The sequence below is a fragment of the Spea bombifrons genome, chromosome 1 (genome assembly GCF_027358695.1).
Source record: "Spea bombifrons isolate aSpeBom1 chromosome 1, aSpeBom1.2.pri, whole genome shotgun sequence".
NCBI classification, from domain to species: Eukaryota; Metazoa; Chordata; class Amphibia; order Anura; family Pelobatidae; genus Spea; species Spea bombifrons.
In genome coordinates this window covers 103,977,106-104,049,194 of record NC_071087.1, presented here as the reverse complement: position 1 = coordinate 104,049,194, position 72,089 = coordinate 103,977,106, and the positions used below count along the sequence as shown (strand labels likewise).

Sequence of the window (72,089 nt, the reverse complement as noted above, 5' to 3'; positions counted from 1 at the left end):
CCATGCCTTACCATTATTACCCAATATTGTACAGCAATCATCCCCTTCCATCTTCATGCTCCCTAACATAATTTTTCACCTCTATGCCCACCCATTATTTCCCCCCCCCATTTTAATACCCTTCTCTAAGCATCCCCATTCATATTTATACAATATTCAGCTGTTATTTTCATTAACTCATACAATTCAGCATATTTCTCCCCTTCACCGTCCTCAGCCTATGAGTCTGGCAGGCTGACTGGCAGACAGGCAGTGGGAGCACTTATATGTGTGGCCACATCTGCCAATTCATTGGCACGGAAAATCTTTTCTTCCTGCAGCTGCATTGGCGGCCATGGCCAAACTTACAATTAGATGGCATGCCTCAAGAGCAGGGGAGGCGGCCTACCAAGAAATCTCCCGGTATCCTGGTAGGCCAGTCAGGCTCCGTTGCCAGCACACTCTGCCCTGCACTCCTGGACAGATTGGGAATGTAGCATCTTTTTATTTCATATTTTGTCAACACTAATATGCTGGGCTGCATTTTTTTTATTCGGGTAGACTCACCTTTTAGGGTAAATGTAGATTAGGACTTCAATACCTACTGTGTAGAACCACTGTTTTTAAAAGGACCACTTGGGTGGACTTGCACCATGAGCTTAATGCTGGCCAGCCATCTCCTGGATTCTGACAAATCCCTGTAACCATTTGCATGCAAAAAAAGTTAATTTAAAGCCCACACTCGGCTAGCATATGCATTGAAGCGATTGATGATGACTGGAACGTCCCTTTAATAGAAACAGACAGTGAGGACATTTGGTAACCCAACTGTAATTAGGGTGGTATTTATTCCAGGACATATACATTTCACATTTTGCTGGCTAGCACATATAAAATATTACCTTGCAGGATGTGGGATGCATAAGTGAGTAATAGATTCCATTCTGTGAATTTATACATCCCACATACAGCAGAAGAGCACTTTATATATTGTGGACCATGTACGGAAGGGGGCAGAGGTGGGTGATGTGCCCAAGTGCCCACCTTACATGAATAGCCACCGAATAGCATATACCTCTATTGATTTAACAGCACTCCAGTCTGGCCGAGAGATCAGAAGATCCCCCAAGCCGCCCATGTTCCCCACTGCCCCTAAACAAAGCTAATTAAAAGGTTGCTGTGCAAACAGCAATTTATAAAGCATTCCATGACTCTGTGGCGCCCTGAAATAACAGCATACCCCTACTCAGCTAAAACTTTGCACATCTGCACTTACAGAAATGAAGTTAGGTAAGTAAACAATGGCTGATTGTTTTATCCGAGTCGGCTCGGTGTTTAAGCATGTATAGGCCTAAGCAGCCTCAGGTGGCAATTCTGGCAAAGATAATAAGCTCTGTTGATTCTGCAAAATGGGGAAATACAAAATTAATGATTTATTCATGAAGTGATCATACACAAAACAGCAGGAGCAGTTTGTCTAAAGTGCTGCTAATCATTCTGAGACCAATGTTTCACACCTAGCAACTATATTTAACAATTGAGCCAATTATGACACTTAGTCATAAATAAGCGTGTGTCCGAGAGAAGGCATAGAGGGCCTAGCAACATGTATGTCTCCTCACACCCAGCTGGTAAACTGCACTGCTCCTTGTAAACAATTAATGCTAATATAATTCATACTTCCCGATACTGATCAGGATCTCTAGACAATACACAGTTCTGGATTATGTTGTTATGCATATTGCATTAAGTAATCATATACAATAAAGGCATTGCGACATCAGCGAACTATCGGTGACTAAATTCAGATCTCTCGGTGGAAATACACATGATTATTAATATACCTTCCTGAGCTGAAAGAAATATCATATTATTTAGAGTTACCAGTATAGGAAATTTTCTGTTGCATTTAAGGCCTTTTTATTTTATACCACATTGACTTATATCACAAATGCATGATAGAGACTACGACTAAAATCAGCATCAGGTAGGGCTTGAAAAGCCGTAAAAAGCCCAATATTAGACTCCATCCTAAGACCTGGTAGACTTTACTAACTGGCAATAAAAGTCTGACGTGTTAAGATGATTGAGGGCTAATTTCTCTATTTTGTGTGAGTATTCGATTACTGTAGTTATCTGTAATAGGCGGTAATTGCCCTGTCTAGCGATTAGCTCCTACTCATGTAACACATATAGCAGTACTCCACGATTTTTATGGATCAGAGGATACAACAGCAATCTGTCAGGAGCAACTCTACACCATCCACAAAACAAAACAGTTTGTCCTGTCACAAGTGTTCAGGACTGTCCAGGCCCTTTTTCCCCAACCTCCATCCCCTTTTTGCTGGCGATGGAGTGGGCTTACGCGACAAGTGATCTCTAAATACCTGCCCAAAATGCAAAAAAAAACAAAATAACAAAAATCAAGGACCCAATACTGTAGTAGAGGCACCATAAAGGTGAACAGTGGAAATGATTGCCTTTCCCATAGCACACAATTCTTTCAGCCAGTAAAAATTCTATCCGTTACTCTTTAATGCACATCCAGCTACGATAAATGATAATCCTCATCTAAAGCCCATAAAAGGGGACTTTAAAAAAAATGGCCAAGTAAACTTAAATACATAACCTCACAAAACAACAAAAAATCCAGTTCTGTGCAGGATGGATTACACCATATCCATTGGTGACCCATGAGCTCTTATGTATCATTCGATTAACAGCCAGTGAATGATTGTTGTAACTGCAGTGTATATATAGTCATGTGCATTTTGACATCACAGTCATTTCATTCTGACCTCACATGGTGTTACTCTGGCAAGAAATATATAATTATGCTCAAGTCTGTTTTAAAATGGAGATAACATTTTGAGGATTATGTCTCTCGCTGAGTCTCAAATACTAAGAGATTTTAGACCAATGAGGGCCCTAAGCGATTGCCTTACCTTTTGATATGTTAGCACCACCTCCAAGCAACCCAGTCGTGAGCATGGATAATTATGTTCATTTTAAGAGCTTTTTTGTTTATGGAAGGTGCAAGTTATAACCGAAGGCTACGGCTGCTGCCACTTTTCTATTATTTTTCATATAACTTATTTTTAAACAATTGAAAACTTTTACATTGACAATTGCAATGGAGGGTGCATTTAAATAATAATCAAAAAATCCAGTCTTCTATTTAATGTCCAAGTTCTAATTTAATATAAAGAAACACACAACTGCCTAAAACATTACTCATCTGTAAATTCTTCCTTGATTACAAACGCAAACGAGTACATAACACTTCATTTGTCAAATAGCAGTAAATTCAGTGCTCAGATACATTAAAGCAAACATATTAAATTAGTGACTCCACCGAGAATATAAACTAGTGTATTGTGTTCTTAAATACATATATTAAGAAAAGACCCACATGCAAAACAAGCTCTGCTTTGCAGGAATAACAAGAATTATGCAAATGTAATTTGCAACATTAATTTTGGCTTGTCAATTGAATCCATTCAAAGATAAAAAGATTTCCGTGCCATGAATATTTTTGAGTCTGTTTAATACATTTAAAATAAATATTTAGCAGCTGACAGAAGAAAGCATGCCCTCCACTTTGCAAATGGTACTTAAAAACAATCATTTAGCTTTCTAATGAATATTTACCGTAGAGGGCAGGGATTTAACTCTAGAGAAAATTGTCCATTGTGATGTTTCCAAGCACCCACTGTATTGGCTTTAATATGATTATAATAAATACAAATTGGTGTATAAGTGTCTCTTGAAAAGAAAAGTAAATTCTAATAAAAAAAAACAAAAAGTTAGGAATCTTTCTTTTTTTCTGTCTCTTTTTTAACAAACACGTTTTGAAGTTCAGAACAATAAGGAAAGCCACCTTGTGTCTATATAATGAGAGCAGTAAATGTAACTTACTGTATTCACACATTTTATATAATCATTAATTCCTAATAAATTATTTCTTCCATTATATTAAGTTACTATTTGGCAGTAGGTGGCTGACCCTGACTGCCATTGCAATGCAAGATAGGATTTCATTAAAACAGGAGACTAATTGAAAAAAAAGGTTTTTCCATTTTTTTGTCACATATCTATTTTTCCATTTGGTAGACTGTTGCCTTACTTTTCAGTGAAATACAGCTAAAACAGCTATGCCACTTTCAAAAAAAAAAACCATGGGCTATTGGCATACATGGGAACTCATCGGGTTTCAACTGGAGTCTACAGGTGAAGCCCTGGTTCCCCCGCAACTCCAGGTCAGTTTCTTTTTTCTCTGTGCAATGCCTTCCCCAACCCACTTTCCTCCCACTCCCCTTACAGAAAATGCTCCATAAAAGGGGGGAGAGCTCCGGGAAGCCTACTCTAGGACGCTCCTAGGTATGGCTATAAGTATGAACCTGGGCCCTGGAGAAATTACTGTGTGTGCTCCGCCATTAATCCGGGCCCTGATTACAGTATTCTACAGTCTTAAAAGCAACGATAATGTGTTTAACAGCAGAAAATAGTAGAAAAGGGGGGGTTAAAGGTTTAAATAATTTGTCCAAATTATAAAGACTATTTTTCTAAATGCTTTACCAATAGTATAAATACCAATTAATAGGTCACATGAGTCACCTCTGTCCTGCCCTATTCCTCACCCCCTAAAACAAAAGTGCAACATTTTCTTTGGACAGCTCTAGTTTTTAGAGGTATGAGTGTTCTCTTTTCCACTGAATAAATACTCGGTTTTGCCCAGTCCCCTGACTACATTCCCCAAATTCTGCAAACACTAGACACCTCTCCCCACGTCTCTATTACCTGACTCTAGTACTTAGCAACGTTTGAGTTCTAGGAACTCTAGATTTGTGAGTTGAGCTAGTGCGAACATACATGATTTCCAGCTTTTCCAGCTGTTTATTCCTATATAACTTTTTGTATAAGATCATTAATATGCATGGCTAGACAATCCCAAGGCCTGGCTCAACGATTCAGATCCACGTAGGGTATAAATAAAACAAAGCCTTCACCCCTTGGTTGTTCTCCCGCATTTCTTAACTTCAAGTATAAAGTGGCCAAGATCAGTACCAAGGATAGCTCACTCACATGTCAAATAATATTACATTACAATAAAGCTACTTTAGAGGATAGCAGAATTACAATACATAGCATTTTTACATATTCATACACGGTTGTTTTTTTGTTACTATGTGGCGTCTAATTATCATGTTGTCATCAAACATTTTTAACACTGCATGCACATGCCAAAAAAGGCAAAATTTAGGTTTTGGCAAAGGAAAACTAAAGTGAACCGATTGCACATCCTTTCACATGCGCCCTATTTATTACAAGCAAAAAATAGACAAATTCCAGTTCAAAACAAAAAAAATGATATTTGCATAAACTTCCGGGATTTACATAGTAATAATTACTGTTTACATCAGATTCTGTTTTTGTACCATTTATATCTTTAAGTTAGGGGTCCATGCAGCTAATCTGCTGGGTGTTACACAAATAACTGTAGCAATCTGCAGAAATGTTTCCCGGGGGCAATACAGACATTTATGCCCCCTGTTTAACCCTTTCTGTGAGCAGTCATGAGCATGCAGAATAGTGTGCGTTTCGGTCTTGCCCCAAAGGCAAAGTCTACTGTACAATATTTGCTTTTATCCATATTTCCGCATGGATTTTATATAACAAAATGCTGACATTCGAGTGCCCCTATCTCTACGGCTCTTTTTAGAATCTTCTGAATCACACCATAATGACAGTTCCAGGGAGAATCGCTGTAAGCAAAATAACATTCAATCAACTATTTCTTGGAAAATACCAATAATGCTATTAGAAACAAAGCATAGATGCTGGTCAATAGCTTCAAAATAAATTTAATATAATGGTTTTCATTAAGAGTCACCTGCTTCAAAAAAAAGCATGCTCTTTACAAATAATTCACTTAAGCAACATACAGAGACAAATCTGATATTTACCGTATCCTGACTAAAACATTGCACAAGAATGGTGTATTCATAAACTAACTTTTCAGACTTATTTATTCTAGTTTTCAGACTAATATTTATTCATAGAATGTTTTTTTTTCTAGCTATTGTTCTCCAAAAGTTAAGTAAAATATCATACACACATAGGGGTTGCTATGCATGGTTAATGTAGAATGATATTAGAAGAATGACTTGCAGGGCACAAAAAATTTGCTCAATTGTAAGACGACCCACAAAATGTAAATATTAATTGAGAAAAAAAAACAAAAAGACTAAGACTACCCTATAGAAATAAAGTTTTACTAGTAAATATTAATTCAAATGTAGACTATTTTTTATATTTAATAAAAACTATGATTGTGAAAAATGCATTTGCCTGAGGCTTGCCACTCTGCCCACCAGATATGCCACTCTGTCCATCAGATATGCCTTATACCACCCTGGTATGCCACTCTGCCCCCCCAGACTTATCAATGCATCCTCAGGCTTGCCCCCCCGTGCTCCAGACTCCCTGGTGTCTAGTCGGGGCAGCCGGTGGACATCTGCGCAATGCGTGTAGACAACCTCTGCTGCTGCCTGGGACTTCCACCGGGGCTTCTATGATGGAGCGCAGGAAGTTCATGTCACGCCAGCGCTCCGTCATAGAAGCACCGGCAAAAGTGCCAGTCCTAATACAAGTACGTTCTACATAAAGTTCAAGGTCTAGAAAGTGAATACTATAGCTGTTATACTTTGTATTTAAATTCATACCCCAAATATTATTCCCGAGATAGCTGAGAAATCTTACAGTATGTAGGGTGTGGGTAAGAGCACCACTTCACTTTTTTGGGTTCAGTATTTTGTTAGTATCTAATCCAGATTCTTTCCTTAGCACATTAAAAATAGAATATAATTCACCTATGACAGGGGTGGGGAACCTTTTTTCTGCCAAGGGCCATTTGGATATTTATAACATAATTTGAGGGCCATACAAAATTATCAACTTAAAAATTAGCCCCTCAATGTATATTTATCCCACCAGGCAGCCCTCCTATTAGTAATGAACACACCCTTGCTGACCGACCCCAGCCAGTCCCACATTGTGTATTTATACCACCCAGCCAGCCCCCCCTTTAGTATCATGTCAGCCCTGGCATCCAATTGCATCCACAGGACCTGCCTAGCACTCAGACTGAGACTGGAAGCATAGGACTTGCCATCTTTTTCCCCAAACAGCCTCCCCGTGGCATCTTTGCCTCAAACAGCCTCCCTGTGTCATCCTTGCCTCAAACAGCCTCCCTGTGTCATCCTTGCCTCAAACAGCCTCCGCTACGGGGGATCTGTATCCTAATCCTGCTGCCTGTCCGGCGCCCGGAACTACATGTCCCAGGTGTCGGGCGATACGAATTGCGCATTCCTGCGCTAGACCCCGAATATAGGCCCCACCCCCACTTCAAAGACTTAAAGTGGGGGGGAGAAGTGCGGCCTATATTCGGGCAAATACGGTACTTATTTATTCCCTCATCCACAGATACTCATTCACATATACTACTTCACAAATATTCCTTCATTCAGATACTCATTCATTCACGGATACTAATTAATTCCCTCATTAACATATACTCATTCACAAATATTCGCTCATTCAGATACTCATTCATTCACTCAATCACACAATCTCATTCATACATCCGCCTTCACTTCTTTACCTGAACTGCAGATCTCTATTGTGCTGCTCACAGACTTCCCCTGGGGCCTGCTGGTTTACTCTGTGCAAACAACTACTGTTTTACGGCCAAGGGAAGCAGGAATGCATCAGGGCCGTGTGACATACCCTAACGTGACTCCGGCACAGGTAAGCAGAGGGCCCCTAAAGGGGTGGGCCCAGTCACAGTTGCGAACCCCCGCAACCACAGTTGCCCCTTTTTCGCCCAGTGCGCCCGACCAAATGATTTTGAGGTCCTTATACGGCCCGCCGGCTGGACATTCGGCACCCCTGACCTATGACAATTGAAGTTTATCAAAGATGAAAATCTATGAACTGTTTTCCACAGGTTCTATAATAAATTACATGTCGCATCAGTTAACACAGATATATGTTTCTGAGTTTTCATATTAAAAAGTAAAAATCTCTTTGGTTGTTCACAGTTTAGTGAATCAACCCCTGCAATAAAATATATCAATAGATAAGTCTACTTTTTTGTTTGTGCGTAGGTGTTTGATGTAATTGTAAAAGATGTAATTTGCTGTTCAAATCACCATTTATTATCATAAGAAAGAGTAATTTACAAAAACCAGCTTAATTTACATCAATTAAATATCAAATATTTAGCTAAAACAATGAGGCATAAATGAGTCAGAAATATGTTAAATACTGAAATGAACAATAAGAATTGGCTTTAAAATCATGAGACAGTAAATACTTTTTTAAAAAAATGTGAATGTATTGTGGCTTCACGTATGAACGTATTCTATTGTTCTATAAAAAATAACAATGTTACTTGTGGGATTCTATAAAAGAAATGTATAGAGAAATTGAAATTCACTAGGAATTATATTTTGGGGACAAGATATAAAAAAATCTAATTGAAATTTACTTGAAATAATATTTTGTGTTGATGTAACACAAGTCGTCCAAGTCGTCCAAGTTATCAATAAACTTCACTTTATTTACATGGCTGGGGGAACTGGAAAAGGAGGATATAGGTGATTGTAATCTGGGACATTTGGGTCATTACAAATTCCACAAGTGCTTTAAATAACAAATGTCATTACACCACAACTGAATCCATGTGCATCTTGGAAATGTTTGTTTTGGTGAATGTGTTTAGACCTGGACTGGATAGTGTGCATGGCATGTTTGTATTCCACAATACTAGGCCACTAAATAAGTGCACACAACCAGTTCTAGGCTTTCTGGTCCTTTAGATTAACTTTTTCACCTATTCCCCCTTAGTGCCTACTATCATAGGGGATATGTGGTTTATTTGGCCCTCACTAGCTGAGAGCCCAAGATGGCAATTGGTTCTCTCTTCTGGGGCAGAGGGGCTGCTGCCCCTGGGACCTGTTACCACCAGCTCTAGGCCTAGGCCAGAATATACCATTGTATCATGTTCACGTAGGATACCTGTGTGCTATCAGGATTGGGGTTTCCTACGTAAGGAGGCAGTTATACTGCTTGGCACAACACAGCTGGTTCTGATATAGCCCTTCTTGCATGTTTGTAGAAAGAGGTTCGGCAGGAGGACACGACATTCCCAACTTTGTGGCCATTTTATAGCAATTTATGTAATTAAGACCCTTAAATGATAACAAATATATTGATTTACACAATAACATTTATAAATACAATTTCTGTTGTTTAGCTTTTGAGGCTATAGGACACTGTGATACATTCATACCCAGCAAATATTCTAGAACAGAGGGACATCAGGGGAAGAAAATACATGCCGAGTTTCAAGATCTGTTCACTGGGTAATTAACATGCTGGCTGTTTGAGAATTTTAGAAAAGAAAAAAAAGCAAATTAATTGTTACTCTTTGTATGTTATTTGCAAACACGTGCCTAATTACTTCATTAAAATTTAAGAGAATAAAGTATTTACGTTTTCATGTTTGCATGCCGAGATCTCTTTCTCACTATGTTGATTTTGTATTTAATTGATGACTTGTAATTCTTTGCAGCTGCCATTAAAAACTGAACTGCGTTATGTCAGCCAAGAGCTGGAATCCTGCCACTCAAGTAACAGAATAATGATCACCTTGTCACTTCTCATCTGCGCTCATTCTTCACTCCGTGACACATACTCTGCAAACGGCAAGTTATTCATCTACTTGCTCAGGAAAGTTGCAGCCACGTCCATTTCCATGGCCTGGATAAGGAAAAAGGTATGATATAAAACATAAAATGCCTCTCACAGAAATGCTGAAAAATGACAATTCAGTATAAATTACTACCATTACAAGAGCTCAAAAAAATAAAATCAGTCTTCCCTACTTACACGCCGTACACTGATGCCTGTGCTGATCTGTGATTCAGAATTAAACTATGGCTTTAGTAGGGTTAATGTAGGGTTCTGCACCAGAATACCATCTGCTTTAAGGTTGGTGCATCTCACCTGAATAATGGCTTTCTTAAAGTGGATGCATCTCAGATTCTGCATTCAGACAATGGCAACTCAAGGTGGTAACTCTACTTTTACTATTTACTGTTTTTGGAATAGGTGCACCTTCATCCACATGGGCACCATGCTTCGCTACAATTTGTATTGAGGACTTTTGTAAATTATTGTTAATATTTAAAATATGCAGAGGTCCCACTCGATCACGTGATGGTTTGCAATCTATAAGGATTGCTACCATCAAAGGAAGTAATTCACGGGACATAAGGGAGATTACCTGGACACAAATTATATCTGAGACATCTCAGTTTAAGCACTGATTATACTACAAGGGAATCCAAATGGACCAAGTGAATCTTTGTCTGAACTGTTCTTACAATTGTTGACAATTGAGGGAGAATGAATTTTTGCATCACAATGTATTATTACATCTAAGCATAAAATATTTGATGCTGGTCCCACATAGATTACCGATCAAAAATCAGTTACGTATCAGTGGTTCCTTTCAGGAAAACTTTAACTATGTATCCTATAAATTGTATACAGCCAAATTAAGCATGTTTATCTGATCTGCACATTTGTAAAGGTAATTTTGTAAAATATGTTTAACATTTTAGTAGTTTTCAACTTATTTTAACTTACTATTTCTCAATATTCTGGTAGAATTAGACAGTGGGGCTCAGGTGCAAGCACGTTGTTCAGTCATTTACATACTTGAAAACATTAAAACATCCATTGTCTAAAACCTGTAGCTTGTCCATTTAGAATCCGAGGTCCCAGTGACTTGCACCTGCCCTTTGCATCCTCATTGTGTATTAAAAGAAGAAGAAGAAAATATTAGCAATATATGCTTAGTTTAAAAGGGGGGAAATGCAGAAGTCATAATACCTGCTTTAAAAAAAAACAAAAAAAACATTTTCTTTTCTAAGACATTGAGAACTACCAGGATAAAACTGATATGATGAGGTTATAGACCATTGTGCCGACATAGAGGCATAGTTTTAGAATTCCTACCAACTCATCATGAGCCAACTCGAAAATAAAATGAGAAGCTCATCTTACATAGCAATATAAATCTCATCAATATCCAGCTTTTGGTGAGCTTAATTGTGATTGGGGCCACTCCATTCTGACCTTGGATTACTTTAATTGGAGTTCCATGCGCTTTGCTCTGAAGCATTCATAGCAGGTCATGTAGTTCTTTTAAGTGGGGCACTATCTCTAGCTCACAGACGTACATAAATAAATAAGGAGATTTGTTAAACCTAAACACCATCTCAGGTGTCTTTTGCATCGGAAAGTGATATGATCTGAAAATGTGCAATGGGCTAGATTCTGTGCCATAAACAATTCAGTTTTACAATTATTGAACACCTGGCGCACGGAAACTGAGATGACTTCTTCCTTTTCATGAGTATTAACACTGATTGCCCACAGAGACTCTATAGAGCATACCAATTTTACCTTATTAGAAAACCAGTTTTGTTTATTGCTATGACTTAGTACAGAGTAATTATTTTCTATTGGTTTTTAATAGGTAAAGTGTTTATATATTACTACCTTATTGATTGTGGGACCCATCTTGTTTTCTACTGTTTTCTACTGTCATCCTACAGGCACTGATTCCTTTAAAGGAGAACTTCCACCTTGGGATGAGCCTAGGGTCACTGATGCCTGAGTTTTGCCCTCAAACAACTTACCAATGCCATATTTTTCCTGAGCTTGTCAGTGCCATTGTGTCCCCAAACAGCTTGTCAGTGCCATTTGTGGGCCCAGACAGATCATCAGTGGCATATTTGCCATTCAAACAGCATTACACTAAGTGTGTCAGTGGCATCCAGTGCTCTGACTTTAAATATGCCACTGAGCGAGAGGAAAGAACAGAAAATTGCGCCCCCTCATTATATTTTTACAGATGTTATTTTGAGGAAAGTCGATAAATAAATCTCACTATCTCACCCCCCCTTTCTTATTCACTTACCTTACTGAAGTTCTGTGGTGGGAGCACGAGGCCTCTGTCTCACTGCTCCAAGACTTGTCCAGCACCCAGATTGCAAATATAGGACTTGCCCCAACCCCCAGATTGCACTCCTAGGACTTGAACAGCACCCAAGTTATAGCCAACAGACTTGCCAGCACCCAAGTTGCAGCCACATAACTTGCCCTATATGTTTCTCTTTTTCTCAACTTGTTGCTTCAAGGCCTGGATAGCTTGTCATCATTAAGGGCACAATGAAGTTTATAAATGTATCATACAGGATAATGACAGGGTGGCTGTGTGCCAGCTGAAGATCAGTAGAAGTTGTATAATGCAGCAGGACAATGACCCTAAACATCAAAATAAGTCTCCTACAGAATGGTTTAAAAAAAAGAAAAGAAAATCCGACTTTTGGAGTGGCCCAGTCATTAGAGATGCTGTGGAATGACCTCAAGAGAGCTGTTCACACCAGAACCCAGAATAGGACTGAGCTTAAGTAGTTTTGTAAGGAAGAATAGTCCAATATTCCTCCTGAATGTTGTGTAGGTCTGATTTGCAGCTGCTGGAAGCACTTGTTTGAGGTTATTGCTTCCAAAGTTATTACCTTAAGCACATTGTGCTTTTCTATACTTCTGACTTAGATGTGAGATCACAGTTTATGAACAAATAATGCACAAAACCAGGCCATTCCAAGGGTTCACTTACTTTTTCTTGCCAATGTAATAGCCATGTATACCTTTTCTCCTTGCTGTTAAAAAACTCAATGTGTGTTATTTATTGGCCTTACCTTGTGTTCAGGAAAGAACATATGGGGTACTTGGGTGGGTAAGTAGACCCTATCACCTATGTATCACCTATGTGGCAGAACAGTGAATAGCTTAACTTGTCCTGAAAAAAAAAAAAAAAAAAAATATATATATATATATATATATATATATATATATATGTTTAAGTTTGAGTTTGTTATAGTTTGACACCTGAATATAGCTATAGTAAAACATTGGTCCGGCCTCCCAGGTAAAAAATGCATCTTGGCCCCTGGCACTCAATGGGTTTAGATTCTGTATGAATAGTGCAACAGTGGGTATTTACAAAGTATTTGATACTGCCCAGTTTTTCCTAGAATTCAGAAATAAGGCAGGTGCATACGGAAACTAGAGCTGAATCATACTGTTAAAAAAATCCATAATTAAAATGTTTTCTCTAAAGTAAAGCTCAACATAGCCAGTACCATTATAATCTTAGTATTGTAAGGTGGTGATTCATTTAAAGATGCTATTCATTCTCATTCGTTTAACTGTTGCCATAGAAACACGCTCTTTTCAAGTACTGGGTAAATTGTTAAGAAGTACATCTTATTTTGATTATATGCTGTGGCCTCTTGTAAGTAAATACTTTATTATCATAGTAAACATTTCATATGTTTTGCTTAGTAGCTTATCCATTAAAATCCAATTTTGCATTCCTTCTCCAAATAATTTCCACTAAAATGGGATCCAAAAGTCAAATGAAAAAGTATCAAGTAAAAAAAAAAGGTTCGTTTTTAAAGCTTCAGTCCCATTAATTATTTTATTTTCTCTTAGATCATTCCAGTAGCATTGGCCATAACATCCAAAACATCATTAGCACAACCCTACTCATTTGCTAAAAAAAAAACAGGAACATCAGAGAGGATAATACTTACATCAGATGAAACCATTTTAAAACTTTGACAGAATTGTCCTTTACAACTGAACCCCCTTGCAATGGTTATACTACCTGTCCTTCAGGGTATTTATGCAAAGTTAAATTTAGTAACGTTAAATAGACAAATTAAGCTTACCATTATCATTTGCATATATTTTTTTATAACTCTGCTTGTAATTTGTATACTAAAACAAGCGATTTGACCATACAACCAGTTAGTATGAGTTATTAGCATCAACAAATGTCTAAGGAATGGCTGGCAAGTATTTCTTATCCCATCAGTCTTCATCTGCTGCCCCAGTCTGCCAGTCCATCCACTGGCTCCCCCAATTCCTGACCCTTACCTGCTTAGAAACCTCCTGGTAACTGGGTTATACTCACATAGGACAAATGTTTAGCCGTCTGGGCTTAGCTCCCGTCACGATCTTCTTTCCTCTGAAATTAATAGTTTATAACCAGAGGAATAATAATAATCGTGGCCGGTGATGTATTAACTTGTTGGGCCGCCCTAACTAGGGCAGCACCCCCAGCCGCCATTCTCCACAGTCGGCATCCCCAATACAAAGGCGATGCATGCCTTAAAGGGAAGCATCCCCATTTATTGAGGTCTATGGTGGCTGTGCTGAGCTGGCACAGCCTCCATAGCGTAAATAACTCTGGGTGGGGGGGGGATTAAAGATCTCTCTTGTAACCAGCCCAGAGGCCAGGATGCGTCTTTTATCGTGGCTCCACAGAAACAATTGCGAAGTGTGCTAGCTAGCCTAACCAGGTAAACATGCAGTAAAATACCATATATTGTACTACAGGTCTACCTAGCTATATTATTATTATTAGTTCTTGTTACTGGGACATTCAATCCGCTACATTTATTAAGGTGTACTGGAGTCCATAGGTGTTTATGCAAAAGATCACGACCCTTCACCCCAAAAAAATTACAACTATAGTGGTCAAATAGCAAAATCGGAGATCCATTTACTAAACGCTCATTAGCATTAGTTGGATGAAATTATGACAGCTGACTCCATGAATAAGAATGTGATCTCATCTAGAAGTGGAGGTCCCAGGTAGGATGTGCTATATTGCCACCTTGTAATTGCATTGATCTACGTTGAGGTCATTTGAAATATCTGAAGTTTCGATTTTTGTTATAGGCTCCCTTTAAGCTTTCATTCTGACAATCAGGAAAACAATAGTGCAAAAATATTACATTACAATTTGCTTTCTTTATCTACCTAAAAAAAATAAAAAAACAGAGAAAAAGACAAAAATTGAGACATGGATTTTGACATATATAAGTACACGTGACACATTCACGCACCAAAACTATAGTACCAGGGATGCAAGCCTTCCTATTGTGCCTTTAGGTTTTTGGAAAATGAGATATATGGGAAAACAAATTATATTAATATATATATGTGTGGATTTTTTTTTTGTGAATGCAGACATAAATTACATCCATTTTAATCTTTTAAATGGTGTCATGATGCGACAAAGGGTAAGAAGGCATTCACAGCTATTGTCACTTCGTGACAAATCTCTTTTTCACATTCATCAACCTCAACTAATTATATTATTAAAAGCCAATTAACCAGAAAGAGAGCCTTGATAATTTAACCCTTAATAATCAGTCATTCGGAGCTTAGAATTAGTCATCAAGGATAATATCTTGGCTTTAAGTAAGAGTGAAGCATTGCATATGAAATATAGACTAATTATTCTAAAAGCAGTAATCAATTTGAAAAGGACCCTTCAGTGATAATATCACCTCATTACAGCTATCTCGGTAAGGTCCCTGTCCATAGGATCTATTTTTTGCTTAAAAGAAAAAAATCCCTATCCTTCCCCATTGGTTAATGCACGAAAAACATTTGAAAAGTGCTCTGTGCTGAAAGGGATAGTAAATAATTTTTTTTCAGCCTGAAAGTTGAAGTGGATTGATTAGACAGAATTTTGTTCTGTTTTATACAATAAAAAGAGATGAACTGTACGGTTAGCTGAGCCAATTTGTAGAGCAACCTCTTCTCGTTAATTGCCGCTAGACTAATGTAGAAGCGCACTCCAAGGTAAGTAGAGAAATCCATTTACCAAACCCCCGAAAACACAAACACTGGATTTTTTTTTTCCATTACCCTTCATATTAGGCCCGCTACATTCCACCTGTGACCCTAGGTTTATGAGGGCAGTGCTCTTTTATATAATTTAGTATCTTTATTAAAGGTCCACTTTAAAAATTGTTCAGATTGCCTAAGAACATTAGAAAAAAACATAATTAGCGACATAACCAAGCCCATTAATTCCCGATAATGCATCACAAAGTAGAATTATCTAAAAAAAAAAAAAAGAAAAAAAAAAAAAAAGGTCCCATAAACCTTCATCTGAGTAAATGAAAGCGGAACGGCATATTTTCTTTATTATAACGTTCAATCAAGCCTCCCACATTCTTGGAGGGGTTTAAATGGTAGAGGCATTTTGCTTTAGCAAGACTATTGTTTATCTGAAATTAAAGTTAAACCTATTCAGTGCCAGAGAATAAAAATGGCATTTTGTTATGTTTATCCGATAATAATATTTCTCTCTTTTAGGGTACTGCCACCAAAACCTTTTTTGAAAAAGGAGGAGGCTCACACATTATATATATATATATATATATATATATATATATATATATATATATATATATATATATATATATATATATAGTCCTAGTATTATGTATCTGTCAAGAACCATGTTGACCAGAAAAATAGATATAGCCGTAACAATCCAAGAGGAGATGAAGTCTTTAGTCAAAGTTGAAATGTTTTATTGGCTCCATACGGAACCAGATGTTAAGTCATATGAGCTTGTGATACATTAAAGCTTTCAGGTTTTCATCTGAAGAGCAGACCTTCTTATATTGAGCTCTTATATTAACCCTACATCTTTTCTGTGTTGGACAAATAAATAGCATCACCTTAAACTAGAAATGCCATGTCCGCAATCAAAACTTCAATAAAAACCCAGTCAATGGGCTGGACTTGGTAACCAAAAAAAAACGTATCTGGTAATTTAATACATAAAAGTATTATTCTTTTGGCTACAGTGGGAAACTGAAACTGTGATACTCAGTGAATAAGTTACAATACATCTCTCCTTTTTATCCTGCAAATTCCTATTGCAGAGAATTGTATTGTTATTCAATTAGTTATAATTCATTTATCTCCTGTGATTAAATAGAGACCAACTGCCATGCCTACGTCTGTCTTAAACTAAACTAAATTCACTTTCTTACCTTTGTCTCCACCACTCACGGCAGGACCCTCTTTCTTGGCACACACTACATGAAACAGAGAACATTGTGGAGGTGGATCACCAAAGAAAGATACCACATAAGTGGGCAGCAGTCACATATATGATTGTACTTTAATTCACTTTAATTGACCCTTGGTAACTACCAATGTGAATAAATCCTAAGGAGATATTCAGTTCAGAAATCCATCTGAAGAAGAGACCCTGAAAGCTTGTGCAACATCTTTTTTTCTATAATGAAAGGAATCTCCTTCTAGTAAAAACTCTTTATTCTTTTGGACCAATGCAGCTATATCTATTTTTCTTCATAAAGTAGTAAAATAAATGGACATGCCGAGGATAACTTGTTGTTCTGGAAAACTAATCGTTAGGGGCCCACAATGATGACAGAGGTCCCTGAGCATCTAAAGAGATTTCTCATGTAGAAGTATCCATGAAAGCTGAGAGCATCAAGTACCACAGAGATTTTCACTTCAATCAAAGAAAGTGCCAGTCATAATCAAAGAAACAGATGTAATTGTAGTGTCCTATACTAAAAAAATGGTGGCAGTTGCTTCTTCAACACTAAGTTCTTTTTGAGTATTGTAACTATGGCTCTGGCAATTTGTTCAATGAATTTGGGTTTCTCATTACATAGACTGGACAATGATCAGCCTTAGCCTAGTACCAGCTGTCTTTCTGAAAAGGATTTCATATTGGTTGCATTACAGCCATTTCGGTAGTCCAGTAGTTATTGAAGCTGATATATTATTGAAGGACTCCGATGTACAGATATTAGTGATTTATGGACACCAGTGTAAGCATGAAGCCATTACTTCAGGGGACACTCCAGCGCCTCATGCAGCCTCTCCAAGGAAGAATGCATAATGAAAGTACTTTGTAAGTATGGAGGAGGTACTGCCTCCTCCATCCTCCTCCTCATTACTAAGACAATAACTCATTACTAAATTTGAGGGAAGGTGATGTTTATCTAAAGATCCTTAAAAGTTGTAAGTTCTAATGACTAGATCTACTTAATCCATCCAGTTGTGTAAAAGTAAACATTTAGGAGAAAATTCAGTCACCAGCTATTTGGCTTTAATTGCAAGATGTAGACACGATTCTTTGAGAAAATGAGTCTTATATTCTAGAAATGAAAGTGCCCAAACAAGAGGTCATTATTTAAAATCAGTGTCACGTTGCTTACAGTCCCAAGAGGTGTAGATATTCTGTATACCCATGGGAGTCAAGATGCATGACGTGTCCAATAACATCATGATACTTAATACCACAATTTTAGGAAAGAGTTGTATATGTGACAACCCAAGAATGCAGCTATATCCGTTCTTTAAAAAGAGATAAAGAAGGATGTTCCAGGGAAGTCCGAAGTTCATGTTCAGATTAATTATTGAGTTACTCTTCTTTTAATGGAAACCTGTAATTCTACCTCCTGTAAACAAATGCATGCTGGACTAGGCTAAGTCTTATAGACTCTTATCTTGTTCAACCATCACGCAAGGAGACAACTCTAAAATTATACTGATCTGTACTGAGGTCATACTTGTATGATTAAGCTTTCTTTAGAATGTGAAATGCTAGTAGGCTTTCTTTTTGTCCTCTGTTGTTCCATGTGCTGGTGGATAGTAGGCCGTTGTTCTTGACGATTGTGTTCCTAATGCTAATGTGTATTCTTAGGGTGTTAAGGCCAGATCTATTATGATTTATCATTCAGAGCTTGACCTCATCCCCGATACCAGCTCTGTGGTATACCATAATGTCCTTTATTACACCTTAAAGGGTAACTCAATATACTAGGGTAACTCATTGCTTTATGTCTACAAATAAGTATATAAGGGGTTACCTATATTCGGCGTAAGGGAAGCTCTGTCCAATATATGTTTTGCCCCTGCTGCTTTATAAACAATGAATTTATAAGATGCCAGCCATTTCTCAATATTATCTCCAGCTGTGCAGATATAATTTAGCAGTATTATGTTCTGTCACTTCTGCATTAGCAGACACTGAGGCCCTGCTGAGTAATTATGGAATAACTTCATAATGAAATGCATGAACCAACAACTAATTATACTCTGAAGTTGATTAACAACTATTTCTTTTAAGCTGAAACACTCAACCATCTCCATCAATTTCTGGGAAATGTTATGGAAAAAATCCCAGGTAAGGGGATCCAAAAAAAAAAAAAAAAGAAGAAGAAAAACAACATGTTGATAAGTAACCAATACTTGAAGAATATTTAAAAAGAAAATTCTGATGGATGCTCCAAATGGTTACTTTGAGTACCATCCCAATTTAATGGACCCTGCTCAGAAAAAAGGCGCACCTATTAGAATTCGGGAAAAAAGAAAAACAGTTTTATCCATTATAAATTGTGTAAAGGGGCAAAAAAAAACCCCCGTATTACATGATGTGCTACATATACTCAATATATAATGACTTTTTGGGAGCTGTCATTTTTTTTTGGGGGGATACAATATTTGGTAAAATACTTGCCCTGTGAAGGAGGGCAAGGAAGGGGTGAAAGATTTTTTTAACTAATATTTCTTTGTTTTTACTACTTTTTTATATTGTTCTTTATTAGAGAGAGGGCTGTGGGTATCTTAATATGCATTCTTCCAAAATGATAAAACAAAATGAAAGCACTTATGCGAGACAGACAAGGCTGCCCTCCTCCTCTACATTCCGAGTATTCTTGCATCTGATTGGCCGCTTGAAGCAGTCAGTCAGTGATAGGGAAGTGCTCCCCTTGAAATCTATGGAAGCACTTTTTACACATGCGGTGTTCCTGGGGCAAGCGCTGGAGCTGACTAGATGTTAGTATATCACGTGCAGGAAGATATGTTTGGCCGAAAACATTTAACCGTGGGGGCATGTAAACAGGCAAATGCATATGGAGGGATTATTCTTCTTCTTTATATGTTAAGCGGTAACATGTTATGTAGCGCTGTACAATATAAAAATGGGGTGCTAAACAAATACATAACATACATTTACACATACAGACACAACAGGGAGTTGAGGACCCTGCCCGTGAGCTTGCCCTCTAGCATCCCCCAAAATGCAAAACGGACATGGAAATTTAACGAGGCCATACAGCTCTCATATGTATTAATGAATGTCCCTTTAACCGGTCCTGAAATGGAAAGCCCCATAGTTAACCTTTTCAGTGCTGAAGTTCATCTTTCATATGCGTGTATCGTTAATCTCTTGCATGTACCGTATTTGCTCGATTATAAGACGACCCTGATTATAAGACGACCCCCCAAAATCTGAATATTAACTTAGGAAAAAAAGAAAAAGCCTGAATATAAGACGACCCTAAAGGAAAAAAGTTTTACCAGTAAATGTTAATTCATGTAAACTATTTTTTTTTAATAAAAGCTATGATTGAGAAAAATATTTTTTTTTGTTTTTATTTCTTGTATTTTCCAACCTGTCCCCCAGTTACGCACATCTGCCCCCAGGCTTGCCACACCAATATGGCACTGTGGCCCATGATATGCCTTTTAACCCTCTATATGCCACTGTGCCCCATGGTATGCCTTTTGACCCCCTATGTGCCACTCTGCCTCCAGAAATGCCTTATACCCCTATATCCCATTCTGGCATTTAGGGGGTTAAAATGCATATTATGGGGCAGAGTGGCATATAGGGAGGTATAAGGCATTCCAGGAGGCAGAGTGGCATTAAGGGAGTTAAAAGGCATGATATAGAGCACTCTGCCTCCAGAAATGCCTTATACCCCCCTATATGCCACTCTGGCATTTAGGGGGTTAAAAGGCATATTATGGGGCAGAGTGGCATATAGGGAGGTATAAGGCATTTCAGGAGGCAGAGTGCTCTATTAAATGCCCCCTTAACGCCACTCTGCCTCCTGAAATGCCTTATACCTCCCTATATGCCACTCTGCCCCATAATATGCCTTTTAACCCCCTAAGTGCCAGAGTGGCATATAGGGGTATAAGGCATTCCAGAAATGCCCTACACACACACACACACACACACACACACTTACTTACTTACCGGTGCTTCCAATTTCCTGCTGTATTGCCGGGGCAGCGGGTTGACGTCTCATTTCGCGGCAGCCGGAAGGAGGTGGAGTTGGCAGCGGGGGTTTGTATGCGTCCGTCGCAAATACCTTCCCCGGTGCGGGGAACTCTGATCTCTGACAGTCGGGGAAGGTATTTGCGACGGACGCATACAAACCCCCGCTGCCAACTTCACCTCCGGAAGCACCGGTAAGTGTGTGTGTGTGTGGGGGGGCGTTAAATTGGGAGGGGGGGGCGACGACAGGAGGATCCAGGTCCCCTGCAGCGGTGCGGGGGATCTGGATCTTAGTCTCCTAATCAGACCTCTATTTGAGGTCTGATTAGAAGACGACCCCGATTATAAGACGAGGGGTATTTTTCAGAGCATTTGCTCTGAAAAAAACCTCGTCTTATAATCGAGCAAATACGGTATTTAACGTGTTCAATAATGGTGTGCAAACGTCTGTGAGTGTGACGGCATAATGTAAACAATCTGCTACACTGGCTGTGATGTGGGGCGCCGGGGCACTGTTACTAAAAAGCTATGCTCGGGCCAATGTTTTTTTTTGTATTCCTTTTGTTAATTTGGCAGCCCTAGTTGTATATTAGGCTGGCTCAGCCCTTACTGAATAATGTTGCCATGGGAACAAACTAAGGAGTCCTGCTCTAGAGGAAGAATACCCAGCAGAGGAGGAAGTCTTCGATGGCTCGGTAGGTGTGAACGGGCAGCTGGGGGTGTTACCCTAATTCAGAACTAGTGGAGCAGCACTTAAGAATACTGTTTGTTGATAAGCATATTTACCCATATCAACACCTTAGTATAAAAGGCCACATGCCATTTTCCTTTTTCCAATAAGAACATAGAGGGGAAAATACTCTCCCTCCCATGGGGAATTGGCTCCCTGGTGCGCCTCTTACTTCAAAAGGTTGGTTGGGGAGGTGGGAGATCTCTCTTGTAACCAGCCCATTTACCCTGTGGAGGTCTGTGTCTAGCTGGCACAACCTCCATTGCACACCCCAACCCCACCCCCCTCGGTATGGTTTATCCTGGGCAGGAAGTAGCTAGGGAGCCGTCCTGGACCATGTTTAAACCCCCCCCCCTTAAATACACCAATGTGTAGTTATTTTTATTGATTTATACAATGCTATCATCTTCATCATAATCAGCATTATGTAAAATGGTTCATTGTAACACTTTGAAATGCATTGCACTAAAGTGAAACAGGTATGCATGTGTCACCTATTTAAAAGCATGACACATTTCCGACAATCTATTTTTTGGAGAGGTAATTTCGTATATTTAAATAAACAGAACAAGAGAACCTTTAGGTCACAAAACTATATAGAATGAAACAAGTATACACATACACAGCGCAATTTTAGCACGTCGTTCAGTACTGACAAGCAACAGATGGGGAAGCATGAACGAAACCAATGGAATGGGCATGTGGACATTTAGCACTTAGCCTTACAACTGCCCATTATAAATAAAATCCAATCAACCGTGTATGTTTGAAGAGTTTATGAAAAGTCACTACAGAGCATACCATGTTACCTATTTATCATCCAAATACTAGAAACTGTCAGTATTTAACACAGCAAATTAATTGAAACACTATACAATCTCTCGATCTAGCCCTTATTTCTAATGTTCTGCCGAATGGAATCTGCCAGCGCTTTATAAATAAATGTAATGTCAATGTAATGTTGGCACCTATGCCAGCCATACAATCTTCTATGGGTTAGCTTTCAGAGAACATCGCTGGGAAACAAGTATTACCAACCCACTGGAGGAAAAGCCGCTGGGAGAAAGTGCCAATCAAAGTGCCTTTGATTCAGTAAACCAGTGAAATGTCTTCCAATCTGGTTCCACTTAGACATTTAATGTACTGGAACAATAAAACAAGTTATTTCAACACTCAGAGAGAGAGAAAAAAAAACATTTAAAAAAAGAAAGTAGCCCTTGCACAAAGAAGGTCGTTATTTTGTATGCTAAATAGGCTGTGTGGGAATAAACGCTCACAACACTAATAGGGTTTCACACTAAAAGGGGGCTCTATTTACTAATATTTTGAAACAAATGCAAAAAAAAAAAAAAAAGTGTTACTCATTCATATTGAAGGGCCAGCCCCAGTAGAAGAGCTTGGTTGGCCCTGTACAATGCATTGCTAATACGACCAGCCTGTTAAAGTACTCTATGAGTTGGCCAGTGGTAAATACATCACATGCATGAAGATATCTTTGGTTGAACACGTCTCCTGCACGGAATATAGCTTGGGGGACCACATAGCTATCATATGAAGAAAAGCCATAGAGGAGCATAAGGCTATCTTGAGTATAACACCAAAATCAAGGGTGGTGGTCTTAGAGCAGGATGTGTGGACCAGACTTATCTGCCATTAAAATATAAAAGTGTGTGTAATGAGTGTTTCGGCCTCTTTTTGAAACCTAAAAAACTATGCATTTGGGCTTTTACTATAATTGGTGATGTTCTTGAATAATTAATTGGGTTAGTAATTAGCAGTGACCCCTTTCTTATGAAAGAAATATTGTAAAACAGTAAGGACATCTTTGTTTCAATTTGTACCCCTTTTCTGTTGTTTAATATCTTACTGCCCATAAGTATTGTACAACACAGATGAATATAGTTACAAAATAAAGCACTACTTTGTCCTGGGGGGAAAAAAACATGATTTGCGTGGGTGCCCTAAACAAAAGGAAAATTAGAGTTGAAAAAAATGTAACAAAAAACCCCACATAAAGATTGCTCTTCTCCTGTAGTGGTTAATGTCAAGCGTTTTTGTCAAGAAGGTCTAACCATTGTCTCTTCAACTACGGTCGCATTTTTAACTTTAGGGTACGAAGCAGAACTTTCAATAAAAATAAAAGACATTCTCGGCTTGTTTCTAAATAAGCTCAGGTAGTCTGATGGAAGTGTGTTTCTGTGGAAACAGATCAGAAAGCGGCTCGCATTACACATTCTGCGCCTTCTTTTAATTTGTAAAATGGCATCCAAGTGCTTCACAATAGTAAAAACACAAGACCAGTACAAAGCACACAATTAGATTGAAAACTGCATTAACATTAATTGAAATGACTAATGCATAGTTGGAGGGGGACCATCACATCTGATATCCAACCATAATTGTATCCATCACTGAAAGCCACCTATCTCTTATGTTATTACTTTTATTTCAGGATAAGTTTTTTAGATTTGTGTTTTAAAACTTTTAAATCTGCTAGAAGTGATAGCCGGGGCATTACCTGTGAGTCTTCAGAGAAGATGGTGGAACCCTACTGTCTGCCAAATAGTTGAGCCATTCTAGAAGCTGTGTATCTGTTCTGTTGGGTCTCTGAATGTCAATCCACACAAATGAAATAAAAAATCCGTTATGGGCAGTTATAGTATGGAGCTAACAAAACCTTGACGCCAATTTGCCACACAAATAAGCAGTGATATGATAACAAACACCTTGTACATGCCTGGCTATAAACAATTACAAGCTTCATTAATGGCAGCATCGAAAGATCCACTTGTGCACCAAGAAGCCTGAAGTGGCCCACAGGACCCTGCTAAACATTTTTGAATGAGTGAACGTCACCCGGCAGAAGGGCTGAGCAGATCCTTTATAATTTTATTATTATTTATGAATTAATCTCCCACATTACCTATAGACTAAGCAGGACCAGCTCAGACCTTTTTGAAGGAAACATTCACCAGGGTTTATCCCTGGTGAAATCAAGGAGTTTCCCTCGCTTGCAAACTCCATCATTAGACACTACAATGTTAAATATGGGGACATCTCCATGAAGACTTTTTTTATAGTGATCTTTGATTTAGTAGTAATGTATATAAATATAACCCACATCATAAAACCGTTTGTAAAGTTTTGCAGGAGGTTTAAACATAATTCTACCTGGAGCTCTCTCTCATATGTATATATATATATATATATATATATATATATATATATATATATTTTATTTTTTTTCCCTTTAAATCCACATACATGCCCGAGCTAGAGAAGAAAATAATGTCTGTAGAAACATGTCATTCCTAAATAAAAAATAAAAGTTCAATTTAGTTCAGTTTATTTAAATATTAAAGTGAAAGTTATCCAGACTCCTCATGAACTAAGTTATCAAAATGCAGCAGTTGTCAATTTGAAATAACTGTCAAGCTAACATTAAGCTGTATTAAACCATGACATGCTCAACAATTGTAACGTTGACACAGAAAGTAGCATGTGACCGCCTGTGGCAAATTGCCGTTTTAAGCAGAGACTCTGTTGAGATGCATTTTCTACTCAGTCGATCATATCACTATGCATCATGTTTTCTGTAACAGCATTAACAAAGAAAGATGTCTGACGTGCATTTAAAAAACATGTGTAAATGAGATAATTGTTTGACTTCTAAAGAGTTACGTTTTCACAAATATTAAGTGCATTCTGTGTCAACAATTTACTACATATTTAACCTTCGCTTCAAAGACCGCAACACATCTTCTGTGACATCTTGTAGAGCCAGCACGCTGGCTTCAGAGTTCGTAGGGTCATAAGAAATGGTCATAATGCCACAAAAATCTGTCAGTTCCATTTGGCATTTCTGAAGGCCTGCCATTATTTTCTGTTGCTGGGTGGAATCCTTTTTTAGCTTTTTCATTTCGGGGACTGAAAATCCAATCAATTTTGTAAGGACACCGTCACTAAAATTCACATCCAGGTAAGCGGTTCCATCTGATATTTTAGCCTTTATACTCCAATTGCCAGAGCTCATGCTTAGATTTCCATTTAGGGTTACAATAAATGACTTGAGTTTCACAATTTTTTTGTCCCGGCTTTTGCTAGCCAACATAAGCGACAAATACGTGAATGGGGGATTATATAAACGGTCATCTAAGGTGATCTTTTTAGGCTGGATTTGGGAGGCAGCAGTTTCCTGTGGGGGTCTTTCTATAGGCAAGTTCTGATTTCCCCTCGGAGGCTGGTCCATGGACATCTCTTCTAACTCCCGCTGAATTTCCTCCTCTAAAAACAAATCATCATCTAAATCATATTCTTCCGCCAAATCATCTCGTGCGCTCGCTTGTACGGTTTGGTTTGACTGTGGAAAACTTGCTTGTCTGGCATGCGAATGTTGCACTTGCTGGGATTCAAGATATGAAATACTTGATACTTCACTTCTACTGATGTACCCACTTTCTGGAATCGATCCATTATTAATTGTGAATTCTACATTGTCATCGAGACTTGCTAACAAATCTTCATCTGATGGTCCCAAGTTTTGCCCTACTTCATCTATACCCCTTAGACGTTGCTCTTGAGCATTTGAGCTCTCGGGCAAAGGGTTATCCTCTGCCCCAATTAATCTTGAAAGAACTTTATCTTGTGTATACTCTGCAATAAGGGCTTCTACTTCTCCGCCTAAAACTTTCACATTTTCTGACTTCAGGAGGAGGACGCCCAGACGACAAACAATGGTACCTTGTAACAAGATTTTTGTACCTGGTGATAGATAGGCATTAAGGGTTGGTACAGGTTGGTATTCCATTCCCTGAATCTGTTGTGTTCCATCAGTAAGTTGCAGCATAAGCATTCGGGTTGGTTTAGCTTCCCATGGCTTCTGGGAGGCCTGTGTAGTGGCCGTAACGTGCTCATTGGTATTCTCTCTCCCCCTTAGTTTCTGAAGCTGGGAATAGGCAGGCAAGCTGACATCAACCAGTGAATCTATCTGTATAGCATAATAGCCATTTAGTTCACATTTCAGAGATTGTACTATACCAGCTGGCAAGATAGGACACTGTAAATCCCGCAAATCTGTTAGGAGCCATTGCTCAAAAACCTGCTTATTTATTTCTGCCTGTGACAAAGAGCTACCGTGATTTTCTTCTTGGATCCAACTAATACAAGCTTCTAACCACTGGTCAGGCACTTTAACATGCCAGGTAGATGAGAGCCAGGTTTTTGCTCGAAGAGCACTCGCAGGAGTATTCATCATCCGAGACAATCCTAGATATAAACAAATGAGGTTGATAAGTCAGAAGGCCAAATTACACATGCATCGTTACACAAAAGGTACCCTATATACAGTATCATACTTTAGTGCCCAGCATACATTATTCCATTGTGTTTTTAATATGAATGTAATTAGCAGGGTATACAGAAGTTTCAATTTTTTTTCAGTAGTCATGTTGATAACTTTGATTATTTCATATATAAGTGACGACTAACATAAAAGCTTAAAGGGTTCCCTAGGGAAAAAAGGGGAAAATTATAAATAGCCTCTAGCAGCCTTTTTCTTTTTTGCATTTATCATAGTTAAACTACTCTGTGTCAAGCGAGATACATCATATCAGTTCTTTAAAAAAAAAAAAAAAATCACACACTAATAATTAAAAGTACATATATGCTGTTCCTATGGACCATTGATCTCATGTATTTTTTTTGTTTGTTTTTAATGGCCATTGTGAAGCTAAACTGACACCTGCATTTATTGCCCTATGCCTCCATCATCAAAAGGGACACAATTAGAAACACTCTTCCACTCCAACGTTTTGACAACTATATGTATAGCAAGACCGGGGCTGAAGTGAAGTCCTGCGCATACTATTATTATACTATTATTACTATTGCAATATAAGGTAAATATTCACTGCAGCGACTTCTACAGGTAAACACTTTTTAAAATACATATATTTCAGCAGTTATAAGTGAAATATAAGACACTAGTGATTTCTGCACTTCCTCAAAAAAAAATTCATACTCTGACAAATACTCCATATACGGTATATATTTTTCAACAAAGCCTATCAAATCATAGTCCTTCAACATACTGGCTGTCTGTATCACAGCTTAGAATATGTTTAAACGGAGCGTCATGCCTGGGAGTCAATGCATTATCAGGCTGCCTGGAGGAGATATGGGAACAAGCTCGGTTCCTCCAGATCTGCTAGGTACACACGGAAACTGCAAAATTAGGAAGAAGCCGATAAGAACATGCTACACAGAACAAATAACCGAAGATAACCCGTGACAAAAATGTTAAAAGCATTATTGTGAACAAACTCTTCTAAACAGAATCTGCCTTCTTGGACCAAAGCTGCTCTTTTATTATTGAATTTGTTTTTTTTAGATAAAGGCGAGTCATAACGTAAAATAGAACACCTAGTTATATTAGATACAGATATTACATATAGATTAGAATATTTCTATATGACTTTATTTGCATGTAATCTTGTGTGATTCCCCTTAATGAATGAAGGTCTTGTATATGGAGCAGAGCGTGGTGCCGGCGGCGCTTGGAATGCATTGTTACCTGTGAGAGACACGTTGATAATACGCACGCATACGTATGTCTGCATCTCCTTGTGGTTGACAATGCAAATCGAGGCAGAAACACCGCCTTGCTCTTAGCATACATTTACACATCAATAGGAGCCTGTAACAGGTTAAATAGTTTAAACAGAGAAAAACAACAGCGCTGTCTTTTGTTGCTGCTGTTTTTTTGTTTCTTCGATTCAGTGAGTGTTTTGGATACCATCTACTCGGAAGAATTTACACCGTAAACCTTAAAAATGACTTTACAAGATCTTAAAAGGAACACTTAAGCAAATCAATGTATGAGTCCCCCTTTAATGCTCTTCATTCAAATGGTATCATTTAATATTATTAATATTTTTGGTATCATTTTAAATTTAAAAGAGGGGAAAAGGTCCAAAGAGAGAAATAACTCCACCAGCAGTGTCATACTTGGATAAATATTAAAGGTTTAGACGATATTTAAAATATTAAGAACCGCAGACGACTTAGTAACACAGGTTCCAGAGACAATTTGTTTTTTGCGTCTCCTTCAATGTGTTCTTCAAAAGCTACCTGTTTTGGGACGATCTACATTTTAAAATCCAGAACAATGGATTAAATAATCTTTTGTGTATCTTGGTGGCAAGCGGTGGGAAATTTAGTAACGAAGGTAGGTGGCTGAATGGCTTCAATCCCAGCAGGGCTGTTACAAAAAACAGCTAGATTTGGCTTTTAGATGCATTCCACGGAGACATCTCTACGAAATGAGTTTTCATTTGAGTTTAGGATTTATACAAGTATTTTAACATGTTACAGTATAGGATCATAATGGCATGTGGGAAGAATAATATGTTCTAGAGAGTAACGTTAATTTTTCAGACTTCTCAGTGAAGCTTCTCAGTGAAACTGTAACTGATCTAAAGGTCTACTCTCCATGCTTCTCATGCATGAGGGAACAGCTACTGCTTAGACGCATAACATCTTGATTGTCACGTATATTTTTAGTATCAATAGGTATGCATGTAATCACTGCCACATAACGTAATAATTCTTTAAAAAAATATATTTTTACATTTTAAAAAAACAATGCACAATTTAATAATAACCCTTAACATTTTTTTTAAATTAATGTCCTCCATCTCATTTATCTATCTGAGGGACAAATCCATATTGGAGGGTTCTGCAAAATCAAGTCTTCAACCCTCATCCAAACCCTCATCAACAAGCGTAACAATTTCCTAACTACTTTATGACTCATGTGGCCCAATTCCCTTTAAGATGCAAATGCTCACTGGTAGGATCCTCATCATCATTTCTTTATTACGACATCTGGTAAGTGAGAATCCTGTTGCATTACAGAATAATGTTTAACGGTGGTCCACATGTGAATAACATATCAGCCATTTGATAGCTTCTGCGATCTTTCCTGCCCATGTGGTAGACAGATAACGGTTATAAAAATAAAAAAGCCAGAAATTACTAATTCCATGAGCAACAAATACACTTATTTTAAATGCAACATCAAAAAAAATCTCATAATAGAGAATCTCCTATGCACCATGACTTTTAATTTGAAAGAGATCTCTACTAAATGATCTGCTGTGCCATGTGTGACTTAATATACACACAGATAGTTCAATTGTGCCTGATGTGTCTACCGATCCCAGGAAAATGTGCAGGAATATGCAAAGAGAAGAACGAGAAGTCACAGTGTGGGTGGCATAATAAAGATGGAAAGCTTAAAGCAACAATTTATCGTATATTACTAAACTATTAAATGTCAGACAACTTGAGAATGCTTGTTTTATCTAAATGGTGCTATTTTTTAACAGCAGTGGGATCCAGAATACATTAAAAAGCCTCCTCAATGCCATTTGTAAAGCTTGCGTTCAACCTGTTTTTAATCATCATATATAAGGTATAATGTCTTACATATTCCACATCTCTAAATACAAATATACAATGTGGACCCTTACAGTAATGTTTTATTAAAGCAATATTCATACCTATTAACGTATAAAGAAACTAAAAGTGCATCCAAAATCAGGTTACTCTGCAAGCAAGAAACAGAAGGCACGGCGACTGTGATACTCCTGGGTTTTCCCTCCGTCTTTGGGATCTATTCACTAAAGTGAGAATTGTGGTTTTAGCTCCTTGAAATCAGCGAGATTTCTTTAAATTCTACCTTATATTTTGAATTATGCATCATACGGGGCCATCTCGGCCCTTCTTGTGGAAGAAACCTGCCACTGTTGACCCTAGATAATGAATAGTTCAGTAAGAGAGTTAAAAACCCAGCTTTTCTGCAAACTCTAGTGAAGAAACTCCTATATCACGCCTGACCCTGTGTATTTCCATACATTTACCATCATATTATTCACATTATTAAAAAAAGACATTTCCAACTCCATATAGCGTATAACACGGCCTAAACCTTATTTTAAAAGAAGTCATGTTTCCCTTTATTACTTAACCACCGTAGTCCCCTGTAGAATGTTTCTCTATGGTATTGCATCGAGTCTACTATATTTAACTAAAAAAATCCATAAACAATCCATCAAAAACAAAATTGTGATATTGATCTAGTATGGTTTCGTAAAATATGGACTTGTGCTTCTTGTTATAGTGATATTCGCTCTCTAAATGAAGCAAGGATCCTTTGTTTATACAAGAAAAAAAATGGCTTCCACGCTGGTATGACTTTATACTGAACTGATTTCTACAAGCCCTCGAGCCCCCTCCCCATGTAGCACTGAAAATACTTCCGAAAAAATATTGGCTTCGCCTCCCCACCCAATGTTTTAAAAACAGTCTTATAAAGATAATCGTGCATCTAAAACCAGCCGGCTCTACATAGCTTCCTACGGTCTGCCATTAATAACCGGTTTGTGTTTTGATGGAAAAAAACATTTATTCATAAAGCCAGGTACTTGACGGTTATCTCCCTGCCTCGATGAGTGTTCTAGATTTTTTCTCTCTCTATTATATTAACAATGTCCATCAAAATAGTTTCAAAGGACTCTCCACATAAGTTCCACCAGGTATGATTTCAAAAAGGCTTGTTCATCTTTATGTTCCTCATTTGGCCAAACCCTTGGCTCTAAATCTAAATTTAATTGGCATTATAGTTTTGGCTGATCAAGCAGGACCTTGCACAATAAAACATTAATGTGTTCCTCTACGAACACCACCGGTGACGCATTGTTGGTTATACATCATGTATTATACTTCTCGGCAGTAAAGAGACTTTCATGGCCAACCGATTCCAAATTCACACCTCCCTCAGTTGACTACAGTCATGATCTCTCTCACGCAAAACAGGTGGCTTTAGCTCAGGAGAGCTAGAGTTTTTTTGATAAACTTTTCAAACCTCTTCGCACTCTTTTCTTCTCAGCAAGTCCTTTTGCAACATCATCCAATCTCTTTTGAGACAAAGGATAAGGGCGTTTCATGAGCATTTAACAATCTTTTACATTGTGGTATAATATTCCATCCATGCAGAAGTTGAATGGCGGTTTGCTCATTACCCACACTCATGGACTATGCCTGTTTTCTACCTACTTAGCAGAGCTTTCATTAAATGGAACCAAGACCGGAGATGAGATAACGAGCAAGCACCTAAGCAATCACCGCTATTGTGACTTTAGCAGTCGCGGACGACATAAACATTCCAACTCCTTTCCTTCAGTGAGCATTATGAAGGACTAGCCCCAGTAAGTTTCTCCAGATGGAAGAGCTAGATTGGCCCTGTATCTTCTATCCCATTGAATTATACATTATACAGGGCCAGCTCAGCCCTTTCTGGAGCCATGGTTATTCCATCATAGCAAAGCGAGGGAGTTGAAATGGCAAATCTCCCGTTAGCGAGACCCAAGTCGTACCTTGCTGGAACGACATTTTTAGATCAAGACAATTACGGTAATACACATTTAACAGATACTGCGAGTGTGTGTGTGTGTATATATATATATATATACATATATATGTGTGTGTGTGTACCGCAGCTTCATGATATACACAGTGGAAAATACCCATTTGCTAGGGTTCCCGAGAAAAATTAGTCTGTAGGGTCAGGGCCTTAAATAAATCAAGTTTCCCTACATACATTGGCGCAAATCTGATTGAGGTGCCTTTTGCCAGGTTGGCCATCATTTGCTGTTCGAGCGTATAACGAAGTCTGCCGCATTTGGCATATGGACCCCTACCAAATGGTTATCTCCCCCTGTACATGCCTACATATCATTACACTGGACGCAGCGCCAGCTATATGGACAGATCCTCGGGAATGGATAAGGAAATATATATAGCCAATGGGACTGATCAGGGAAAGTAAAATACACATTATCTGCCAAAAGGTGCATTATAAATGACATTCCCATTGATATATATATATATATATATATATATAGAGCTTCAAATGATAAACACTGACGGTATGGATCTACCTTTATCAAAATAATGCCTGGAAATCGTTTTATTTTGGCTGGCGTTCAATTTGAACTTGCTATTTCTGATTGGTCGGTAAATTTACTGGCGCTCAGCATCCCGGATTCAGCGGCATCCCTTCTCCCCCGTACCGGTGTATTGTCCCTGAGCAGCAAATTCAAAGCCCCCGCCGGTCCCAACGCGCGAAACCGGGACTCGGCGCGCGTGGATACTGCACGACCACTGATTGGCAGCGACGAGTAAGAGGCAAACATCGCGAGGTTTCACCTCCGCTGACCCCCTCCCCACCAATCAGCCACTTCTATTGTTTTGGCGACAGACTATAGATTATACAACAAGGGCCTTCGACGTTGTTTGCTTTCGTTATTCTTCAATAAAAAATATTTATGCGTATTCTGTTATTCAATTTTATTGTAGTTATGAAATGTTTGAGTGGCGTACGTTGAAGCTACAATACACAGTTGCCATATTGAATAATGTTTCAATCCTCCTTCCCCTTTTATCACCGTTCTCTTTACAATACCCTCAGAAAATACAATCGGCTATATCCGGCCTTTACCGTCAAGCAACCTGGGCTCTCAACCAAGCTTGCTTTCTTTTTTTTTTTCTTTTTCTTTTCATACGTTGAATAGAGCCAGCTGGTGTGGGAGTGGGTAAGCCTAAGAGTTGATTGGCTTCTAGCTTGTCCAATGAAAGCGTTCCCTTTGTTTCTCATCCAATCAGTAACCGCCTGCTGAGCAGAACGCTTATCAGTAGGATAGGTTGTACTGCGTTGTGGTTTCGTCTTGTGTTTCGGCCGCGCTCGTGCAGGCAGCTGGGGGTACGGCGGAGTAACGAGGTAAGGACGTGGTTTCTGGCCTAAGATGGCTGTTTCAGAGCGGTTATATGCCCTATTATTATTAACAGAGGAAAACCTGTTAGAAATTGCAACCTGCTCCGGCTTTTAATTTTACATGCGTCACTGCGCGCGGTAATGAGCGCAAACGCGGCTCTATGTTGGATATGTGCCCTTGGTCAGTTTCCCTACCTCGTATGAGGGCTTCGGACCGTCCTAGAAAGACTTTTAGTAGGTGCCGAATAATCCTACGATAACTCATAATAGGCCACTCTGTTCCGGCAGCGCTTCAATAGTTAATCGGTGTAGGCGCGCGAATGTAAATAGGCCGCTGCGATTCTGGTAGCTCGGGGGTGACGTCACAGCACTCCGGCCGTGCGCCAGACTGGAGTAGAGTGATCGGGCGGGACACAAGTAGAGTAATGGCGGGGTAAGCGGGGCAGCAGTTGGTACACATAGTCCGCGTGTGGCGGTGGTTGTGTGTTTCGCGTTACTAGGCCTATCATTGTGTTGCAATGACTGGGAAACCGCCATCGTCCCTACTGGGGGTGGGTTATTAACACCTTGAGTGCCAGAGAAAGCGATTCGTTGTGCCCAGGTGAGTGCTATTAAAGGGTTTAGTACTTAGCGCGTAGTCTGCCCGGCTGCGTGTTGCACGTAGGCATTGAGGGAGGCGGGCCGTGCCCGCAGCTACCCAAGCTGGCAGTTTGGCGTTCGCCGGCGCACCCTGATGTGTAGTGCAGCCGCCATGCCGTCTATAATTTTTTTTCTTTCCCTCAGTCACAAAATGGCTGGTGGCGGAAGCTTGCGGCTGAGGGGCGGGGCTGCTATGGCCGGTATCCCAGCCTCGCATGTAGACAAAGGAGCGTGGAGGATCTAGGTCTCACGAGCTGCGGGTAGCGCCACATCTGTAGATTGCGATCAATCGGGGTTCTGTTGCTCCTCAGTCTGAGTAGAATTTGAGAAGCGTTCGGCCCATCTAGTATACCCGATGTAAAGATTCAAACCTTACTCAGTGTTTGATCTTGTGTTAGATGCAGGATAGCCATACGCTTATCCCGTGCATGTTTAAAGCCCATTAATGTATTAGCCTCTACCACGTATACTGGGGGAGCTGTTAAGCTATCCTCTTTATAAAGTATCTGTGTATAATATATATATGTCACTTGCATACTTCTGGTATCTGACTAGTCCTTGTTTTGCCTGTATCGGCCCTCATGGCTAATCTGTGGCTTTTTGCTGTTGTGACTAGAACAAAATGGGTTTATAAGAAGCCCTGCTTTGCCGTTATTATATGGGTAGCTGCGATTGGGTAACGCACTCGTCTTGATTATATTGTATGAAGTAGCGCAAATCAGAATTGCAAATGATGGGGTTAATGCGAGGTAGTCATAGGCTGCTCTGATATGATGATATCATTTAATAGCTCCGCCCAGCAGGTGATTTGTCTTATAACCCTGCTGTGCTTCTCAGTGGGCTTATTGGCTCCTCTAGCTGTCCAGCAACATGCCTCTGCTAAACACTAGCCCAAGCCGTATCTTCACTTCTGTTTGGGTTTCCACAGATTTTAACCACCGCTTTAAAAGTTTATTCGAAGAAGATGGAGACAGAGCAGGAAGAGGTTGAATTCACCAACACAGAGACCAACGGTGAGTTGGATGGTGCGTTCTGCCGTTTTTTTACACTTTTTTTATCTTGCAAAATGATCTAGAATAGCTTAGATAAGTTTGTGTAGTGTGTTTGTCGATCCCAATGTAAAATGTAGATTCTGTTTAGGAAAACGTCCAGCAGAAGATATGGAGGAGGAGCAGGCTTTCAAAAGATCTAGAAACACAGATATGATGGTAGAACTACGTATTCTGCTTCAGAGCAAGGTAATTGTTTATCTTATTTTTATTTCTGTAAAGGCTGTGTTTTTATAGTGCGGCAGCTATTTCAAATGATATTTATTTGCATATAAATATTTTTTTTTTTTAAGAATGCTGGAGCAGTAATCGGCAAAGGAGGAAAAAATATTAAAGCACTTCGGACAGACGTGAGTTTATTAAACATTCTTACTACGTTAGCATACTTCTAAGCCTCCTGTACATCATTGATCTCATGGGTATAGTCTATAGAAGTATAAGGGGGTGGGTGTTTTACTTTTAATTTTTTACTTCACACGTACTCCAAGCATGCTGATTTGTACATAGCTTAAACAATTTTTATGTAACTGATAAGGGTTTTTAATCTATGTATATAGTGGTTCAAAACCACTTCAGTGGGTTGACTCATGTGATTAGACACATGAATAAAAATAAAGGTTTTTAACTGCCGCCAGCATCTGACGTAATGGTGATCCCGGCTAAACAGTAAACCAGTTTTCTTCCTCAAATAGAAATTTGTATTTTCCTTACCCACAACATATTTTTTTGTCAATTTCATCTTGAAATTGTTTTCCAAACTTGAGTTGCTGTGAGGGGGATGTGTCTACACTCACGAGCCAGCCTACTACACGTATATAATGTCATAATGGAACTGAAAGAGATCTCCTATGGTCAACATAGTTAAATTTCAAACTTAGTTGTGTTTGCACAGTATGGCTTAGTACTGTTTCTTTAACTGACAAACAGTTTAGTTTTGTGCTAAATTAAAATGTATTGCTTTTCCCCCTTTTCCCTCTCCTTGTTTTTTTTGGCCACATATCTCCGTTGCCCATGTACTGGATCGTCTTACCCCTGCGTTGCCCACCATGACGGCCCATCTACCCCTGAACGCCCATGTGAAAACCCTGGTTGGCTATGCCCAAAAATGTGCTCGTTGCCCAACGGGTACTATTCCTGACAACCTGTGATTGAATGCCCATGCCCAATGCCAACATCCACGAACGCCAATGACCAATGCAGTACAATGCCAGTGTTTCAGTCCCAGACAGCAGTGGCCCCGAGCGGTATGTCCCAACAGTTTATGCCTCACTGCCTGATTAGAAAGAGAAATGTATTATAACCTGCCTTTTAATATGATTAGCTTCCCCTACATCTAGTGTTTTTTGTCTTTATTTTTTTTTCTCTCCCCCTTCAGTTGTCCCCCTCCCCTCCTTTTCACTCACTGATCTTCCACACAAGCTAATGGTCCATGGGCCCTGTAATTTTAATCAATGAGGGGAGGAGCATTTATTCAAGCTTTGCATTTTACCACGTTATGCATTTAGCTGTTTCTTAGTGCTTTTATTTGTCTTCGTGGTCCACCTGACTCTTCTGACATCACCTTTCATTTTATTTTTACTTAATGAAATTTGAGATTTTACTCACTCCTTCACTCCACATTTATGTTGCAGTTTTTTTTTGTTCTCTTCAAAGCCCATTAGTATTCTGATTTTTTTTTTTCTCTCAAAGTGGTCTCATCCATAGTGTCCACCACTTACATTTTCCACTTTCCCCAGAGATGCGCCAGAGTCAATCTGAAAACGAGGTTACCCTAAGTGGTGGTGGGGAATATGATCATTCACTTGTTTCCAGTTCTGTGCCACCTACTTGCCCACTTAATCTGAGTCCTTCCAAAACCCTTCCGTTCACCTACACCTAAATGTTTACTGCCTTATCCAATTTAAAAGGGTAAAAAGCACATGTATGCATGTATACAGTATTTTAAATTGCTAGCTGTATTTGGCATTTCAAGATTATTCTTGTCCTGCTAGTAAAAATCACTAAATGTTACATTTTCCTTTCCTGCCTCGTTGTGTGCAGTATATTGAGCATCAGTGCAGACATCGAAACAATTGGTGAAATACTAAAGAAGATCATTCCTACTCTTGAAGAGGTATGTGTGTGTGGTCTTAATATTTCAGTTTCATAGTCCAAACAATGAGTAGTTGTTAAAACTGTATTTTCTTTCTGCAGTACCAACATTTCAAAGGAAATGACTTTGATTGCGAGTTAAGGCTATTGATTCATCAAAGTCTGGCAGGAGGAATTATTGGTGTCAAAGGAGCAAAGATTAAGGAGCTACGAGAGGTAGGAGAGTTATCTTGTCACCGTTGCTGGCACTTGAGTGCTTGAAATACAGATAATTTAGCTTTTGTATTTAGGTAGCATTTAGTTTGCAATAAAAGCAAATACTAACAAAGTGCTCATGCTTACCCAACACCTTTTATTGGGCTTTATCCACTTTATTTTCAATATTGAAATGTGTAAGTGTAATGTTTGTGGTCACCTCACATGTTGGATCATTTACTTTGTAGTCCACTAAATAATTAGCTCTCTGTTTTGAATTGCTTTCAGCCACCTTCCTTAAGGACAAGCATCCTAATACCATGTAACTTTTTTTAAATTCTCCAGAATACACAGACCACCATTAAGCTCTTCCAGGAGTGTTGTCCTCATTCCACAGATCGCGTCGTGCTCATTGGCGGAAAGCCAGACAGAGTCGTTGAGTGCATCAAAGTTATTCTAGATCTGATATCGGAGGTACGTTGTTTTTTTTTTTTTTTCTTTAGAATAAAGGGTTATTCACCTTTCTATATTGATGGTGGTGTAATTTTTTTTCTTTCTTTCCCTAAAGTCTCCTATTAAGGGGCGTGCACAACCCTATGACCCCAACTTCTACGATGAAACTTACGACTACGGTGGTTTCACAATGATGTTCGATGACAGACGAGGACGGCCAATGGGTTTTCCTATGCATGCCAGGGGAGGCTTTGATCGGATGCCTCCTGGGCCTGGTGGTCGTCCCATGCCACAGTCAAGAAGAGATTACGATGATATGAGCCCAAGGCGAGGACCGCTTCCACCTCCTCCAGGTCGTGGAGGCAGAGGTGGCAGTAGAGCCCGCAATCTTCCACTACCACCGCCTCCGCCACCTAGAGGAGGGTAAGAATGCTTGTGTTTGAGAGCTTGTAATTGATCATATAATTTATTATATATAATGCGCAATGTATATTATAATTTCTGACACTTGAATGTTCGGTAATAAGTGTGGCTGAGATGTGAAAAGCTCCATGCTAATGTTTGGCAATGCATTTTTTAACTGTACCTTTTTTTTTTCCTTTTCACCTTAGGGATCGTAGAGGAAGGCCTGACCACTATGATGGAATGGTAAGAAACGCACCCACCTTTTCAGATGCATTACTCGCATGCTCACTATTAATGTGTATTAAACTGGGCCCTAATACTTCAAATAGTGTACCTTTTGCATGGCTTAATGTTATGAAATTCCCAGGGAGAATTGGTTGTATATAAAGCACCCTTGGATTTCGTTACTGTGGTCATTGCTTAGTAAAGTCAGTATTCGGTTAATGGCTTTTACTTTCCCCCACTACAATGGAGTTTGGTATGGTCAGTGACCTAGTGAAGATGATTAATTTTAACAGCGAATGATCACCACTTCAGGGCTTTGTGAATAGATTGAGTGAATCTAGGCTAAACCATTCTGGTGGGGTGTGTATGTCTAATGGCAAAATGCAATCAACCATAGACTGGTTTAAACATTCACTAACTCTTAAGTAGAGGAAGTTTTGGGAAATAGAAAACCCGCCTCCCCATGCACACTGTCCATATTCCCAGCGTCTGTGTACTTGTTGATATGTTTGCTTCCCTTGCTGATTGCATTGCTAGGTAACCTGTACGTATGGTCATGTTACAGTTTCTAGGAAACTAGAATACAGTCTGCTTCATGCTTATTTGTAAGCCGTTAAACCTGCAGCAGAGCATGTATGTTACTTTCCATTAATGACCTGTGGGCATAATTACCGTTAAGCAGGCTTTACTGCATTCTTAGCTGTATAAAATTGACAGGACCAATGCTATAGAAGTTTCCTTTAATATAACATAATAGAACTGTAAATCTGTAGCTTATTTACACAATCCAAGCTTCCCCTTTTGTGTGGTCATTAGTTTTTTCTAACTTTGTTTTTTTTTCTTTATTTTCTTTCCATGTGGCTTTTGACAAATCACCAGGGAGGATCTGGATATGGTAAGAATTTCTAACACATGGTTTTTGTTTAAATGTGAATGCAAAAATGGAGCCCATTCATAGAATGCTTTTTATTTTCTAGGTCGGGGGTCTTATGGTGACCTTGGTGGACCAGTCATAACAACACAAGTGACCATTCCCAAAGATGTAAGTTCGTATGATCCTTTGCGTGTAAGAAGGGGAGAGCTCATTGGTGACTGAAAGCTGCAGCTCGGTGATTGACAACAAACATATTTGTAGCTTTTGTTTTACTTAAAATCTCCTTTTGTTCTTTCACCTTCAGTTGGCAGGGTCAATTATTGGAAAGGGTGGCCAGAGGATTAAACAAATACGTCATGAATCTGGTGCGTCTATCAAGATTGATGAACCTTTGGAAGGATCAGATGACCGGATCATTACCATCATAGGCACCCAAGACCAGATCCAAAATGCACAATACTTGCTTCAGAACAGGTGCATTGCTAGAACATTTGAATCTGCACGCTTTGAATACTAAACTCTCCAGCACCTGGTTATTTTCTCTCGCAATGTCTACTTTGCATCTTTCCCTGTCTTAAACCTATTTTCTCCAGTTTCCTCCTTTTTTTTTTGTTTCTTACTAAAACAACTTCTTAAAACTAATTCTGCTTGATATTAACTGCCTTTTTCTGCCGTGAAACAGCTGCAAAAGCATTTGTAAACATATTAATGTGCCTGTAGATTAATTGTAAAATTGTAGAAGAAATCAGTGGATGTTGGTTTAGTTCTGTGTGGAAGACTAGTGATTTTGTTGTTTTTCGATAACCACACTGACAACAAATCACGGTCTGCCATATGGCACAGACCATGCCTCTACAGGACAAGTTGAAATGGGCTTTGATTTGATGTCAACGCAGCGTTTCACATCTTTTACCTATTCTAACCACCTCCTTGGTGTGGTGTGCTTGTCCCCCCCTATTTAATTTTAACATGCATGTGGTCTGTTTTTTTGGGTGCTTAGAGTATATAAGAGGGGTGTTGTTGGGTGTTAACCAACTTGCTGTCACTAATCTATATTATATGCTTTTTCAAATGTATAACTTGTACTAGCACACTTTTCTTTTCTTTCTTTATGGGTTTTTACCTAATATTTGAAAGGCACATGCGCAATGTTCTAATACAAGATTTTCTTTTTTTTATAGTGTGAAGCAGTATTCTGAAGATTATGCTTATGGGTTTTGACTTCTAAACATTTGAGAGGCACATGCTCAAGGTTTCTAATGTAAGATTCTCTTTTTTTATAGTGTGAAGCAGTATTCTGGCAAGTTTTTCTAAGACTAGTGAAGAATGAAGGAATCCTGCATCATTATGTTTCTTTTTATCTTTGCTTCTGTTTAAAAAGAAAATAAAAACGCCAACATTCCTCTGCTTCTTTAGGTGTACTACGTTTAAAGGGTAGAGATTTCTATTCAGTGTCCAGTATGTTATCGCGCAGCTCATTTAAATGAGATGGCATGTGTTCTAGCATTGCAGCTGCTTTGGAACAGGTGCAATAAAAGTGGAAATTATATTCATAAATATATTTTTCTTCATCTTTTCGCTGCAGAGAATTGAGTGTCTAATCCATCATGAACAGTTAGATTTCTTTTTATTTTATTTTGTAACTTAATGTGAGCTGCAGTTTTATAACAACTTTCAAATAACTTTATTTTTTTTTCTTCCCCCCTTTAGGATAACTGGCTTTTTGGTTCATATACCATCGATGTGGAAGAGAGTGCAGTATGAAGTGTTGATCTTAGCTCTCTTGCACTTGTGGCAGCTCGCTTTTTTTTTTCTTTTTAATAAAATCATTTGTTTTGTTCTATTCTCAGAATAAAACAAATTTGAATGAAACGTTATGCTTTGTGTGTAAGATTTCATACCTAAATTGGCTGTTTTCTGCAAATGTGGGGCGTAAAATTTGTGTGCATAAGGACACGGTTGTGCACGCACTTATGCAAGACTGTAACTATGTGAATACAGATCGGTGGTTGGCTAATGAAACTTGAAAAAGCTGTTTAAATTAATATAAAAATGAGGCTCCTTTTTAGTTAGAAAAGGCAAGTGCAAGATATTGCTAACTTCACCTTCATCTCTTTATGGTTGATGGTATGTGTTCCAAAGTGCTTGTTGCTACTGCTAGTGACAATATAAAACTATATATAAATATCCAACCATGCTAGCTTTTGTGCAAACTGCTGCAAAAGCTTCTTTAGCCCACAATAATCGCCTATAATATACTCTCCACTGAAGGGATTATAATAGTTCTTAGGCTTGTGTGGAAGAAGTACAAACAGTTTACATGGCGGGCTCTTCTGCGTGTGCTTGTCTCCCATTAACACCCTTGAAGAAACCATTTGGTAAACACCCACAATGTAACATGTTATCTTTGGGTCCCACTTTGGATTCAACAGTCTGTTTACTATATTTCTGGGTTTTCTATATATCAGGAACAAAATATGAAATTTCTTTTTCAGGCATAAGTGGATTCCAAAATATTTTGTTTAGAACAGCTACAGTGAAAAAAATCCGGAATGCTTTTCTTCCCCTTCCATTGTTCACGGAGTACAAATCAAGATCTCCGATCTTTTGGATGCATTTGTTAATAGTAACCTGCACATCTAAGAATCCAGACCGTGGAGAATGCCTTCCTCCAAGAATACTGTACAGAATTTATAAAGCTGAAAGGAATATACTCTCGTAACGTTCAGGATCTCTTTCCCCCTCCCCCTGCTAAATTCACTTATTCTTCCTTTTGATTAAACTCCGCGTTAGCTTTACTGTGCAAACCTGAAATGGGATAACTTTATGTGAAACTTTGAGAAGCAGTTAAGTTAAAGTTGTTTTAAACTTTTTTTTTTTTTTTTTTTTTTTGGTGTCCTAAGTAAAGCCTGTTTTCCTTCTGAAATGTCTAACGTTGGCGGGGATTGGGGGTTGTTCACTGTAACTGTGCAGAATGTACACACTGCTGTTTTTATCACTTTTACATTGATTTGTTGTATCTGAATTTAGTCATCTGTGTAGTGTTTGAGATTTGAACAGCTGTGCTCTCGGTTTTTATTGGTATAATTAAACTTTAAAGATTTTTTTTTTTTATCTTTATTTCTTAGTTGTAGCTAAGCGAACAGCAGAATTGTTCTCTTCCTCAACACATGGAATAGTTATTGTCCAATTCTTTAGCAGTTAGTAATTTCGTGTGCAAAGTTTAAATAGGGGCTCTAGTTGTGTGCAAATTTGATTGTTTTTTTTAATCCCTGTGTAATAGAGACTGGATGCTTGACTTAAGATGCCACAAACGCTTAGGGATTCATTAAGAATACATGCAATAAGAACTGCTTTTTTCACTTGTAGAACACAGGAGTTTAACAGATGACTTTTGCAGTAAGTGGCCTGCACCAGCGCTGCTTTAACATTCTCGTTCTTTGCTACACAATCCAGCCTTTATGCTTTAAAACTAGACAAATGAATGGTGTTCAAACAAAGGTGTCTGATGATTCCCCCCCTCTTTCTAGAAATGTTAAATGTTTATTGCTCTTCAGTTCTAAAACGTAATTGAATTGATTAAATAAATTTACTTCAATTTAAGAATGCTACTTTTTTAATTTACTTTAAGTTTATGCACACCTAGAATTTTGCTATGCGTTTATTTTATACGTTTTTACAGTTTATTTTGCAAATAAATTAGCCCTGTACTAATCTTCTCAATCTTAAAATCTGCCTGTAATTGCCCAGTATTTTCCCGCATTTAAAGGTTGTTTTTATGGTCTACTTGTTGAGTAAATGCTGACTCATTTAATACATAATCTAGGCAGGTTCAGAAGTCTTAACAAATGGGCGGTAAGGGGGGAATTTTTTTTTTGTGGCTTAAATATATACTTGTTAATGGTGGTAACATTGCCTCTAAATGATTTTGGGAAATTGTCCAGCTAGAGTGCAAACCTTGCCATAAATTAATGACGTAGCAGACCTAAACAGTGTTTGTAATGGACATGCTAGTCGCTTCACTGTAATTGTTTACTGGAAAGCATTTGTGGCATAAATGCAGCCTGATCTTGTTACTCCAGATTAGACGGCCATAAGGAGGACTGCAATTTCCCATCTGCCTTCTCCCCAGCTCTAAAAATCTACAGACTAGTTCATTATGCGTGATAACTTTAATGGCTTTACATAACAAGTATTATAGAACTAGTGACAGATAAATTGTGAAGATGCTCTTCAGCCTTGTCTCTTCTCTGCTCAGAAGTGCATTATTATCCTTTATTTATATAGCGCCAACAGTTTACGCAGCGCTTAATACAATACTTAAATTCAAGGGATATGGCAAGACAAGAATTGACAGACTAAGACAAACTGATACATTTGGTGGAGAGAGTCCTGCGACACAAGGTATGTTAAGGTTAAAACCTTGTTAGTTTGCCTATATTAAAGTATGGCTTTGAAATGAAAAGTCACCACGTTCTCTAAAGCTTGGCAAGTAAATTTGTATTTCTATTTTTTTTAATAAGTGGGCTTAATGATGTTATCTATGATTTTTCCATTTCTCATGTTTTATTTCGAGAAAAGCACTTCCCATGCCCCAAATGAAAACTCATTTTCCAAATAGTGCTAAATATCCATAAGCGAGAGCCATCTGGGTTCGAGCTGGAGGCTTTTGCTATCACGGCTGATTACTGGGCCTGCAATGCAAGGGGCAAGTGCTCTTCCTTAGTGTCACTGTAACCTTTCTAATCTAGTAACAGCAGTGAAAGTCAGATGGCTTGGGAAGATTTAACTGTATCAAAGATAGATTACTTTTGGAACATAAAGCACTCTCCACCTAAAGGGGTTGCCTAGGAAACTTCAAAAATGGAGCACAGAAAAGATCTGTAACACAGAGCGTGATCGTATCGGCCACGTGGCATCTTTGTGCAATACAGAAGTTGGTGCGCTAGGACGTGATATAATGTCCTAGCGTGCGGCTGCCATGCGAGGTAGTAGGGTGATGTCTGTTGCCCTGCTCTCAGCTCTGCCTCCACCCTAACCCCTACCGATCTCTGACCCCCACCTCAACAGAGGTGTACCAATATGCACACCTAAAACTGTGGGGTTATATGGTACAGCACCTTAACCCAAGTGCTAGACCCCACCACTAAAATACATCTATCTGCCACAACATTATGACCACTGACAGGTGAAGTTAATAACACTGATAAGATTATGGCACCTGTCAGTGGGTGGGATATATTAGGCGGCAAGTGAACATTTCATCATCAAACTTGGTGTGTTAGAAGCAGAGTTAGAGTCAGAGCATCCCCAAAACTGGAGCTCTTGTGGGGTGTTCCCGGACTGCAGTGGTCTAAAGTGGTCCAATGAAGGAAAAGTGGTGATCAAGAGATAAGGTCATGGGTGGCCAAGGCTCCTTGATGCATGTGGGGAGAAGGGTGGCATGTGTGGTCATATCCAACATATGAGCTACTGTAGCTCAAGTTGCAGAAAAGGCTAATGCTGGTCCTCATAGAAAGGTGCCAGAACACACAGTGCATTATGGTTTGTTGCGTATGGGGCTGCATAGCTGTAGAACGGTCAGGGTGGCCATGCTTACCACTGCCGAAAGCGCCTACAATGGGCACGTGACCATAAGAGCAGGACCACAGAGCAATAGAAGAAGGTGGCCTGGTCTGATAAATGTTTTCTTTTATACCACATGGATGGCCGGGTGTGTGTGCGTCGCTTACCTGGAGAACACATGGCACCAGTATGCATCTACAGAGGCTCCACCTCGCATCTTACAGGACTTAAAAGATCTGCTGCTAACATCTTGGTGCCAGATACCACAGCACACCTTCACAGGTCTAGTGGAGTCCATGCCTCGACTGGTCAGGGCTGTTTTGGCGGCAAAAGGGGGACATACACAACATGAGCCAGGTGGTCATAATGTTATGGTCCATATCATTAGGAGAAAAGGTGTAATAACTTACAAAGTGAATAACAAAGATCTACCCAGAGTGTATAAATTCAACATCCCTGTATTACTATGCTGAAAACAAGTGTATAGGGTGATGCCCAATAGCTTTCTTATTCAACAATCTCTAAATACGAATCCTTAAAAAATCAAGGCTAGAAATGGAGAGGGGAAGGGGGTAATACAGTTAGGAATCGGTGAAGATGGAAGAGGAAAAGTAAAAAAATAAGCTGGGTTGTAATTGAGTTGTAATAAATATAGTTGTAGAAAAAGAACAGGATTAGTGTAAAGGGAAAGGATGGGAAGAGTTCAGAGGACTAGTTAAGGCTTTGAGTATTCAGTGGAAAGGACCAGAAGGAAAAGGCTTAGGGGTGGGATAAAACATGCATAGATGAGGTGACAGAATGGCCAAGGTGGTGGAATTAAATGTGGAGAGCAGAGATAAATCTAAGCAACAAAGTAATAGTACCAGAGACAAAGTGGGACGGGTGAAAATATGGCAGATGAGGTGGTGATATCTAAAACTGGAGAAAAAGAAAAAAAAATCCTGGAAAAAAAAAAAAAAGGCTGGGAAAAACTAATAAGTGGTCAACGGCTGCAGAGAGGTCCAAGAGGATAAGTGTGGGGAAGGGATCTCTTGTTTTAGTGACAATGAGATTTTTAATCATTTTGGTGAGGGCTGTATCAGCATAGTGTAGAGTGGAGAGAAAGGGTCAAACACAGAAGAATGAAATGGGTTATGCTATTGTAGACAAACTATTTAAGTAGTTTGGAGGCCAGGGGGAGAAGTGCAATAGATCGGTAGCTAGATAGGGATGTGGGATCTAGGGAAGTGGGTAGTACCAAGCACCTCAAAGCCACAGAGTAGTGCGTCTGAGATATTCACCTATCTGGAGGAACTGTCACTACCTCCTAATACTGATCTTCTAGCATGTGAGTATCCATTGATACAGTGCTGCTGATGGTAGTGGTAATGTAGTGCAAAACCGAGTCCTGATCTCTTCCTGAACTTTGAGATGGTGCTGCTTTAGGTGAAAGGTGAGTTCAGAAGGTGTCAGGGAAAAGCCCACCGAATGTCATTTCTGGAACAAAGAGGCCTCCGAACTTCATTTGAAGCAAAAACAAACGTGGCAAAAGTGAAATGAACATTTCTTCAGAACCGAGTTTAGTGTGCACTGATTCATGCACAATAAAAATCACAGTTTAGGTAAGCTTAATTTGTGCTACATACTGCATCCTGCAAGAGTAGGCTCCGGGTCAGAGCCCAAAAGTTCCCAGGTATGGGCAAGAGAGTCACCAACAGCATCTCCGTGATCTTGTTTATCGGATGATTTTCTAGGATAACATCAAATGCTGCACACATTAGCTTATCAAACAATAATAAAAAAAAAACATAATATACATATACATACACTCTCACTCCAACATACATACACACTCCCTCCCTTAACCTCTCAGCCTTCCATCACCCTTTTACCACAGCTTTCTTTCTGGCTGCTCACACAGTGCACAAGCAGCGTTGCTTTTACCTCAGAGTCACATACTATTATTATTATCTTTTATTTATATAGCGCCAACAATTTATGCAGCGCTTAATACAATACATATATTCAAGGGGTATGACAAGATGAGAATTCATAGACTAAGACAAACCGATACATTAGGTGGAGAGAGACATACCTTTGCGCTTCGTGATCCCTCTGTGTTTTTTGGACAACATTCTTCACAAATGGCTGCCCGTAGAGATCCCCCACGTGCATGTGAAAAAAATGTGGAGTGGAGTGTCCCTTTATGCGTAAAAAAACGTACTATTATTTTAATTTATACCGATAGATTCCATAGCACTAAATTATTTTATTTAAATTATATATATATATATATATATACACACTATACAATACATATAAATAGTATATACTATATGCTTATACAGTCTTATGATCTACTGTCTCCTTGGCAGTTTTCCTTGTTGGATGGAACCTATATATATAGCTAATGATCTCAGGATTTTCCTGTTTTTAAATTTTCTTTCCAAAAATACAAAGAAAACCCATCAAATGAGTTTAAGTACATGACCCCGAGAGACAGTTTAGGCGTCAAGTGTATCTTAGCCACCAGGGGCACTGTAACGCGTTCTTTCCCTCTGAAACGTGTTTGACTCGTACGGGTATCCGTTGACCAGGGGCTGAGCGGGCGGTTCGTAACGTTCTATTTGGTTGCCGGGGAAACGGCAGAAAACAAGAGCGGTACGTCACCAACGGGAGGATAACAACGCCGGTAGAAGCGAGTAACTGAGCGGTAAATATCGTACATCCTGTATTTATAATATACCCCCCCCCGTGTGCAATAACAAAATACTCATATCTAGCTTTTTTTTAGCATTCCTTTTGTTTTTATGTTTACTTTAAAAATGCATCTTATATATACCGTAATAGTTACATAAATCATTAGTATCTTGAGACCATTTGATATATCGAAGTGGCTGGGTTTTTTTTTTCCTGTCAATTACTTTTTATTGCCCTGTTTAAATTGCACTTAATACATCACTGGGAAGAAACTAAAAGCACATTGAGACAGATGTCAAGTCAGTCCTAGATAAAGTGTGTGTTTAAGTATGTATATATACATACATACATACATACATGCATACATATATATATATACACTTAGGTCAGATTCATGCTATACCTGCCCAATAGCTTGTGATTTTACCAGGTTCTGGTTAATTCAGATTGAAAGATGTTTAAAATATTCATCCTATTTAAGCAAAAGTTTTCAGATGGATACACAGCAAATTGAACTTGTAATCAGTACATTTGTTATTGGTGCCTATACCCTGGCATAAAGCGCAGGGCCTTCAAATCACCAAATTGCGCGTTTTAAGGGCCGCGGTTGAGCTCTTTTGCTGTCACTGTTCTTAGCAGCCGCTCACACTTGCTAATGTATTCTATTTTAGAAAATGTAAGGAATTTGTACAAAGTAAAGAAGGCATCTTTTCGAGAGAGCTGCGGCAGCACAATGGAAGAGACTCCAGTTAAAGTGGCCGTGAGAGTCCGTCCTCTGCTGTCCAAAGAAATCCTTCATAACCACCAAGTGTGCGTGAGACCTGTCCCCAACACACAGCAGATCATTATTGGGAAGGACCGCGTCTTCACGTTTGACTTTGTGTTTGGGAAGAACGCTTGCCAAGATGATGTGTTTAGTTCGTGTATTAAGCCTCTTCTCGTGTCGCTGATTGAAGGATACAATGCTACTGTTTTTGCCTATGGACAGACTGGCTCTGGCAAGACATACACAATTGGAGGAGGACATGTTGGTGAGTCTCAATATCCAAAGTGTACACTATTAAATCATTTGCCGATCAATATCAAATATCTCTTTTGTAATGTGTGTTTTTTTTTTCTTCTTCTCCTTAATAAAACGTCCGGATCACGTAAAGAAACACAAGGTTTGTTATCAACTGGCTTCCATCCTAGCGTTAAAGCGTTGTATGGCCAGTGACAAGATCAAAGGAAAGCTATATTTTGAAAGTAAAAAAAATCCGGTTTTTAAACAGTGTTTTGTATGGGGATAGCAATAATGGATGTTCAACACAAAAAAAAAAGGTTTATCAAGATGGAGATTATAGCGTCTTTGTTATAAAAGTCCCTGCCATAATAGTTGTAGTGGTCAGCTGCATGCAAGAAAATAATCTGAATGACCAAAAGAATGTGGACACCTGACCATCATGCTTATATAATGAGCCCCCCCCCCCCATTCTAATGGGAAGGTATCGTACAAGATTTTGGAACTTGTGCCTATTGAGCCAAAAGAGCATTTGTGAGGTCAGGCACTGACGTTGTACGAGAAGATCTGGCTCGTAATCGGAGATCCAATTCATTACAAAGTGTTAAATGGGGTTAAGGTCAGCGATCTGTGCGGGCCAGGCAAGTTCTTCCACCCCCAAATTTTTCCAACCAGATTTATCCTTCAGACTTCCAGATAGCGAGGCATGTTTCATGACTCCAGAGAACATGTTTACACTGCACCGAAGTCCAGTGGCTCTGTGCTTTACACCACCCCAGCCGATGCCTGGCATTGTGCCTAGTGATCTCGGGCTTGTGTGCGGCTGCTCGGCCATGGAAACCCATTTTACGAAGTTCCTGACTTCTTGACTAATGTTGCTTCCAGAGGCAGTTTGGAACTCCTAGACATTTCCACTTCACAATATTAGCACTTACGGTGGACCGGGGCATGTATAGCAGGGCAGAAATTTCACAAACCGACTTGTGGCAAAAGTAGCATCCTATGACACTGCAATGTTTAAAGTTACTTCGGTATGACCATTCTACTGCCAATTTTTGTCTGTAGAGATGGCTGCACCATGTGCTTGATTTTTATACACCTGTTAGGATTTGGTGAGGCTGAAACCTAAACTCAATAATATGCTTACTTTGCGATATATTACTCCACAATCACCTACATGTGATGCATGCTCAAACTACTTGCATGTATTACTGCTTGCATGTTAAATGTTTACGTGGTGTACAGTTTGTTGAACTATATGTGAAAAAAAATTTGTCCTTAAAAAAACATAATTTGCGAGGGTTGGATAAAAATTATGGTTGTACAAGTATATGGCAAAAGTGCCTAAAAACCTTCAGGCTTTATTATTATCATCATCGTTATTATGCTATTTTGTAACGCGATACAATGGGCAAACTAGACACAGCAAGGAGTTTTAGGAAACAATATACCCCTTAATAAAAACCGTGTTAATGACAATTTGAAGATTTTCTAAGTCTTCTTGCCACCGATTAATTAATTGTCTTCACATTGCTTAGTAAGATCCCTTTCTATAGTTGGGGTTCACATTGCAGTCTGGGACAATCTGCAGAAAACCGTGTTTATTTAAGCCAGGTATTCTCACCCTAGGCTGAAACACTTATTGGGTACTTTGTGTTGTATTATACCTCACAAGCTTTCAGAACTGATGTCAAGACCCTAAAAAAGAGACAATAGTATTTATTACAGGTAGTATGTTGGATGAGCTAGGTGTCAGTTACATGGCCTCTCTCTCTTATTAAGTGCTTTCAGTTGCACGCTTTATTTTTTAGACAGGAACGTCTTCTTGTTTCGATGATAAAGCTGCACACTCATTATTCTTGCCCTCTTTGCTTAGCATTTAGATGTGCTTGCAGTTGTAAGAACATATGGCAGATAGAGGAGATCAGTTTCACTGACCATGTAAAATATCCTCTATTAGTCATCTGTTGCAGTTTCCTTTACCTAACCTTTTATTCTATATAGTGAGCTGGGTAAGATTCTCTTCTTTTGGGTGTTTTTCTTCCAGTATAAATAAACCAAGTTTGGCTAAAGTCTATGCACAAATGAGAAGTAAATCAGTATATCAATAATGAATACCAGGGGTTAGAGACCATTTGTGGCTTTCTCATAACACGAATTCACAAAGTATTCCAATTGTTTGAGTTAAGTATATTATATAGGAGCCTCCATCTTCTGGCAGCAAAAAAAAATACAAAATAATAATAATAAATGAGAAAGAAAGGTTGAAAGTGATCCCAATTGGGGAGCAGAGAGAGTAAGATCTTCAAAACAGGATAATTCATTGTGCATATAACCCCTGAACAACCAATGATGTGCCAGACACGCCCTGAAAAATCAGTCAGTTAAGGACCAATGATGTGCCTGGCACATCATGGCATTAAATAAGCTTAGAAAGCAATCTAAGATCTCTTTCATCGCTTAAACAGTGATCTGCAGCAAGGGCCCTGGTGTTGCTGAAATGCCTTGATATTGAGGCATTCACCGACACTGAAAACCCACCCCAGGGCATACTGTAACAGCTTTGGAGAGCAGTCACAGTTGTCACTGTGAGTGATTTTGCCTCTTGCAAGATGGTGGCATACCTTAAAAAAATGAGTTTCCAAGAAGGTCTCTCCTGAGAACTCTGGGCTCCCCTACGGGTTAAATACAGGTACTACATTTAACCACGCAAGTCAATGGAGTCAAGCTTTATAATTACAATGTGATTTGTAAAATACCGTATTGGCCCGAATATAGGCCGCACTCCCCCCCTATATGCGGCCTATATTCGGGGTCTAGCACCTGGGACATGCAGTTCCGGGTGCCTGGCAGGCAGCAGGGTTAGGATACAGATCCCCCGCAGCGGTGCAGGGGACCTGTATCCTACTCTCCGATACGCTCAGACAGCCTCCCCTGCCAGCACTTTCCACAGGGGGAATGCCAGCATGGGAGATTGTCTAAGTGCATCGCGCAGGCGTTCACCGGCTGCGGCGACGCGCGCGTAAACAACCTCCGCTGCCGGCACGTCTGCATGATGTGCTTTAACAATCTCCCTTGCCGGGAATTCCCACGAGGGGAGTTCCGGCAAGGGAGAGTGTTAAAGCACATGCCGGCAGCGGAGGTCGTTTACGCGCATCGCCGCAGCCGGTGAACGTCCGCACGATGCGTTTTACCTCTGCCTCCAAGACTTACCTGAGCAGACTCCCGGGTGTCTTGCGGGGCGGGGCACATCTACGCAATACGCGTATACAACTTCTAGTGCCGGCACCGGAAGTTGTATTGCGTAGATGTCCCCTGCCGGCCCCGCAAGACACCTGGGAGTCTGCTCTTGTAAGTCGGGGCGGGGGTTGACAGTGGCAGCATATCTCAGGGGGGGGACGACAGTGGCAGCATATCTCAGGGGGGTGACAGAGTGACAGCATATCTCTCGGGGGGGACAGAGTGGCAGCATATTTTGGGGGGCACAGAGTGGCAGCATCTATTAAAAAAACTTTTTCTTTAAAAAAGCACCAAACTTTTAGGGTGCGGCTTATATTCGGGTGCGGCCTATATCCGAGCCAATACGGTATATGTTAAAAAAAAAAAAAAGTGGTTACATTTAAAAATAATTATGCAGTGATGTCACCATCAGCCGGGTTCAAAGATGTCCCGAATAGGGCATAGACGCAGATGCAGAATGCCAAAATTAAAAGGGGGAAAAAAAGGGCACCTCCCAAATGTGGCCTTTTAGCCCCCAAGCAACCAGACAATGCATCTGTGGTATCACTGCACTCAGGAGATGTTGCTGAACACATATTGAGGTGTTGTATGACAGTTACATATACCAAGGGCTGTAAATTAATATTTAAAGTACAGTGTGTGTGAAAAAGAGCACACAAAATAAATGACTACCACAAACTTTGACAAAGGGTAGTGGTAGAATTAGTGCATGTAAAGAGGTAAAATACCAGCATTTGAAACACCCTGGGGTATCTGTTTTTCAAAAATACACGGTTTGATGGGGGTAAATTGCATTGACCGGCTTCAAAGATGTCCCAAATAGCACATGGGGGCAGAATGACCAGATTTGGAAAATAAAACGGTTTTGAAATAGGAAAACGCTACTTGTACTCATTGCCCTATAACTTGCAAAAAAACATAAAAACATTGGGTATTTTTAAACTCAGAACAAACAGAATCTATTTAGCAGTTTAATTCTTTTTTTTTATAGTAAATAAGATGATATCATCAAAATAGTATCTGAAGAAAGCCCTTCTTGTCCCGAAAAAACAATATATAACTTGTGTGGGTACACGAAATGGGAGAGGAGAAAATTACCGCTAAACACAAGCACCGCAAAAGTGTTAAAACGACCTTGGTCACGAAGGGTACAAAAAATAAGAAACATCCTGGTCCTTCAGGGGATAATGCATGAAATGGCTTTTATCCTGTTATGTATGATTTTTATTTATTTATTTATTGTAAATTGTAGGGGAATATGAGATCTCTTTTGTGCACTTATGTATGCCCGGAATGCAAATTCTGCTCTAATAGTTCTAATAATCCATATTGCAGCAACTCATCTCACACATTGTACTATTTACACAATAAAAGGCTGTTCTTTGGATATAGGAGCCAGACAAAAATGGCAATTGTTATTTTAAGGGATTCCATTAAAAAAAAAAGCAGAGTTACTTCCAGATGTGTGTCTTCTCACTTCCCGATTTGCAGAGCGGTCGAGAGTATATGCATATTGTCCATAACCTGCTGTCGGATCCTCGCTTCTGCCGCTTGGATCCAACAGCGTTTTACCGACGCCTCTAGCGGCTGTGCTGGGAAAAGTGAGAAGACACGCAGCAAGAAAGAAAGTAACTTTGCTTTGTGTGTGCATGGCTGATTAAAGAAACAGCTTGCTGACAGCGGTCTTCATGCGTTCGATGAACTCAAGCAAATATTACACACGTGGCTAATAATGTACTGTAGTAATCTTTTCTCTTCCGAGCTTTAGTGCATGGGTAAAAGTACAATGGACCCCAAGGTCATGTGATATGTCAGAAATGAGGAAAGCGGACCGGCTAATATCAAATACTTCTACTCCTTATGAACAGTGAGAATATCACATACTACTACTTTATCCTCATCACTTCCTGGCTCCTAATATGCCTTGTACAAAAAGTATGTGTGTGTATATCGGTAACATGCCATCTTCTGTATAGCATTTAAAACTGTAACTTTCCTTCTGCATTAGCTTCTGTGCCAGAAGAAGATATGGGTATTATTCCCCGTGCCATCCAAGAGCTGTTCGAGAGTATATCTGAACATCACAATGTTGACTTCAGTATTAAAGTGTCTTACATTGAGGTGTATAGAGAAGAGCTGCGGGACCTTCTAGAACTGGAGACCAGCGCAAAAGATCTCCACATCAGAGAAGACGAAAAGGGCAACACAGGTGTGCTTCTGTTTGTTGTTTTTATAGAAGATAGATATTCTGCATTAGGGAATTATTTCAGTTGTGTACAAGCGTTTACTAACACTATTTTTGTTGGTCTTTCAAGTTATTATTGGTGCCAAGGAATGCCAAGTGGAAAGTGCTGATGAAGTCATGAGTCTGCTAGAAACTGGCAGTGCTGCCCGGCATACCAGCGCAACTCAAATGAACGAGTACTCCAGCCGCTCCCATGCCATATTCACCATTAGCATATGCCAGCAAAGAGCCTCAAATACTGACCATACAAACAACAGCTCAGTGCAGATGATCACTTCAAAGTTTCACTTTGTTGATCTAGCAGGGTCTGAAAGAGTGACAAAAACTGGGAACACCGGAGAAAGATTTAAAGAGTCCATCCAGATTAACAGTGGGTTACTGGCCCTGGGAAATGTAATAAGCGCCCTGGCCGATCCTAAAAGGAAAGGTGCGCATGTGCCTTACAGAGATGCTAAAATCACACGTATCCTAAAAGACTCTTTGGGGGGAAATGCCAAAACTGTCATGATTACATGCATTAGCCCTTCCTCCTCTAACTTTGATGAGTCTTTGAACTCCCTTAAATATGCTAATCGAGCTAGAAATATTAAGAACAAACCTATAGTAAATTATAACCCCGATTGGGACAGAATTGATGAAATGGAACTAGAAATCAAAGCATTACGAGAAGCTTTGCAAAATCAGCAAAGTAACAGAGTGAGCCGAATAAGCCAAGTATCTCAGGAGTGGAGCCAAGATAAAGACAAAATACGCTGTCTGGAGGAGCAGATAGGGCACTTGCAAATGGAGTGCTTTAACTACAGACACTGTACCGAGGAGGCTTTGGAACTGCTTCTCGATCTGAAGGATGTGCCTAGCATAACACAACCCCAGAAGAACAAGCTCCAGAACTGGCTCAATATGGCCGAAGGTTTGAGAAATGAATTGACGGCTGTAACAGGCAGAGATACTGAGGAAGACAGAGAAGAACCGCATCACATCACCATCTTACAGCTGAAAAGGGAACTGAAGAAATGCCAGGTACTTCAAATGAGTATTTACGTATTTTGTAGAACTGACCAATCAAAGCTTGTGTTTTTAATGCACTTTGAAATAGGAAAAACGTTATTGCCCTAGTATAATGGATAATGTAATTTGTCATTTCCAGCGGTTCCGTTCCATAATATTTTATCTTTCTGTAGTGGTACATTATTAGGGTCTATACCCAGCTTTGGTGAAGCCGCTTTTCATATTGTGTGTGTCTGTAACATCTGTGTATTCGCTATAGTAAGTAAAGGAAGATTTACACACTTTTGTAAATAGTTTGTATAACATATTTAACATTAACATAATTAAAAATATTTATCCCAACAGAATTCAAATTGATCAGTTTGTTCCGCAGAGTGACTTCTGCGAGCAATCTCATCATTCTGTACTTTTTATGTATAAGACGTAGAGTCACGTAGTTTTTCAAGACATGATATGACCCTTCTTTAGGGGTACTCAATACAGCAAAGTACACAACAAAACCTCTGATTGTCGGTTTCAGAAACGTGATATCATTTCTGGAAGCAATATGGCAAATATCCATTTTTGTATTGGTGGAAACGGGTTTGCTTTACTCTCCATTATTTCTAAATTCTATAGAGCTCTTCAGTGAAAACACGTGTCATGGATTCAGAACAACAAACCTTGACGGTTCACAAAGGCCTTATGTTGACCCTTTTACTTTTCCTCACCTTCTGATTTCATATACAGAAGAAAGTTCAAACCTGGCGTTACGATAGCATTAAAGCCAAGTAAAGGGCAAGGTTAGGCTCTAATAGTAGTTTTCAAAGGCAACTTACAGTGCCTTGCAAAAGTATTCAACTCCCCCTCCCCCCTTGGCATTTTTCCTATTTTGTTGCACTACAACCTGGAATTCAAATGGATTTTTATTTTGGTTTCATGTAATGGACATACACAAAATAGTCCAAATGAAGTGAAATGAAGACAATTCTAAAAAAATAAACAAAACGGAAAAGTGCGTGCATATGTATTCAACCCCTTTGCCCTAAATTACCTTCAGAAGTCACATCATTAGTTAAAGTCCACCGGCGTGCAAGCTAAGGGTCACATGATCTCCGTATATATACACTTGCCATAATGAAATCCATTTAATTCCGGTTGTAATGAAACAAAATAGGAAAAATGCCAACAGGAGTTAATACTTTTGCAAGGCACTGTATGTAGAGATTTCCGAATAACATAATGATAAGATAAAATGGATTTTAAAGGAATCGAATGATCTTCCCTCTTTATGTGAAGAAGAGACATACGTCATCTCAAAAATGTACAATCTAGTGCAATTTAGTTTTCCCTTTTAAATGTGATGCATTTATGCAAAAGGCAAAAATAAGGATTTTGTTTCTATAAGCTGTTTTCATGCTGTCTGATTCTCCGCTGGTCTCGGTAGCGTAGCCCTGGAGCGCTGATTGGATCTACAGCTACTCTGAGTCCATTTGGAAAAAGCCCAGTTATTATGTGTATCGGGGGTTTCTAAGCAACTGCTTCTTGGCCTTTTATTCTGTGTCAACCACACTGTCCCCAACAGTCCGCCTTTTGTTATTTTTTTTTTTTTTAAAACCACTTTTACTCACAAAACGCATTTGAGAAAAATGAGCGTTCAATTTTATTATTTTTTTTTGTGTGTGCTTCATAAGGAGACCCATGTACAAAATAAATCTAATCCGAAATGCGACGTAAACAAAACAATCTAGTACATGGCAGTGCATTCAACTATATTTGTTAATTCCCCAGAAATTGCACAATAAAAAAAAATGGAGATATTACTAATGTTTTAACTAATGTTTTATAGCAACAGGAAGGCAAGAATCTCGATGATATGATTTTACATTATATAAAAACACCCCCTGCTCGCTCTCTTATATATATATATATCTATATATCTATATCTATCTATCTATCTATCTATCTATCTATCTATCTATATATATATAAATATATAAATATATCCTGATTTGATCAGGAATTGCGTAGCGTGGTTAGAATGCCTATTACGGTATAAGGATTTTATATCATTTTCTAGCGTTTTAACCAATGCAATTTGCTTCCCTTTTTAAAATTTTGTTTATTTTTGCATTGATTTTATTTATAACATGTACATATCTGATTTTTTTAAGGCATGTTTTTGTGGAAAATTTTGTTATCTTGTATATTTTAGTGCTTTCATTTGAAATTGATTTACTTGTCAGATTTTTCTTCCTATTTACATTTGTTAAAGAAATAACAACACGTAAAAACGGTGTTGAGTTATTTGTCGCCGTATCAGCGAACATATTATTAAAATAATACTAATAATAATAATAATATGCTTTATTATTTTAGGAAGCAATTGTTACAAAAGGTAAAATGGATTTTTGCCCCCGAGCCCCGTAGATGACTATCATTGTAAAATGTGGTTGAGCCTTTTGGACTCATACTCATCATATTTCATTGAGAAATCTAGAACCTGGAGTCAGTAATTCCATCTCGCTTAAAAATAAAATAACAACTAATAACCACAGTGCAGAACCATTTCATCTGATATTTTCTGAGTGAATGTTACATTCCAGTTCCCATAATTGATAGAAACTAGCGCAGAATTTGATGACAGCACCTTTGTGTCAATGCCCGCGTACGTTTGCAAATGACAAATAGCAATCACTGGTACGATTGAACGACATTGCTTACCTGTTGATTTGAAGGAAGCCCTGGCAACGGATGAAGAAGTGTTTGCTAGAAAGGAGCTGGAAATGAAAGAATTGCATGGCCAGATCCAGTCGCTGCTGCAGGAAAAGCAGGAATATCAAACGTGTATGCAGGAGACAGAGCACACGAAGAACATTCAGGTACCTTAAAAACCATCAAACCAGTGTCCGTTTAAAGAGGTTAAATAGCCTGGGTTCATAAAATGTGTGTGAACGTTCATTTTGCCTTTTTTTTTTTTCTTATTGAAATAGTACAATTGGAAATTACTGGCTAAGCTGAGATTTCGGTTCATACCTGAAAAACCTTGTAAACAAACCAATAATACTGCACATCCACAAAACGACGTTGCAATTAATACACTGACCATTTTCTCAGCTGCCTTTGCAGATCTGTTTTACGATCGTAAAAACATATAATGCATATTCTATTTCCCCCCGTAAAATGATGTTTAGTGTAGGTGTGTGTATGCATGTAGATTTAATATGGGTATGTAACGACCTATCATTCTGTCTACGTACTTTATTTTTAAAGGAATAGGTTACTGAACTAGAGGTCCATAAGGAAGCTAGCATTTTAGTTTTGCCAGTTTGAATAAGTAAAAGAAAATTGAAAAAGGGAAAAGAATTTCATATATTTCTAAACATTATAGTTACAGACAATGTTCTGTAATAATTAATTTACATTCTTCCCAAAATGTTTTTTTTTCTTTCTTTTTTTAGTAGAGTAAAATTAAGAAAGGATGTGCTTGTTCAGGAGCCTTCATTTTTGGTGTTTTTTGGATGAGAGAAAACAATAAAAATACAATGTAGCTGCAATAATGCTAGAGTCTTTTAAATATTATGTTAGTCCAATAAAAAAGGTATCACCGCATACTCTGCAATACTCTATTTTTTGACATTGTGTCTACTGGACTAATACGGCTTTACCTACATATATATATATATATATATATATATATATATATATATATATATTAATACTTCATTAGTAGAAATTATTAAAAACTGTGGATGACAAAATGATATTTAATATCTAATGTAATTATTACACATTATATTATAATGTTCTAAATATTGCATATCATGTTCTACATGTATAATTTCTATATTGATATTAAATTCCAAAAATAGATTATACAGTTAAAAGCATGTTGATATTTGTTTCTCATTCAAATAAAATATCTTCCATCAAAATGATGTAATATGGCACCCCAGCAGCAAAACAGTTTAGTACATGCAAAACCCATATACCCGATTACATTTATTTATACATTACTAATATAATCAAATTTATTTGCAAAATACACAATATATTTACAGCATCTGTAAATGGTTAATAAGTAACCATATTTTTGGGGGTTTTTTTAGACTGAAAAACTTGTGGAACAACAGCTTCTCATTGATGAACTGAAAAATAAATTGGAGAAGATGTCGTATAACCTGTCTTCGCTAAATGGCAGTAAAGATGAAGAATGGAATAATATATCTAAGAGACCTTACAGTGTACCCCTTCATTGCCAATCTCAGCATCTCTCATTAAGTGGCAAAGCATCCGCTACCCAACCATCGCAAAGAAAGGTATGGGGTCATCGCTTTTCTGTTTGCCTTCATAATGATATAATATACTGTGTGTGTATATACATTACTGTTCAAATGTTTGAGGTCATTTAGCTGTTTTCATGGAGAACAAGGCAAATTCTAGCTGCGTAACATAATTGCAAAAGGGCTTTCTAACGATTAGTTAGCTTTTTAAACGTAAACTTGGATTAGCGACACAAAGTGCCGTTGGAACACAGGAGTGATGGCTGCTGATAAAGGGCCTATGTACGCCTATGAACATATTTCATTCAAAATCAGCCATTTCCAGCTACAATAGTCATTTACAACATTAACCACATCTACACTGAATTTCTGACCCATTTCATGTTATTTTAGTGGGTAGAATTTGATTTTCTTTAAAAAAAGAAAAGGACATTTCTAAGTGACCCCAAACTTTAAACCAAAGATTAACAATTTCTTATTGTAATGAACTCGATACCAACTAGGACACGGCGACATGTCATAACAATACAGTTAACCCCACCATCGAAAGTAATCACAACGTGAAAAGGAACAAAAATACACAGATCGGCATTAGATTACAAAATTATTGCGCAAGCTAAACTGAGGTTTAGGATACCCCAGCTTTGGCTGGCTATGTTTACCTGAGGTTTAGGATACCCCAGCTTTGGCTGGCTATGTTTACCTGAGGTTTAGGATACCCCAGCTTTGGCTGGCTATGTTTACCTTGTTGGCATTTAATTTCATCAGTGAGAAAGTGACACACCATGTATAGATATGACAAGTTTTCACATGTAATTGTGACAAGTAATCACTGCGTTTACAGCTATTGGAGAGGAACAGACTGAATGAATGTTTATTAGCAAAATGATTTATTATTATTATTGTCATTATTATTTATATTGCACCATCATGTCCCTGATCACTGTACAATGGGATCATAATCATTTGTAAACTGTTTGTAGCAGAGGACAACTGCCTCGCATAAACTACTGTGTCAGACAGATTCTAAAAGTTTTAGAAGTTGTTCTGTAGAACAAATCTTTGACTATTTTTCTGTGTTTATTCTGTAGGTGCAAAGCAGTCCTCCTTCGTACTCCTTGGAGCGAGTGGTGGCAGGATTTCGAACCCGCAGCCAGATGCTCCTAGATTTAATAGAAGAGCAGGATGAGGTTTTGCATGAAAAATTCTCAGACCACAGTGATGATGAAAATAATAAGAAGGAGAAACAGAACAGAAAGAAATCACCATTTAGGTGAGCTAGGTACCTGTTTTCCAAGAAAAATGAAATCGTACGACAGGAAAAGCATGTTTTTTGTTGTTTTTTGTTTTTTTTGCTGAATGTTTAGGTACGTCTGTTTCGGAATGACATATCTAAAAACTGATACAGCGCAGTGTTGATGATTGACGATAATTAATAGTTTTATATCTCTAAGCTAGAGCATTGCTTCACTAGTTTCCACGCTGCTTCTTTCTCAGACGCTCTATCAATCGGACGTGGACACGAAGTCCGGCCCCGCAGACGGCTGAAATAAATACTGATCCAAACCAAGCCCACAAGCCTCTATCAAGGAGTGAAGGCTTCTCAAACGATGAGACTGTTTCAGGTATCTTTCAAAATCAGGACCGCTGCTTTTATATGCATCGAGGCCGGATACCGATAAGCACTCTCCAGTGTTATGAATAAGCGGTTATGAGGTCCTGCTTCAAGCGTACAAATGTGGTTTGCAGCATTTCACCGATGGGTCTATTCACAGAAGACCTAAATGGCCCGGGTGTAATCGTTTTGATGTTTGTTGCATGTTCCTTTCCTCTATTCATAGCCAGTATAGACTGAACCTGAAGCCTTTAGAGCTGAGATGCAGATTCACCCATGGCTCCATCCGTGACATACTCCTATAATTTATTATTATAAGCAAATCATCCTAAATAAACACTTTTATTTATTACTTCTGTAGCAGATGCTAGTTAATTCCAAACTGGTATACCAGTCTCTGGTATATGCTTTTACAGATTCTCAATGTTTAATGCATTGTCAAACCAGTGAGATGACCGATAAGAAATCAACCACGGACGTATAGGATGTCCGTTTCTCAAAAAAGTTCAACTCTCATGCAAATGTAATGAAAACACCTCAGTGTCCTGTATAGAGGATAAATCATTGATCGTGTAAACAGCAATATATTATGTTAGTGTTGTGCTTGTGTTCTCTTGTGCATATCATATTTGACATCTTTCTGTATCCTGTTGCATCAGATACAGCCATTGTATCACTCCAGGAGAGTCAAGAGCTGAATATGAAGAGATTAAAACATTCCGAACTTCGCCTAGCAGATGCCAAACAGAAGATGAGAGAGCTTACCATCAATATAAAAATGAAAGAGGAACTTATCAAAGAGTTACTGAAAACAGGCAAGTGCCCGCTTACTGTAGAGGGGGACTCTTTCTACATGTGAGATAACACTATTGACTGTCATCACCAAACCTTCATAAAGACAGTATAGCTGACCCAGTAGGGTCCTTATACTTTTGGTGCTTTTTACTGAGAGATATGTACACCTATTGTGTTTGAATTGCTGTGCTTGCGTCTCATTGAGAGTGTCTGCCTTATACACTGTTATTTGTATGCTGCTCCCATCCATCCTTAGCAAAAACCGAATACTATAGTAATATGTAGTAATATAGAAGATAGAGAGGTTCATTGCTAGATTACAGATGTTCTATTTTGATCATCTTTCTTTTTCTTGTTGAAGGCACCGATGCCCAGTTAATAAAATCACACTATTCGCAGAAGATATCCCAGCTGGAGCAGGAAGCGGAGCAGGCAAAGGCAGACCTGGCAGAAGCGCAGAAACAGCTGCAGGAGCTGGAGGAAAAAGAGCTGCGAGACATTGCCCAAAAAGCAAAGCTCCAGAGAGACTTCCGCAAGAGAATGGATGCAGCAAAACTCAAAGTGCAGGTACATTCAGTTGGTTTTCTTGATGATGGATTCGTGCCTGGAAAGTGTTTTTAAACAGGTTAACCTTAGCTCATGAGCCCAACATACATTTAGCTAATTTTGGCTTTTTGTGCAGAGTTATTCAAAGAGAGCATACTTAAGTACACCGCATACTTGTTTAGTAGAAACAGCAAAGGGCACGAGGAGCATGTTTCTATTTTTTTTTTTTTTTTTTTTACTCCTATAAAAACAAATGCATGTGGTAGAATGGACTGGAGTCCATGTAAAATCACTAATTAATAGAGATATAAGCTTTTTAGAAATAGCCATTAAAACATGTTTTATTTTCTCTCAAGTTCCCAATATTTTATTCTCCCTAAAGTTTGCATTCGCAATAATGTAGCTTGAACAGCAGAGATGACCCCTTTATTATCTCTCCTATTTATGGCCATATCTCTGGTTATAATTTGTTTCTTCAATCCACGAAGGAGCTACAGAAGAAGCAGCAGGACACAAAGAAGCTAGCATCTATTTCAGTGCACAATGAGAAGCGCGTGACAAATCTTGAACAAAACGTCAATCAGATGCGACAGCAACAGGTCCAGCTACAAAAAAAACTGAGAGATGAAACGGAGAAAAAGAAGAAATTAGACTTGGCAATCCAGAAGGACCAGCAGCAAATCAAGGTAAAGATCACGGGGGATTGTTAGGACCACGGGTGTATATCAGTGATGCAGGTAGGACAAAATGTTCATAGGGCCAATGGCAAATTAGAATAGATGGTAGGCTACAACCGTACCATTTGAAAGTAATGATATCATTTGCGGGAAAACAAAGTTAAGGGGATTTTTTTTCCTTTTTCTATGAAATCTGGTCACAGAGGGTACTGAACTTACTTTGAGACTTGGGAAAAGTTCATAAAAATGACTGTAATGGACTAGAAATCACATGCCTGTTTTCTGTGGAAGCAAATATATATTTTGTCTGAAGTTTTGAAGCAGAATGTTCTTGCTTTTCATAAATAATGATAATACATAAAGATTACGGTGGTCTTCAAGGACTGTGGTGGCTGTATGCGAACAAAATATTTGGGGAAGAAAATATTTAACCATTACTGAATGGGTTCATTGGAAAAACCCTACAAAACAAGCACGGGAGGGCTTGGCATCTCACTTTGCAGTTAGGGATAGGCAGGCGTTCTTCAGTACACAGTTTCTAATGTCCTCCATGAACTTGAGAGAGTAACTAACCACGGATCATAACATTTTTAGGACCTTTATCTGCAAATGCTTAGGTTTAGAGATGAGTTTCATTTGATTTCATCTGCAACATGCCACAATGTTTGTAAAGAGTGGCTTAAAATGTCTGGAGAAAATCTGGCAAAGCAGGGTGGCTCCAAAAACAAGAATGGTACCTACTTGCAGCTTCATGTATTTTGGTTAATCATAGTTGGATTGTTTCTGTTCACTGAAGTCAGGTGACACTCGAGAATTCTAGATTTGACATTTGTGCAGATCTGGGCCCTTTAAGACTTTTTGGAAAGTGGCCATTAAAAAAGGATGCGCGTTCCCTGGCGTGGCTAGTAAATGTGTTAGATCTCTCACCATCATTCATATATCCTGTTCCTCAACATCTGTTGAGATGGGTTGACTCCATAAAATGCATTAAAGTTACACAACGTCCTGACCTAGTGGTATGTTTTTCAGTGTTAGCCTACAGCAGGCCAAGTTCATGAAGATAGTCTCACAGAGGTCATTTTGAAACTAAGTACAGATTATGGGCATCTAGATGTCTGTGAGCCATTTCTCCTACTTGTTTGTTTGAAGCAGTAGATTGTATGTCATACATGACCTTAATACTTCTTCCCACAGGAAAAAGAAATGAACAGATTCTTATTATGTGATACTAAGTCAGTACTGTTATACTTGTGAATGTAATTCATTTGCTTCCTCTAAATGTGGCATGATGCCCATAGATAAATGTATTTGCTTACCTGTTTCATTCAGGAGCTCCAGCTAAAGAATGAACAGCAACAAAAAATGTTAAAATTAAAAAATGAAGAGCTTGCAGCCTTTAGAAGAAAGAAGAGTACCGCTGGGATACCAGACCCGATGCAGATAGTGAGTGTGCGCTTATATACTTAACCTACTTTGGCCCTTCTCCGATCATGTCCGTTAAACCAGTCCAGGGCTTAGGTTACTTTATTAAAACTTCTACTAACTTTTTGCTTTCCTTTTTCAATGCATGTATCATAAATAATCTCAGGTATCATTATGCAATGTTAAACATAGAACTAAAATTGCTAGGACACTTTATTATATAGATAGAACAAAGCAAGGAATCTGCCCACACCCAGCAAGTACATACATATATAAGAATAACAATCTCAAGCATAAATATTGGGGATTCCATCACACTACACCACCACTAGGTCAAGGTACCCCAATCTTGGAGAGTCCAATCTAGTCCTAACATGGCTGTATTGCTTACTATGTCATTAATAAACTTAGCGACTGCATTATACATGTTAATCACCTGTAGTGTTGTTCGTTCTGTTACCCCTTTGTGACAGCAACCATAAACATAGTGGTATGGGACCATTCCATAAAGAGTTAAAATGTAAGATGACGAATTATTCCCTCAAGCATTTGAGCAATGGTACCACCCTGCAAGAATAACTGGAATAGGGATATGTTATACTCTATTGGGCATAAAACTGTGTACACGCTAATACCTGGCACAATTTGAAAAGTGTAAACCAATTCTTTGTAATGTCTCCGTAACCCAGAAACTAGAGGAACAAAAGAAGTGGCTCGATGAAGAGGTCGAGAAAGTCTTGAAGGAACGACAAGCGCTAAATGAACTTGAGGAAGAATTAAAGAAAAGAGAAGAAACCATTAGTAAGATGGAATCCTTGCTCCAGGAGAAGAGCCACCTAGACATAAAAAAGCTCAGATCAAGCCAGGTACAGTGGAAACTTTTTTTTACCCATGGAGGAGATCCCGATAGAAGGGAAGAGATGGGATTCCGCCCTTTATGAAGGCCTGCTAAAAAGTCACAGGAAAAATCAAGAAATTGGCACAAAGAGCATATGGTTAGATGAATTGTATTAGAAATCATGATTCTAAAGTGTCCACAGAAGTATAAGGAGAGAGACCTTCACGGTTCCATTTTGTGAATGTAGTGACACATACAAATAGTCATATCAAACAAAAGGGCTTGTGGTCCCTTTTCCTTACACAGAGCAAAATGGGCTACTGCCCAGGGCCCATGCATTCCTCAGGGGCCCGTAATGAGCTCATACACCCTTAGCATCTTGCTTTCTGATTAGTAAATCATAGAAGGACAATAGTGTACTGTGCCTCTATTGTTTATAGACGCGGTATAAAGGACAGAAATGTGCTGTGCCGTATAATCATGCTTATACCTATATCTTATGATATTGTTAGGCTCTAAACAGCGACATGTTAAAGCTGTCAACTCGTCTGAGCGTTTTAGAGAGTGAACTGTCTGATAAAACAAAAAGACTGAAAAGCGGTGATGCAGAGGAGCAGAGAAAAGTGTCTGAGGAGATCAAAATATTACAGAAGGAAAGGGATCAACTCCTACAGAGAAGAGACAGCCTGGATGAGAAACTGAAAAATGGCAGAGTGCTGTCGCAAGAGGTACATCTTTGCTGGAGTTCTTTCATGTCTATTTTAAAAGGAAGCATGACTTATTCCCAATAATGTGTGTTGTTTATTTATAGTGAGAACGAATCAATATTCTCTTGATTTAAAATTGGACATAACTAATCCCCACCCAATGGAAGACAAAGCCCTTCAGCCTCAATGAGTTCATGGTTTAGTGTAAAGCTTTGTATCTAGATGGCATGGTATGTGTATATTGAAAAGTATGTCATCCTAAGTGCCACAGGCTTCTGATACATTTTTAAAGCAGTTACTATGCCATCTCTGAATATCTATGTCATAGGACTTTTCCCATAGAAGAAAAACCCCTCCATTCCCAGCAGATGTTCCCTCCAAGCTGCGCTCAGACACTGGTGCATCTCATTAATGTTTGTTCCCTCAGGAAGAACACGTCCTGTTCCAGCTGGAAGAAGGCATAGATGCACTGGAGGCAGCCATTGAGTACAAGAATGAATGCATTCAGAGACGGCAGCAGTCTGTGAAAGACTCTACTCAGATACTCACACAGAGCGAAACCAACGTGATTGAGAAATTTAGTTCTCTCTCACCACCCGAGACCAGATCTATCCTTGTCAGATACTTCAACAAGGTCTGATATATTTTTTTATATAGACTGTTTAATTTTGCTGATGGCTAAAATATAATTGTGAGCTTTTCTTAGTTCACTGTTGCAGCTACAATCTATTTATGTAATTCAGTATAAATACATATGTTTTAAAAGTGACAATTTCAAAACTCCATTAGCACATGCATTCATACTAATCATAATGATTACCATTTCAGAGAATTGCAGTGATTCTGATAACGTGCTGATATTGTTATCCATGGATGCCATCATTTAATGATGTGCAACCAGTCAGTGATCAACAAGACCAGTACCAAGTGTTTGCTGCCCTGAGCAACTAAATTCATCCTCCATCTCAGCAAGTGACATGCATGTTCCATAAAAAGCTCTCTTAAGAGAGAGGTTATTTTCATTCATTCGCTTATTCATTGCACATCATAAGCTCCCATAAACAATAGCACTATCGCAGTGATGTAACAGAATACACAGCGTGTCATCTTGTTTGACTGAGTGCTTTTGGTTCTCCACAGGTTGTAAGCCTGCGTGAGTCGGAGCGTAAACTGCAGATGCAGTCCCAAGAGCTGGCAATGAAGGTCACTGAGCTGGAGAGTATAGTGAGGGAGCTGGAATCTGCGTTGGAGCATCTTACTCTACAAAGCGACCGACAGCTGACTCAGCAGCAAAAGGAGCATGAGCAGAAGATGCAGCTGCTGTTGCAGCACTTTAAAGGTAATGTGTATTAATGATGCATTGGACATGCCAGACACCACATATTGGTAATCACTAGCATGGAATAGGACCTTCATAGTCCAATTAACTTCAAAATGGGAAGGCATTGTAGGTTCATAGGTACTCACAGTAAGCAGCTAATATGTGCTATGCATAATAATGTACCTATACATAGCTCATCAACATCTTAGCCTCTAAACAGTGCCATGTTAAAACGTCTGATTAAAACGTCTGATTGTCTGAACATTTTATAGAATAAGCGGCCTGGTAAAACCAAGAAACTGTAAATACTCAGCAGCCTGTCCAAAGGTGAACTACTGCAAAGTTAAGGACAGCACTCCATTGTTTATTTTCCTTTTCCTACTGCAAAGTTCAGCTGCTAGGCTGAGTTACAAAGGCTGTGGAAGCTGAAGCCATTTTTCTCTGGGAAGGTCCCAAGCATATTGCAAGAAAGATACTTTACTTAGCGTACCTGTTGTATTTCTAAACCTGATCCATCAGGGTGCCATTGTTCGAGCGAACTAACAGGTTTGCAAATTAAAAATGTGCATACTTTGAGACAGCTAGGGCTGTCAAGGTGCAGATGTCAAGTGACTCAAGGATTATTCAAGCCCACAACGCAATAGGATTAGTTTCAATAATGCGCAGATATGGAAAATAACACCACAAACTATCACTGCAAAATGGTACAATTATTCCCTTTAATGGAGATCCAGTTTTGAAAATAGTTGAACTCCTGAGTGATTCGCAGAGGATGAAAATGTTGCACGCAGCATTATGTCTCTCTCAGCATGTGTCATCATTACGTATAGTATTCTAAAAGTATTCTATTTATTCTCTGTAATCCTATTCAGATGTAGAAACCTACAACGGGCTCTGTTTTAAAGCTAAAAAAAAACCTAACTTCATTAACTTGTGTTTATTTCAGATAATGATGGCACAGTCTCTGCATCAAGCATTAAGGCCTATGAAGCCAAAATTGAGGAGCTAGAAAAAGAGCTTTTCTTCTATAAGAAAACCAGCCGGGAGTTTAAAAAGAAATTAAAGGAGGTTGTTGGAGAAGTGAATGCTTCTATTCCCAAAAGTAAGTATCTGCTCCATGTCACAGCTCTACTTACAAAATCCAATAGGTGCCAACAGATTCAGGATCAAGCGGAACTTCCTGCAAAGAAACTTGGTAGGTATCAACTGAAGACCACGCAGGAATAACCGGCTGTCCCTGGGTCCAAATCTCCAAGCATGTTTGGTGTTGCCAGTCACCAACTGTGCATCAACATGGTTAAAATCAAGTCTGATGACGGCTCCCACAACCAAGTTCAGTTACCTTGCAAGACATAGGGACCTCAGCCCATTACAATTGTTCATGTATATGAAATGACCTGGGCCTGAGCACAATGCTTGTTACTGGACAGCGCTAATGAAATGAGCCATTGTCCTTCGACAAAAGTAATTCTAACTTGGATGCTTTCTTTTTCAGACAGTGGGCCAGGAGATGGACTTCAACGAGAGGATGACATAGCATCAATTGTTTCTAAACAACAGATGTTATTCCAACCTGAAAACAAGCCAAACACAAAGTCAAAAGAAATGCCAAACTCTCGACATCGGCAGAATGCTTACAGAGCCGGTGGGAATAATTCAGAAGCTGATGAGCAGTTTTCTGAATCACGCAGGCAAAATAGAAGGCACTTTTCCAGTGGAGATGATACAGGTGACTTAGAGGAACCACACGGTATAAAACCTCAACCCCAGTTCACATCTCAGATGTCAAAAGTAGGTTCTAACATAACCCAACTTCGTTCGACTCCAGTCAAATTATCACGTCGTGACCTGCGTCAGATATCGGTGTCAGAGCTCTCGACCCGACGCTCTAGCTTCAGCTCCATTCCTGCTGATTCGATTGAAATTGCACGAAAGTCAACAGACTTTAAGGTTTAATCCTTTTGTGCGTGTTACAAAGAACAGCACTTATACATATAGCAGTCTTTTTTTTTTTTTTGCACACATCATGGACCATTCCTGAAATCAAAGCTTTACTTACTGATTTACAGATAGGCTGCACTCATTTATAGAAGTGTTATTTCGTGTATGTTGTCCTCAACAGCTGTTACCTTACTACTTTAACTTATGGTTCCCTTAAATTAAATATTAATAAGAAAATCCAACATGTCTGTGGTTCTTGAGTGGAGTTAGATGGGACGGATACACTACTGTTCAAACTGTTGGTCACTGGTAACATAATTGCAAAAGGGTTTTCTAATGAGAAATTAGCCTTTTAAACCTAAAATTGGATTAGCGAACACAACGTGCCATTGGAACACAGGAGTGATGGCCGCTGATAAAGGGCCTCTGTATGGCTATGAAGATTTCCATTAAAAATCTTTTTTTTTTTATTTTATTTACAGCATCAACAATGTATACACTGTATAAACTGTATATAGCAATTGCTATCGGTTTTTGAAGCTGATTGAAAATGTGTAAATCGGGTAAGTGTGCTGTCTGGTAAAATGCCATGGAAATCATGTGCAAAGCAGTGCTGAAGCTGGATAGAGCTAAGTACCTTGTGCTTGCATACCGCGGAGCTGGCCGGCAAACAAGCTTAGAAAGACTAAATGTATAGAGAGCATTTTAACTAATCTCATGCCTTCATTGCAAGGTACTCAGGCTCTGGCAATGTAGTAGCATACGTGTAATAAGAAACATCTATTTTGTCTAAAATAAACCAATCTGGTTTATTCTAATGGTCAAACTATTTTTTTCTGTCTGGCCCCTACCAGTCTGTCAAACTACCATCCCATCTCCCTACCTCCTTTTATTTTCAAGTGAGCGCGCTTTCTTGATTCCAAACCTTCTTGTTTACATGACTGCTCTTGCTAAAGTGACAAATGGTGAGATGGTGGATTAACCGGTGATCTCCGTGACATTTGCTTCTTATCCTACCCATTTAATTGCACATTGTATGTCTTTTTTAGTAACTCATCCTCCCTGCTTCCTGTTTGTTGGTGTACCCCAATATTAAGTTCTTAGATCCCCTCTGTTCTCACTTTGCACTGCCTTGGCAAACCAATTTCATCATCTGGATTACAGTATCATGTGGATGCTGATGATCAAGCTTTCTTGCACTGATCTCTCACCTTTCATCTATTATCATGTCACTAATTGCCTTGTTTCTACCTGTATGTCTGATTTTTGAAGCTCGTTATCGTCCCCCCACTGCTGACATTCCATCATACCAACAGTCTCCCCCACGTCAACGATGTGGACCTCATCCCTACTCCACAGACTCACTGCCTCAACAGCCTTATTCGCTCTTCTCATTCACCACTCACGTTCAGCCCATCTCCACACACTGCCTCAATATACAAAATGCTTGCATTCACTACAGCAACTCAATCTTTGCTGGTCTTCATCATGGTTGTCTTGCTCTCTTACAGTCTATGAATACTGCCAGGGTTTATCGTCCTCACCCATCAGACTAACACCTCCTGTCCTGTCCATTGGCAGGCCCATGACAGGCCAGGCAAGTCATTTTCGATTGCGACCCTCTACAGAATACTTAGAGAAGAGAAATACTTACCTGATCTTTCAGGAGAGGTTAAAAATGTGTTATTTATTTGCCACATCTGGAGATTCACGATATTCAGGATGCGATATTTGCTTCCTGCCAGGCCGTTCCTGCTATGATGAATACCGACATGTGCTTAAAAATCACGCACCATGCTTATTACTCCACAGTTAGGCTTCACAAAATGGGTTATTTATCCATTTTAGGGGTCATTGGTGATGGAAATAGAGGTACCCGTTGCAGATTTTCCTGGCTGCAACTGTTACAGACACCAGTAAATGTATGGTTAAAGGTTAAACTATGCAAAACAAGTACTTTTCGTTTATGTAAGATTTTTTTTTTCATGAGATTAGAATGTTTTTAGATTATTCTGCAAAAACAATTCAGCAGTTTAGCCTTGGCGGTAATTTTCCTCCTCTTGCTTTTTTTTCTGACCGTTAACAACCGTTTTTGAGCTAGTGATACGCAGGTCTAGTTGTAATACTCTCTATATATGGGGATTATGGTTAACAATGGTGGGGCAGCCTGATAGACTGAAGCTAGACTTCATATCGAGACTCACTGGTATGTTTATTTTATAAGCTTTAATAGGCATTCTATATAACACTCTGCTTAATTTTAAAGTTATGTATATTTTGTGATTTTTGTTTTTTTTTTATAACTAATAATTGAATTCTCAGTCTTTTCTAATAATTGTGCTCACAATTTCATTTATTGAACGTGAGACCTATCTACGTGTATAAAATTGAGATTTGGTAATTTATCACGTATAACGTCTTCTTAGGACAGTACATGGTAGGAAGGTGTGGACCCATCACAGCATTGGTTAGAGCCTTCACCCCCCAGACATACCTTTTACTAAAATCTAAATGACTTTATATTATGCAATATATATATTATATTATACATTTTTTGGGACTCTGCATGGTTAGATGAGGCCTCGAAGCTGAGGATTAAAACTTTTCCAATACAGTATCCGGTACTGTACTCAGACGGCTACACAACGACCACCCATCACATTTTACAAAGATAATGTGTAACTCTGT

The 72,089-nt window shown here is 38.9% G+C and overlaps 3 protein-coding genes across 9 annotated transcripts; 2 read left to right on the top strand and 1 right to left on the bottom strand.

Annotated features, from left to right (window-relative positions):
- Positions 1-25,105: 25,105 nt before the first annotated feature.
- Positions 25,106-32,992, bottom strand: RMI1 (RecQ mediated genome instability 1). 2 transcript variants are annotated; one of them, XM_053467093.1, is made up of 2 exons: positions 32,777-32,992; positions 25,106-27,041 (listed from the first exon to the last, which is right to left on the bottom strand). In XM_053467093.1, the coding sequence occupies exon 2, from the start codon at positions 27,028-27,030 to the stop codon at positions 25,498-25,500; it is 1,533 nt and encodes a 510-aa protein (XP_053323068.1). In that variant the 5' UTR covers positions 27,031-27,041; positions 32,777-32,992; the 3' UTR covers positions 25,106-25,497. The 2 variants fall into 2 exon arrangements, with proteins under 2 accessions (XP_053323068.1, XP_053323077.1); XM_053467102.1 differs by having other exon boundaries at positions 32,909-32,992.
- A 515-nt stretch (positions 32,993-33,507) lies between these two features.
- On the top strand, positions 33,508-43,146 carry HNRNPK (heterogeneous nuclear ribonucleoprotein K). Of its 6 annotated transcripts, none has more exons than XM_053467144.1 (15): positions 33,508-33,615; positions 35,177-35,273; positions 35,389-35,486; positions 35,591-35,647; positions 36,498-36,541; positions 37,338-37,410; positions 37,491-37,604; positions 37,929-38,057; positions 38,152-38,459; positions 38,648-38,684; positions 39,546-39,561; positions 39,644-39,708; positions 39,845-40,014; positions 40,722-40,801; positions 42,036-43,146. In XM_053467144.1, the coding sequence occupies exons 2-14, from the start codon at positions 35,213-35,215 to the stop codon at positions 40,759-40,761; spliced, it is 1,212 nt and encodes a 403-aa protein (XP_053323119.1). In that variant the 5' UTR covers positions 33,508-33,615; positions 35,177-35,212; the 3' UTR covers positions 40,762-40,801; positions 42,036-43,146. The 6 variants fall into 6 exon arrangements, with proteins under 6 accessions (XP_053323119.1, XP_053323110.1, XP_053323144.1 ...); XM_053467135.1 differs by lacking the exon at positions 42,036-43,146 and adding an exon at positions 41,251-41,412; XM_053467169.1 differs by lacking the exons at positions 40,722-40,801; positions 42,036-43,146 and adding an exon at positions 40,824-41,097 and having other exon boundaries at positions 35,177-35,261.
- Positions 43,147-48,513: 5,367 nt separating this feature from the next.
- Positions 48,514-69,638, top strand: KIF27 (kinesin family member 27). The gene is made up of 17 exons (XM_053467226.1): positions 48,514-48,815; positions 54,033-54,233; positions 54,340-55,289; positions 57,995-58,138; positions 59,366-59,575; positions 60,631-60,812; positions 61,037-61,164; positions 61,814-61,969; positions 62,311-62,516; positions 62,984-63,181; positions 64,502-64,615; positions 65,284-65,460; positions 65,945-66,160; positions 66,567-66,773; positions 67,280-67,478; positions 68,407-68,562; positions 68,956-69,638. Exons 1-17 carry the CDS (start codon positions 48,518-48,520, stop codon positions 69,414-69,416), a joined length of 4,203 nt encoding a protein of 1,400 aa, XP_053323201.1. The 5' UTR covers positions 48,514-48,517; the 3' UTR covers positions 69,417-69,638.
- The last annotated feature ends 2,451 nt before the right edge of the window (positions 69,639-72,089 follow it).

What these genes read in the sequence shown, in the direction of transcription:
- HNRNPK (XM_053467144.1), top strand. Translation starts at nt 35,213, where the DNA reads ATGGAGACAGAGCAGGAAGAGGTTGAATTCACCAACACAGAGACCAAC. An exon ending in GACCAACGGTGAGTTGGATG is followed by an intron (nt 35,274 to 35,388) that starts GTGCGTTCTGCC and finishes GATTCTGTTTAG; the next exon opens with GAAAACGTCCAGCAGAAGAT. An exon ending in AGATTAAGGAGCTACGAGAG is followed by an intron (nt 37,605 to 37,928) that starts GTAGGAGAGTTA and finishes TAAATTCTCCAG; the next exon opens with AATACACAGACCACCATTAA.
- RMI1 (XM_053467093.1), bottom strand. Translation starts at nt 27,030, where the DNA reads ATGATGAATACTCCTGCGAGTGCTCTTCGAGCAAAAACCTGGCTCTCA.
- KIF27 (XM_053467226.1), top strand. Translation starts at nt 48,518, where the DNA reads ATGGAAGAGACTCCAGTTAAAGTGGCCGTGAGAGTCCGTCCTCTGCTG. An exon ending in GCTGTTGCAGCACTTTAAAG is followed by an intron (nt 67,479 to 68,406) that starts GTAATGTGTATT and finishes TGTTTATTTCAG; the next exon opens with ATAATGATGGCACAGTCTCT. An exon ending in GAATGCTTCTATTCCCAAAA is followed by an intron (nt 68,563 to 68,955) that starts GTAAGTATCTGC and finishes TTTCTTTTTCAG; the next exon opens with ACAGTGGGCCAGGAGATGGA.